At 49.2% G+C, this 68,271-nt stretch overlaps 2 protein-coding genes and 1 pseudogene across 4 annotated transcripts; all 3 read left to right on the top strand.

Moving 5' to 3' along the window:
* Positions 1–18,162: 18,162 nt before the first annotated feature.
* LOC309349982 (uncharacterized protein) lies at positions 18,163–63,011 on the top strand. The gene is made up of 6 exons (XM_081876501.1): positions 18,163–18,220; positions 24,781–24,876; positions 61,758–61,832; positions 62,146–62,241; positions 62,361–62,435; positions 62,762–63,011. The coding sequence occupies exons 3-6, from the start codon at positions 61,767–61,769 to the stop codon at positions 62,933–62,935; spliced, it is 411 nt and encodes a 136-aa protein (XP_081732627.1). The 5' UTR covers positions 18,163–18,220; positions 24,781–24,876; positions 61,758–61,766; the 3' UTR covers positions 62,936–63,011.
* Positions 31,987–41,277, top strand: LOC309349874 (vomeronasal type-2 receptor 26-like; annotated as a pseudogene). The gene is made up of 6 exons (XR_014161542.1): positions 31,987–32,903; positions 34,337–34,628; positions 34,925–35,732; positions 36,436–36,663; positions 37,631–37,757; positions 40,380–41,277. The product of XR_014161542.1 is annotated as a vomeronasal type-2 receptor 26-like (transcript).
* Positions 48,397–49,391, top strand: LOC309349965 (putative CENPB DNA-binding domain-containing protein 1; the record flags this gene model as incomplete). Of its 2 annotated transcripts, none has more annotated exons than XM_081876461.1 (2): positions 48,397–48,879; positions 48,955–49,391. In XM_081876461.1, the coding sequence occupies 2 exons, from the start codon at positions 48,397–48,399 to the stop codon at positions 49,246–49,248; spliced, it is 777 nt and encodes a 258-aa protein (XP_081732587.1). In that variant the 3' UTR covers positions 49,249–49,391. The 2 variants fall into 2 exon arrangements, with proteins under 2 accessions (XP_081732587.1, XP_081732586.1); XM_081876460.1 differs by having other exon boundaries at positions 48,397–48,903; positions 48,949–49,391.
* Positions 63,012–68,271: the final 5,260 nt, after the last annotated feature.

The raw sequence follows: 68,271 nt of genomic DNA, 5'->3' as shown, positions 1-68,271 counted from the left end.
GGGCCCCGACCCTGCAAGCCTCTCCGGCCTCTGAGGGCGTGCAGAGTGCAAATCCCCCCAGGGGCCCCTCTCTCTCCGGGATCACCTGGGGGCCCCGTCCCTGCCAGCCTCTCCGGCCTCCGAGGGCGTGCAGAGTGCAAATCCCCCCAGGGGCCCCTCTCTCTCCCAGGCTCACCTGAGGGCCCCGTCCCTGCCAGCCTCTCCGGCCTCCGAGGGCGTGCAGAGTGCAGGAACCCCCCCCAGGGGCCCCTCTCTCTCCCAGGCTCACCTGAGGGCCCCGTCCCTGCCAGCCTCTCCGGCCTCTGAGGGCGTGCAGAGTGCAGGAACCCCCCCCACGGGCCCCTCTCTCTCCCGGGCTCACCTGGGGGCCCCGTCCCTGCCAGCCTCTCTGGCCTCTGAGGGCGTGCAGAGTGCAGGATCCACCCCCCAGGGGCCCCTCTCTTTCCCAGACTCACCTGAGGGCCCCGTCCCTGCCAGCCTCTCTCGCCTCTGAGGGGGTGCAGAGTGCAGATCACCCCAGGGGCCCCTCTCTCTCTCTCCCGGGCTCACCTGGGGCCCCCGTCCCTGCCAGCCTCTCCGGCCTCTGAGGGCGTGGAAAGAGCAAATCCCCCAGGGGCCCCTCTCTCTCCCGGGCTCACCTGGGGGCCCCGTCCCTGCCAGCCTCTCCGGCCTCTGAGGGCGTTCAGAGTGCAAATCCCCCAGGGGCCCCTCTCTCTCCCGGGCTCACCTGGGGGCCCCGTCCCTGCCAGCCTCTCCGGCCTCTGAGGGTGTGCAGAGTGCAACCCCCCGAGGGGCCCCTCTCTTTCCCAGACTCACCTGGGGTCCTGCCCCTGCCAGCCTCTCCATCCTCTGAGGGCGTGCAGAGTGCAAATCCCCCAGGGACCCCTCTCTCTCCCGGGCTCACCTGGGGTCCCCGTCCCTGCCACCCTCTCCGGCCTCCGAGGGCGTGCAGAGTGCAGATCCCCCCACGGGCCCCTCTCTCTCCCGGGCTCACCTGGGGGCCCCGTCCCTGCCAGCCTCTCCGGCCTCTGAGGGCATGCAGAGTGCAGATCCTCCCAGGGGCCCCTCTCTCTCCCTCCCGGGCTCACCTGGGGGCCCCGTCCCTGCCAGCCTCTCCGGCCTCTGAGGGAGTGCAGAGTGCAGGATCCACCCCCAGGGGCCCCTCTCTCTCCCGGGCTCACCTGGGGGCCCCGTCCCTGCCAGCCTCTCTGGCCTCTGAGGGCGTGCAGAGTGCAGGATCCAGCCCCAGGGGCCCCTCTCTCTCCCGGGCTCACCTGGGGGCCCCGTCCCTGCCAGGCTCTCCGGCCTCTGAGGGCGTGCAGAGTGCAAATCCCCCAGGGGCCCCTCTCTCTCCCGGGCTCACCTGGGGGCCCCGTCCCTGCCAGCCTCTCCGGCCTCTTTACGCGTGCAGAGTGCAGATCCCCCCAGGGGCCCCTCTCTCTCTCTCCCGGGCTCACCTGGGGGCCCCGTCCCTGCCAGCCTCTCCGGCCTCTGAGGGCGTGCAGAGTGCAAATCCCCCAGGGGCCCCTCTCTCTCCCAGGCTCACCTGGGGGCCCCGTCCCTGCCAGCCTCTCCGGCCTCTGAGGGCGTGCAGAGTGCAAATCCCCCAGGGGCCCCTCTCTTTCGCAGACTCACCTGGGGGCCCCGTCCCTGCCAGCCTCTCCGGCCTCTGAGGGCGTGCAGAGTGCAGGATCCACCCCCCAGGGGCCCCTCTCTCTCCCGGGCTCACCTGGGGGCCCCGTCCCTGCCAGCCTCTCCGGCCTCTGAGGGCGTGTAAAGTGCAAATACCCCAGGGGCCCCTATCTCTCCCGGGCTCACCTGGGGGCCCCGTCCCTGCCAGCCTCTCCGGCCTCTGAGGGCGTGCACAGTGCAAATCCCCCAGGGGCCCCTCTCTCTCCCGCGCTCACCTGGGGGCACCGTCCCTGCCAGCCTCTCCGGCCTCTGAGGGTGTGAAGAGTGCAGATCCCCCCAGGGGCCCCTCCCTCTCTCCCGGGCTCACCTGGGGGCCCCTTCCCTGCCTGCCTCTCCGGCCTCTGAGGGTGTGCAGAGTGCAGGATCCACCCCCCAGGGGCCCCTCTCTTTCCCAGACTCACCTGGGGGCCCCGTCCCTGCCAGCCTCTCTGGCCTCTGAGGGCGTGCAGAGTGCAGGATCCACCCCCCGAGGGGCCCCTCTCTCTCCCGGTCTCACCTGGGGGCCCCGTCCCTGCCAGCCTCTCTGGCCTCTGAGGGCGTGCAGAGTGCAGGATCCACCCCCCGAGGGGCCCCTCTCTCTCCCGGTCTCACCTGGGGGCCCCGCCCCTGCCAGCCTCTCCATCCTCTGAGGGCGTGCAGAGTGCAAATCCCCCAGGGGCCCCTCTCTCTCCCGGGCTCACCTGGGGGCCCCGACCCTGCAAGCCTCTCCGGCCTCCGAGGGCGTGCAGAGTGCAGATCCCCCCAGGGGCCCCTCTCTCTCCCGGGCTCACCTGGGGGCCCCGTCCATGCCAGCCTCTCCGGCCTCTGAGGGAGTGCAGAGTGCAGGATCCACCCCCCAGGGACCCCTCTCTCTCCCGGGCTCACCTGGGGTCCCCGTCCCTGCCAGCCTCTCTGGCCTCTGAGGGCGTGCAGAGTGCAGGATCCACCCCCCAGGGGCCCCTCTCTCTCCCGGGCTCACCTGGGGGCCCCGTCCCTGCCAGCCTCTCCGGCCTCTGAGGGCGTGCAGAGTGCAAATCCCCCAGGGGCCCCTCTCTCTCCCGGGCTCACCTGGGGGCCCCGTCCCTGCCAGCCTCTCCGGCCTCTGAGGGCGTGCAGAGTGCAGATCCCCCCAGGGGCCCCTCTCTCTCTCTCCCGGGCTCACCTGGGGGCCCCGTCCCTGCCAGCCTCTCCGGCCTCTGAGGGCGTGCAAAGTGCAAATCCCCCAGGGGCCCCTCTCTCTCCCGGGCTCACCTGGGGGCCCCGTCCCTGCCAGCCTCTCCAGCCTCTGAGGGCGTGCAGAGTGCAAATCCCCCAGGGGCCCCTCTCTCTCCCGGGCTCACCTGGGGCCCCCGTCCCTGCCAGACTCTCTGGCCTCTGAGGGCGTGCAGAGTGCAGGATCCACCCAGGGGCCCCTCTCTTTCCCAGACTCACCTGAGGGCCCCGTCCCTGCCAGCCTCTCTCGCCTCTGAGGGCGTGCAGAGTGCAGATCCCCCCAGAGGCCCCTCTCTCTCTCTCCCGGGCTCACCTGAGGGCCCCGTCCCTGCTAGCCTCTCCGGCCTCAGAGGGCATGCAGAGTGCAGATCCCCCCAGGGGCCCCTCTCTCTCCCGGGCTCACCTGGGGCCCGTCCCTGCTGCCAGCCTCTCTCGCATCTGAGGGTGTACAGAGTACAGATCCCCCCAGGGGCCCCTCTCTCTCCCGCGCTCACCTGGGGGCCCCGTCCCTGCCAGCCTCTCCGGCCTCTGAGGGCGTGCAAAGTGCAAATCCCCCAGAGGCCCCTCTCTCTCCCGGGCTCACCTGGGGGCCCCGTCCCTGCCAGCCTCTCCAGCATCTGAGGGCGTGCAGAGTGCAAATCCCCCAGAGGCCCCTCTCTCTCCCGGGCTCACCTGGGGGCCCCGTCCCTGCCAGCCTCTCTCGCATCTGAGGGTGTACAGAGTACAGATCCCCCCAGGGGCCCCTCTCTCTCCCGGGCTCACCTGGGGGCCCCGTCCCTGCCAAACTCTCCGGCCTCTGAGGGTGTGCAGAGTGCAACCCGCCGAGGGGCCCCTCTCTTTCCCAGACTCACCTGGGGTCCCTGCCCCTGCCAGCCTCTCCATCCTCTGAGGGCGTGCAGAGTGCAAATCCCCCAGGGGCCCCTCTCTCTCCCGGCCTCACCTGGGGGCCCCGTGCCTGCCAGCCTCTCCGGCCTCTGAGGGCGTGCAGAGTGCAAATCCCCCAGGGGCCCCTCTCTCTCTCCCCGCGCTCACCTGGGGCCCCGTCCCTGCCAGCCTCTCCGGCCTCTGAGGGCGTGCAGAGTGCAGGATCCACCCCCCAGGGGCCCCTCTCTTTCCCAGACTCACCTGAGGGCCCCGTCCCTGCCAGCCTCTCTCGCCTCTGAGGGGGTGCAGAGTGCAGATCCTCCCAGGGGCCCCTCTCTCTCTCTCCCGGGCTCACCTGGGGGCCCCGTCCCTGCCAGCCTCTCCGGCCTCTGAGGGCGTGCAGAGTGCAGATCCTCCCAGGGGCCCCTCTCTCTCTCTCCCGGGCTCACCTGGGGGCCCCGTCCCTGCCAGCCTCTCCGGCCTCTGAGGGCGTGCAGAGTGCAGATCCTCCCAGGGGCCCCTCTCTCTCTCTCCCGGGCTCACCTGGGGGCCCCGTCCCTGCCAGCCTCTCTGGCCTCTGAGGGTGTGCAGAGTGCAGGATCCAGCCCCAGGGGCCCCTCTCTCTCCCGGGCTCACCTGGGGGCCCCGTCCCTGCCAGGCTCTCCGGCCTCTGATGGCGTGAAGAGTGCAAATCCCCCAGGGGCCCCTCTCCCTCCCGCGCTCACCTGGGGGCCCCGTCCCTGCCAGCCTCTCCGGCCTCTGAGGGTGTGAAGAGTGCAGATCCCCCCAGGGGCCCCTCTCTCTCTCCCGGGCTCACCTGGGGGCCCCGTCCCTGCCAGCCTCTCCGGCCTCTGAGGGTGTGCAGAGTGCAGGATCCACCCCCCAGGGGCCCCTCTCTTTCCCAGACTCACCTGGGGGCCCCGTCCCTGCCAGCCTCTCCGGCCTCTGAGGGCGTGCAGAGTGCAGGATCCACCCTCCAGGGGCCCCTCTCTCTCCCGGGCTCACCGGGGGGCCCCGTCCCTGCCAGGCTCTCTGGCCTCTGAGGGCGTGCAGAGTGAGGGATCCACCCCCCGAGGGGCCCCTCTCTTTCCCAGACTCACCTGGGGTCCCTGCCCCTGCCAGCCTCTCCATCCTCTGAGGGCGTGCAGAGTGCAAATCCCCCAGGGGCCCCTCTCTCTCCCGGGCTCACCTGGGGGCCCCATCCCTGCAAGCCTCTCCGGCCTCCGAGGGCGTGCAGAGTGCAGATCCCCCCAGGGGCCCCTCTCTCTCCCGGGCTCACCTGGGGGCCCCGTCCATGCCAGCCTCTCCGGCCTCTGAGGGAGTGCAGAGTGCAGGATCCACCCCCCAGGGGCCCCTCTCTCTCCCGGGCTCACCTGGGGGCCCCGTCCCTGCCAGCCTCTCTGGCCTCTGAGGGCGTGCAGAGTGCAGGATCCACCCCCCAGGGGCCCCTCTCTCTCCCTGGCTCACCTGGGGGCCCCGTCCCTGCCAGCCTCTCCGGCCTCTGAGGGCGTGCAGAGTGCAGATCCCCCCAGGGGCCCCTCTCTCTCTCCCGGGCTCACCTGGGGGCCCCGTCCCTGCCAGCCTCTCCGGCCTCTGAGGGCGTGCAGAGTGCAAATCCCCCAGGGGCCCCTCTCTCTCCCGGGCTCACCTGGGGGCCCCGTCCCTGCCAGACTCTCCGGCCTCAGAGGGCATGCAGAGTGCAGATCCCCGCAGGGGCCCCTCTCTCTCCCGGGCTCACCTGGGGCCCCGTCCCTGCCAGCCTCTCCGGCCTCTGAGGGTGTGCAGAGTGCAGGATCCACCCCCAGGGGCCCCTCTCTCTCCCGGGCTCACCTGGGGCCCCGTCCCTGCCAGCCTCTCCGGCCTCTGAGGGTGTGCAGAGTGCAGATCCCCCCAGGGGCCCCTCTCTCTCCCGGACTCACCTGGGGGCCCCGTCCCTGCCAGCCTCTCCGGCCTCTGAGGGCGTGCAAAGTGCAAATCCCCCAGGGGCCCCTCTCTCTCCCGGGCTCACCTGGGGGCCCCGTCCCTGCCAGCCTCTCCGGCATCTGAGGGCGTGCAGAGTGCAAATCCCCCAGGGTCCCCTCTCTCTCCCGGGCTCACCTGGGGGCCCCGTCCCTGCCAAACTCTCCGGCCTCTGAGGGTGTGCAGAGTGCAACCCGCCGAGGGGCCCCTCTCTTTCCCAGACTCACCTGGGGTCCCTGCCCCTGCCAGCCTCTCCATCCTCTGAGGGCGTGCAGAGTGCAAATCCCCCAGGGGCCCCTCTCTCTCCCGGCCTCACCTGGGGGCCCCGTCCCTGCCAGCCTCTCCGGCCTCTGAGGGCGTGCAGAGTGCAAATCCCCCAGGGGCCCCTCTCTCTCCCGGGCTCACCTGGGGGCCCCATCCCTGCAAGCCTCTCCGGCCTTTGAGGGCGTGCAGAGTGCAGGATCCACCCCCCAGGGGCCCCTCTCTCTCCCGGGCTCACCTGGGGGCCCCGTCCCTGCCAGCCTCTCCGGCCTCTGAGGGCGTGCAAAGTGCAAATCCCCCAGGGGCCCCTCTCTCTCCCGGGCTCACCTGGAGGACCCGTCCCTGCCAGCCTCTCCGGCCTCTGAGGGCGTTCAGAGTGCAAATCCCCCAGGGGCCCCTCTGTCTCCCGGGCTCACCTGGGGGCCCCGTCCCTGCCAGCCTCTCCGGCCTCTGAGGCCGTGCAGAGTGCAGGATCCACCCCCCAGGGGCCCCTCTCTCTCCCGGGCTCACCTGGGGGCCCCGTCCATGCCAGCCTCTCCGGCCTCTGAGGGAGTGCAGAGTGCAGGATCCACCCCCCAGGGGCCCCTCTCTCTCCCGGGCTCACCTGGGGGCCCCGTCCCTGCCAGCATCTCTGGCCTCTGAGGGCGTGCAGAGTGCAGGATCCACCCCCCAGGGGCCCCTCTCTCTCCCTGGCTCACCTGGGGGCCCCGTCCCTGCCAGCCTCTCCGGCCTCTGAGGGCGTGCAGAGTGTAGATCCCCCCAGGGGCCCCTCTCTCTCTCCCGGGCTCACCTGGGGGCCCCGTCCCTGCCAGCCTCTCCGGCCTCTGAGGGCGTGCAAAGTGCAAATCCCCCAGGGGCCCCTCTCTCTCCCGGGCTCACCTGGGGGCCCCGTCCCTGCCAGCCTCTCCGGCCTCTGAGGGCGTGCAGAGTGCAAATCCCCCAGGGGCCCCTCTCTCTCCCGGGCTCACCTGGGGGCCCCGTCCCTGCCAGCCTCTCCGGCCTCTGAGGGCGTGCAGAGTGCAAATCCCCCAGGGGCCCCTCTCTCTCCCGGGCTCACCTGGGGGCCCCGTCCCTGCCAGACTCTCTGGCCTCTGAGGGCGTGCAGAGTGCAGGATCCACCCCCAGGGGCCCCTCTCTCTCCCGGGCTCACCTGGGGCCCCGTCCCTGCCAGCCTCTCCGGCCTCTGAGGGTGTGCAGAGTGCAGATCCCCCCAGGGGCCCCTCTCTCTCCCGGGCTCACCTGGGGGCCCCGTCCCTGCCAGCCTCTCTGGCCTCTGAGGGCGTGCAGAGTGCGGGATCCACCCCCCGAGGGGCCCCTCTCGTTCCCAGACTCACCTTGGGTCCCTGCCCCTGCCAGCCTCTCCATCCTCTGAGGGCGTGCAGAGTGCAAATCCCCCAGGGGCCCCTCTCTCTCCCGGGCTCACCTGGGGGCCCCATCCCTGCAAGCCTCTCCGGCCTCCGAGGGCGTGCAGAGTGCAGATCCCCCCAGGGGCCCCTCTCTCTCCCGGGCTCACCTGGGGGCCCCGTCCCTGCCAGCCTCTCCGGCCTCTGAGGGAGTGCAGAGTGCAGGATCCACCCCCCAGGGGCCCCTCTCTCTCCCGGGCTCACCTGGGGGCCCCGTCCCTGCGAGCCTCTCTGGCCTCTGAGGGCGTGCAGAGTGCAGATCCCCCCAGGGGCCCCTCTCTCTCTTCCGGGCTCACCTGGGGGCCCCGTCCCTGCCAGCCTCTCCGGCCTCTGAGGGCGTGCAAAGTGCAAATTCCCCAGGGGCCCCTCTCTCTCCCGGGCTCACCTGGGGGCCCCGTCCCTGCCAGCCTCTCCGGCCTCTGAGGGCGTGCAGAGTGCAGGATCCCCCCAGGGGCCCCTCTCTCTCCCGGGCTCACCTGGGGCCCCGTCCCTGCCAGCCTCTCCGGCCTCTGAGGGCGTGCAGAGTGCAGATCCCCCCAGGGGGCCCTCTCTCTCCCGGGCTCACCTGGGGGCCCCGTCCCTGCCAGCCTCTCTGGCCTCTGAGGGCGTGCAGAGTGCAGGATTCACCCCCCAGGGGCCCCTCTCTCTCCCGGGTTCACCTGAGGGCCCCGTCCCTGCCAGCCTCTCCGGCCTCTGAGGGCGTGCAAAGTGCAAATCCCCCAGGGGCCCCTCTCTCTCCCGGGCTCACCTGGGGGCCCCGTCCCTGCCAGCCTCTCCGGCCTCTGAGGGCGTTCAGAGTGCAAATCCCCCAGGGGCCCCTCTCTCTCCCGGGCTCACCTGGGGGCCCCGTCCCTGCCAGCCTCTCCGGCCTCTGAGGGCGTGCAGAGTGCAGATCCCCCCAGGGGCCCCTCTCTCTCCCGGGCTCACCTGGGGCCCCGTCCCTGCCAGCCTCTCCGGCCTCTGAGGGCGTGCAGAGTGCAAATCCCCCAGGGGCCCCTCTCTCTCCCGGGCTCACCTGGGGGCCCCGTCCCTGCCAGCCTCTCCGGCCTCTGAGGGCGTGCAGAGTGCAGATCCCCCCAGGGGCCCCTCTCTCTCTCTCCCGGGCTCACCTGGGGGCCCCGTCCCTGCCAGCCTCTCCGGCCTCTGAGGGCGTGCAGAGTGCAAATTCCCCAGGGGCCCCTCTCTCTCCCGGGCTCACCTGGGGGCCCCGTCCCTGCCAGCCTCTCTGGCTTCTGAGGGCGTGCAGAGTGCAAATCCCCCAGGGGCCCCTCTCTCTCCCAGGCTCACCTGGGGGCCCCGTCCCTTCCAGCCTCTCCGGCCTCTGAGGGCGTGCAGAGTGCAGATCCCCCCAGGGGCCCCTCTATCTCCCGGGCTCACCTGGGGGCCCCGTCCCTGCCTGCCCCTCCGGCCTCTGAGGGTGTGCAGAGTGCAGGATCCACCCCCCAGGGGCCCCTCTCTTTCCCAGACTGACCTGGGGCCCCCGTCCCTGCCAGCCTCTCCGGCCTCTGAGGGTGTGCAGAGTGCAGATCCCCCCAGGGGCCCCTCTCTCTCCCGGGCTCACCTGAGGGCCCCGTCCCTGCCAGCCTCTTTGCCTTTGCGGGTGTGCAGAGTGCAGATCCCCCCAGGGGCCCCTCTCTCTCCCGGGATCACCTGGGGGCCCCGTCCCTGCCAGCCTCTCTGGCTTCTGTGGGCGTGCAGAGTGCAGATCCCCCCAAGGGCCCCTCTCTCTCCCGGGCTCACCTGGGGGCCCCGTCCCTGCCAGCCTCTCTGGCTTCTGAGGGCGTGCAGAGTGCAGATCCCCCCAGGGGCCCCTCTCTCTCCCGGGCTCACCTGGGGGCCCCGTCCCTGCCAGCCTCTCTGGCTTCTGAGGGTGTGCAGAGTGCAGATCCCCCCAGGGGCCCCTCTCTCTCCCGTGATCACCTGGGGGCCCCGTCCCTGCCAGCCTCTCTGGCCTCTGAGGGCGTGCAGAGTGCAGATCCCCCCAGGGGCCCCTCTCACCCCTGGCTCACCTGGGGGCCCCGTCCCTGCCAGCCTCTCCGGCCTCTGAGGGCGTGCAGAGTGCAGATCCCCCCAGGGGCCCCTCTCACCCCTGGCTCACCTGGGGGCCCCGTCCCTGCCAGCCTCTCCGGCCTCTGAGGGCGTGCAGAGTGCAGGATCCACCCCCCAGGGGCCCCTCTCTCTGTATAACCAAATAATTCAATCTCAAGGAGTCTTATGTTTGGCTTCGCTTATTAGCTTCATGGATAAATTAACCTCTATTAGGTTTCATTTCATTTCCCTCAGGTCCTTCTTCCCAGCATGCTTTGCTGCCCCATCTTCTCACAAACAAAGATCCTGTGTCCTATAATTGAAATTTACTCATTTTCCAATGTATAACTAAATAAATTAATCCCAAATTGTCTTTGGTTAGGTTTCACTTATTAGCTTTATTGGTAAATTATCCCTTATTAGGTTTCATTTTCCTCAAGTCCTTCTTCCCAGCATGCTTTGCTGCCCCTTCTTCTCCAAACAAGGATCCTGTTTCCTATAATTGAAATTTACCCATTTTCCAATGTATAACGGAATAAGTACATCTGAAAGTGTCTTTCGTTAGGTTTCACTTAATAGCTTTATTGATAAATTACCCTTTATTAGGTTTCATTTCCCTCACGTCCTTCTTCCCAGCATGCTTTGCTACCCCTTCTTCTCACAAACAAGGATCCTGTTTCCTATCATTTTATTTTTCTCTAGGCGTATTTGGATTCTTCCATTTAAACTTGATGGAGGGGCAGAGCGATGGAAAAAGAGAGGCGGCTTTTCCTCCCAGCCTTTCCCTCGCCCTTCCCAGGCTGCCCTGCGCAACCTTCCTCCTGGCCTGCTCATCAACTCAGAAGAACCAATTCTTCGACTACTCAACCCACCTAACCCAGGAAGCCTCCCAGAGACCTCGTCCTTTTCCTCCTTCCCTTGGAGGCACCTAGAAGGGCTTCCCCCTTTTCCCGACGTCCCGCGGCTCCGGCGCCCTGGACAACAGAGGCCAAAATGGCCTGGGCCACCCGCCAGTTGTTTGACCTGCAATTTAGAGCTCCCAAAATGCTTGAAATGCATGTTGTGGCTGTGATTTGGAGAGTGCTTTTAATATTCTGTTGGGAGCCGCCCAGAGTGGCCAGGGAAAGCAATATTATTATTATTATTGTTGTTATTATTATTATTATTATTATTATTATTATCATCATCATCTCATCGCCTTGATTGCAATGAAACCTAAAGCAGACCCATTGAAATGCAATTATTAACTTGGTTTCGGGTTTACACCAACCATTCTTCTTTTCGCAGTTGAGATGTTATTTCTGACCATTCACTTTGTTCTGATTGGTACCTGATTGATAAACTCATTCTTTAACGTCATCTGAATCTCTTGCTATTGGTTTATAGATACAAATTCTGTTCTTAACCTGAAATTGTTCTTAACCTGAGGTACCATTTTAGCTAATGGGGCCTCCTGCTGCCGCCTCGCCGCTGCCACGTGATTTCTGTTCTCATCCTGAAGCAAAGTTCTTAACCCGAGGTACTATTTCTGGGTTAGGGGAGTCTGTAACCTGAAGCGTCTGTAACCCGAGGTACCACTGTATGTATATAAAGTCAGAACATTATTGTAAAGTTACAAGAAAGGAGATTCCAAACCAACATCAGGAAAAACTTTCCGATAACAATGACTCGCGAATCCAGCATAGAAGATGCAGAGAGAAGCCCCGAACAAGGGGGGCTCCTCCTTTGAACAAGTTTCTCCAGGTTACCCCCCACACCTTGTGGGAAGCATCACACACATGTCGTGAACATGTCATAGAACAGGTGTGGTACTGGGGTGAAAACGGATGCCGTGTCCATCCCAAATGTAAGGCATCTCTGACCCTCCAGACCTTTCTCTTTCCAATACACGGAGACCGGGAGGACATGGTTTCCGGGATGGGTTGGTGTCCGGCTGGAGGGCTTGACCCTTATGCCATAGGGCAGGTGGGGACGTGAGCATAAGCTTCAGAGATGAGGGCAATGCCAGGCTCAGCCCCAAGCCCCTCCTCGGATGGCCACCTTCCCCCTGAAGAAGCAGCCTTGGCAGGATGCCAACCCGTCCCGGGAAGGATTTCTGCTGATTTCTTTCTCCAGATTCCTCCTCAATGGAGGGTCGCTCCAATGCAGCCCGTGGGTGTCCATGGCTTCTTCGCCCTTCCCTGCTTGGGCAGCTGCAGTACCAGCGCAGTCGTCGCTAGAGGGCGATGTTTCGCAACCTCTCCTGATCCCGCGCTTCGGATTGGCAAAGGAAAGAGGGCTCTGTCAGGAAGGGCGCTTGGGGATTGGTCAAGCACTTGATGAATGGGGGAAAGGAGGAAACGAAGGGGATCGCTGTACGCTGCGCTGCACGGGGTTGAGCTACAGACGTGCAGGTCTGCAACACGTGCAAAGAGTCGGCGAAAGAATCCGAGACCAGGGAGAAGAGTCGGGGGAAGAAGATTGGAAGAAATTTAAAGACTACTTACATAAATACTGCCAAATTAATGAATGTTAGAATGATGTCGGAATGAAGTTAAGTGCTTTTAGCAGTAATGTTATAAAGGAATATGTAAAAATGGATTGTTACTAGGTGAGAATACAAAGCTATAATACATTAAGGTAAAGGATGAAGATAAAAACAAGGAAGGAAAGGATTTGCTGGATTAACTAACTGAATTGGAATACAAAAAAGGGAGGTGTGAGGAGGTCAAGGAAACAAGCAAATGAAAGACAAGACATGAAAAGATTGATTTGTTTTTAATTGTTTGTACTTTGTATTTTTTCTCTTTTTTCTCTTTTTTCCTTATTTTGTAACCTTTTTGAAACTTCAATAAATATCTTTAGAAAACAACAACAAAGAGTCGGCGAACAAAACACAGGATCAAAATTCAGGGCGCAACCGGCGAAGTCAGTCCTCTGTTCTTTTCTCCGGTTACAACCTCCCTGATTTCAGAATGGGGGGAGAGTCACATTTATAAGCCCCCCCCCATGGATCAGCAAGGGCATCAGCCCCAATTTCAACCCAGAGGGGAGGGGAGGCCAGGAAGCAAGCCGCCCCCTCCCCTCAGCTGGAAGGGGCCGTTAAAATGGGGAGGGCTCAGAGCCACAGACTTTAAGTCCTCTAAGCTATTGGTCTGAAGCTCAACATCCAAAAAACGAAGATCCTGGCCACTGGTCCCCTCACCTCCTGGCAAATAGAAGGGGAAGAAATGGAGGCAGGGAGAGATTTCACTTGCTTGGGCTCCATGATCACTGCAGATGGTGACAGCAGCCACAAAATTAAAAGACACCTGCTTCTTGGGAGAAAAGCAATGACAAACCTGAATGGAAATAAGAATTGGGAATTATACTTGTTTTGTTTTGTCTTAAATGTGTATTTTTGCTTTTTTTGTCTATTGTTTTTCTTTGTGTATAAAATTGGAAAATCTTAATAAATATTTATATTAAAAAAAAAAAAAGACAAACCTGGACAGCATCTTAAAAAGCAGAGACATCACCTTGCCAACAAGGGTCCATTTACAAAACAAAACAAATTCCTTCCAGTAGCAACTTAAAGACCAACTAAGTCAGTTCTTGGTATGAGCTTCCGTGTGCATGCACACTTCTTCAGATACACTGAAACAGAAGTTTCCAGACCCTTCTATATAGTGAGAAGGTGGGGAGGGGTATTACTCAGAAGGGTGGTGGGAATGGGTGATTGGCAGATAGCTGTGTTGAGCCTGTTGACGACTCTTAACGACTGCAATAGGTCTTACAGGAAAAAGCAAGGGGTGAAAAGGTGAAAAATGGCTTTGTCATGTATAATGAGATAAGAATCCAAGGTCTTTGTTCAGACCAGGTTTCTCCATGGTTTTAAGTTTGGTGATAAGTTGTAATTCAGCAGCTTCTCTTTCCAGTCTATTTCTGAAATTCCTTTGTAGTAAAACAGCTACTTTGAGATCTTGTATAGAATGTCCTGGGAGATTGAAGTGTTCTCCTACTGGTTTCTCTGTCTTGTGATTCCTGATGTCCGATTTATGTCCGTTTATTCTTTGGCGTAAGGTGTGGCCTGTTTGAACAAAGACCTTGGATTCTTATCTCATTATACATGACAAAGCCATTTTTCACCTTTTCACCCCTTGCTTTTTCCTGTAAGACCTATTGCAGTCGTTAAGAGTCGTCAACAGACTCATCACAGCTATCTGCCAATCACCCATTCCCACCACCCTTCTGAGTAATACCCCTCCCCACCTTCTCACTATACAGAAGGGTCTGGAAACTTCTGTTTCAGTGTATCTGAAGAAGTGTGCATGCACACGAAAGCTCATACCAAGAACTGACTTAGTTGGTCTTTAAGGTGCTACTGGAAGGAATTTGTTTTGTTTTGACTATGGCAGACCAACACGGCTACCTATCTGTAAAAGGGTCCATATAGTTAAAGCCATGGTTTTCCCAGGAGTGATGGATGGAAGTGAGAGCTGGACCATCCAGAAGAATGGATGCTTTTGAATTCTGGTGCTGGAGGGGTTCTGTTTGTCTTTAAAAGGGGGGTCCAACTCTGTTACTCCCCCCCCCATTTCCCCCATGCGCCTCCCGCTGCCGACCACGCTGAGGACTCAGCCCCCCCCCTTCAGCTGCCTCCTTCCTCCAGCTGCTTCTGGCGCCCTCGCTCCGCCTCCCTCCGCCAGGCCACGCCCCTTACAGGCCCCCCCGACTTGGCCAATCAGCGCGGGGCAAGGGCGAAGGGCGGGGCGGGCGAGGCAAGCGGGAAGGGAGGGGAGGGGAGGCTCCTGTGCTCGCGAGAGTGGCAGGCCGCCTACGCCAATCCGGGCGAGCCATTGTGAAAGGAGGCGGGGAGAGTGGAGCTGGAGAAGGCAAGAGGTGGGCGGGGCTTAGTGGGGAGTGGTCACGCCCACTGGGAGGGTCAAGGCAAAGCTGGGAGGAGCCTCTGGCCGGACTTATTTCATTATTATTACTAATATTAATGAGTAATGAAGTATGAATTTGGGGGGAGAGGAATACATTACATTAGTGTGCGATCACTGCATTACTAGGATATTTCATTTCAATCAATCAGATCTTTATTACCTTAGTAGACCAGCATCAGTAGGGTGAGGTACAATCATTGACAGTCTGTAAAACGTTTTGGACAGCTAAAAAGTATTAAACACAAAGTATATATAAAAGTCTAAAAGAAGCTAACAGAATCTAAAAGAAGGGTTTAGGAGCATTAAATGGATGTGGAAGAACATAAAATGTTAGTATATAAAGACTATGGCTATCAATTTACAATGTACTCTGATATGAGTGTTCATTAAATCGATAATAATAATAATAATAATAATAATAATAATAATAATAATAGGTGTTGCAATGGAGGAGGGCAGGGAAAAGAAAACTCTTGGCACTCATTCTTTCTTGCTACAGAATTAAAAGATTTCTCTCCTTTTCTCCTTCTTTTTCTCTTGGGTGGTGTGTTCAGCGGTCACCCTCAGGGGAAGCAGGTCTCCCCCCCTTGGAGGAAATGGACTGATCAGAACCTGGCTGTGACATCGGCTCAGAATCCCAACCTCACTTGGCAGTTCAGACGAACCCCTGCCTTGATCAGCAGCCTTTGGGTGCCTTATCTGCAACTGCAAAGTGAGACGATTGACGCCTGGGAAAATGGTGAGGGGACCAGCAGGAAACTGCTAAGGGAGTTTGGAGTCCTTTTTTTCTGTTGCAGCTGCAGAGAAAGGAGGGTGGGGGATTGGGGGCCGCCCCAGGTGTCATCACTGAGGGGGGTGGCAAAAGGACAAAAAGCCGAGTTTAAAATAAAAATAAAAATTGGGCTCACCAAACCTTTTAGTTGAGTCAAAAAACGCGGCTGGCACTGGGCGCCACACCGTGGGGGCTGGCACTTACCGGGGGGGGGGGCTGTAGAGTGCCTGATCCTAGCGTCTCTCCTGGGAGTGACATGGTGGCGTGGGCCCCTGCAGGCTGGGCGCTGCCTGAAACACCAGCGTGGGGCTTGCGTCTGCCCTCTGCCTCTCCCTCAGCCGCCCTACAGCTGAGGGGGAGGCAGCAGATAGGCCCAGGTAGCGCCCCCCACCTGCAGGACCCCCGCGTTGAACTGGGCACCCGAGCGGCTGGCTATGCCGCTGTTCTGTTGTTTCAATTATGGGTGCCTTGAGAGTTAATGTGCTGTGCTTGCTGCCCCACTCGTCCTGATGGACCAGCCCCCCATGGCACCAGGGCTGTAGGTCTTCCCTGGCTAGCTACTCAATGTGGGCAGGAGAGTTTGCCTTCTGGGTTCCTGTCTCATTTTGGGCTGCTCTCGGACTTCCGGGTTGGCGCCTCCGGCAATGGCTGAATTCCTCTGATCGGGAGGCATTTGCCTCGTGGAAATCTGGGTCTGGCCGCCATGGCGAAGGCGGAGACCCACTAAAAATCACCGGCGGGTGAAGCCTGTGAACCTGGGATTCGGCTGGCACCTTTTGCGCCTCCCCCACTCGTGGGGAAACCCGGTTTCGGGGTTCCGGAGCAACGTGGGGTGAGTGTCACGGTGCTTCGAATTGACTGCTGCTTCCACGGAGCAAAGCCGCATAGCTGTTGCCAGAGAGCGCTGACTTTTTCCTGTGGACAATTTGATCTTAAAGCAACTACCCGTGAGTAGAGCGGAGAATTGGATTTTTAAACGTCTTAATTTGACACCGAAACGGGGAGGTTCCAAACAGGAAGTCCGCCTTCCCCTTTTGTAAATAGATCACAGCAAAGAGACTGTAAGCTAAAGTCTTGGAAAGCCTATTGTACAGGACTAAATTTCCATCGGTAGAAAACATCAAACCCCCCTTGGAAGCAGGAGAAGAGGGGGGAAGTTTTGGATTGTGTGTGCCTGCAGGAGAGAGTGAAGAAAGTCAAAATACCACCGCTCCGAACCTGGAAACGGGCTGCTAGTAAGACTGACGTTTTTGGATTGGTCGTTGACAGTGAATAGAACATTCGCTGACAGCTAGCTAAATAAGAGAGATACATTGTTTCTATTCTCTCCGTCTGCTCTTAAAAAGGAGTAAAAGTAACTGAAAATTGAAACTAACTTTATTGTTTGAACTGTGCTTAAAAGGATTGATACAAATAGAAACTGTTTCCCTCTAGAGGAAGCCTTTGAAACTATGACAAGAGCTGAGCTGGGGGAATTTCCAGCTGCAAGATAAGGCTGTGAGACTTTGGGAATGACCTTGAATCGGTTAAGAATGTCGACAGAAGAGGCCTTAGTGGCTGTATTATGTAAGATAAAGGATTCATTGGAACAGCTTCACAAGAAGGTGGATTTTTTGGGACAAAAGGTGAATACCAATACAGAAACTATCCAGAAATTGACACAGGAATCTACTTTGACTTGGCAAACTGCGGAGAAGGCTAGGGAGAAAGCTGTTGCCGTTGAACCTAAAGTAACACAATTGGAGAGAGAAAGAGTCCCAGCCTCATACATGCAATTTGATGATCATAAGTTGATGCCTGTTATGATTAAATCTAAAGGAAAACAGACTTTGAGGATCAGAGCCCTGCCTGAACTGGAGAGGGAAGTTTTGATGGACTTTCTTACACAGGAATCTGCTGATTTTTGGGACCTGGAATTGGGCCAAGAAGAGACTAAAATTGTGAGGGTTTTCAGACTTTACCAGAAGAACTTAGAAGAACAACAGTCAAGAGTGGAAATTTTGAAAGACGTCCTGAAATACCTTTTGGATCTTAGGTTTAACTATGGAGATTTGGTTACCCTGTCGAGATGGAATAAAATTATCTTTAGGTGGGAGTTTCCCCAAGACCTACTCTTCAGCCTCAAAGGAAGGAAAACAAAAATAAGATCAGTAGAAGACAAAGTAAAGTTCTTGTATAAGTACGAAGAAGACCCGCAGAAGGGACTTGGAAAAGAGTTAAGAGCATCGGACAGAAGATCACCAGGTTGGTGGACTATATGGAATTGGCGGAATGGACTGGCAGAATCCGAGACCAGGGAGAAGAGACGGTGGAAGAAGATTGGAAAAAGTTTAAAGACTATTTATAGAAATAATGTAAAATTAATGAGTGTTTGAAAAATGTTGGAATGAAGTTATACGGCTTTAGTAGAAATGTTATAAGGAATTAAGTATAGATAGATTATTAGAGTATTAAAGGGAAAATAAGGTTAAAATATGTTAAGACAATTATATGACAGAAATAGAGGAAGATGGAAAGGATTTGCTGAAATAATTAACAGAAGTGGAATACAAAAAGGGAGGTGTGAGGAGGTCGATGAAACAAGGGAATGAAAGTTAAGATATTGGTATGGTAAGAAGTATGTTTTAAATTGTTTTTGTTTGGTTATGTTTAGTTTATTGTGTTAGTGTTGTGTTGTGTATTGTTTATATATTGTATTGTATTGGTGTGTTTTTTCCCTTCTCTTCTTTTTCTTCTTCTTTGTAATGTTTAAAAGCAATAAACATTTTGGGCTGCTCTCTTTCTCCTTTCTCCCTGCCACCACCACTGGGTCTCTGCCAGCAGTCAGCCATCGAGGAGGACATTTCCCATGAAAAGGAGGATGAAGGAAAAGGCGAGGAGGAGTCCGCAAGACGGCTGGATCTCCTCAGTCCTGACTGGGTAGGTGGCCGTGGCCTAAGCGGTGATAGGCAGAAGGGGGGGGGGCATATCAACCGCAGGATGAAACTGTTGTTTCAGTTAGGGGTGCCTTGAGTTTTAATGTTTGGTTTGGTTTTTTAATTGCTCGTTTTTTGCATCTTTCCTTGCAGGTTCCAAGTATGTCACCCTTTTCCAGTGTTTCCTCCCTGTCCTCCCTGGATTCCCTTTGGGACTCCCTCAATGAGGTACGTAGCAGACAGAGCAGGAGGGAAGCCCTGCTGAGCTGGGCAACCCTGAGGCCGGGGAGGAGGAGGAGGAGGAAGCCGGCCGGCCGGCCGGTCAGGCCACCTTCTGGACTGCTCAGGAGCAAGGGGGCAGGCAGGCAGGCAGGGGGCTGCTAAGGGTATGCTTGCTGCCCCACTCGTCCTGATGGACCAGCCCCCCCCCATGGCGCCAGGGCTGTAGGGCTTCCCTGGCTAGCGACTCCATGTGGGTTCCTCTCTCATTTTGGGCTGCTCTCTTTCTCCTTTCTCTTTTTTTTATAATATTTTTATTAAGTTTATGAAATACAGAAAAGAAAAAATAAAAGGCAGATATAAAATGAAAAAGTTACATATTTCCATATTCTTTTTTCCACCAAATCTAATGGACTTCCCCACAACCTCCAAACCCTGCGTTCTCTGTGATACAAAACATCAGCAATTTGTTAACTTATTTCAAATCTTATTGTATCTTTCATTTTATCATGTTACCTAATTTCAAAGATGTTATAACCCGAATCTTATACGTTTTAGCTTAAACACAATAAAGTTATTTCATTATTCCACCTCTGACTTCTTGTACCTTAATTTTCATTTCATTAATTTACAATTGCTGAAGCTAGAATTTCCTAAAAAATGCATTTTTTAACATTCATACAATTTATAGTGTTTTTTCAAATAATCTTTAAATTTTTCCCAGTCCTCCTCGATTGTTTCTTCTCCCAAGTCTCGGATTCTGCCAGTCATTTCAGCCAGTTCCATATAGTCCATCAACTGCGTCTGCCATTCCTCCAGCGTGGGTAAATCTTGTGTCTTCCAATGCTTAGCAATCAGGATCCTTGCTGCTGTAGTAGCATACATAAAAAAAGTTCTATCTTTCTTAAGTACTCTCTGGTCCACAATGCCCAGAAGAAAGGCCTCCGGTTTCTTAGGTAAGGTAAGTCTAAGTACCTTTTTTAGTTCATTATGAATCATCTCCCAAAAGGCCTTCACTTTCGGGCAAGTCCACCAGAGATGAAAAAATGTCCCTTCCGCCTCTTTACATTTCCAACATTTATTGTCAGACAGGTGGTATATCTTAGCAAGTTTGACTGGGGTCATGTACCACCGGTATATCATTTTCATAATATTTTCCTTCAAGGCACTACATGCCGTAAATTTCATTCCGGTGTTCCATAACCTTTCCCAGTCTTCAAACATAATGTTGTGCCCCAAGTCCTGCGCCCATTTTATCATGGCGGATTTGACTGTCTCATCCTGTGTATTCCATTTAAGCAGCAAGTTATACATTCTCGAAAGTAGTTTATTTTTTGGCTCTAACAATTCTGTCTCTAATTTTGATTTGTCCACCTGGAATCCAACCTTTTTATCCACTTTAAAAACCTCCTGGATTTGAGCATAGTGCAACCAATCTCGCACCTTGTTTTTTAATTTTTCCAAACTCAGCAACCTCCAATTGTCTCCGATTTTTTCAATTATTTCCCAATATTTAGGCCAATAGGCTTCCATGTTAAGTCTCTTACGTGCCTTGGCCTCCACCGGTGAGAGCCACCTCGGAGTCTTACTCTCCAATAAGTCCTTATATTTTGTCCAGACCATCAAAATTGCTCTTCTGACAATATGGTTTTTAAACAATTTGTGAACCTTAACCTTGTCATACCACAAATATGCATGCCACCCAAAAGCATTATCAAACCCTTCCAGATCTAGGACATCAGTGTTCTCCAATAAGATCCAATCTTTCAACCAGCAGAAGGCTGCAGATTCATAATATAACCTCAAGTCTGGCAGGGCAAATCCCCCTCTTTCTTTCGCATCAGTTAATATTTTAAACTTTATCCGGGGCTTTTTGCCCTGCCAAACAAACTTAGAAATATCCTTCTGCCACTTTCCAAAACATTCCACTTTGTCCACGATCTGTAGGGCCTGGAACAAAAATAGCATTTTCGGCAATACATTCATCTTTATAGCTGCTATTTGGCCCAACAAGGAAAGTTTCAATCTCGACCATATTTCCAAGTCTCTTTTGATTTCTGACCAACATTTCTCATAATTATCTTTAAACAAATTCAGATTTTTGGAGGTCAGATACACCCCTAGGTATTTTACTTTTTTAACCACATTTAATTCTGTTTCTTTCAGGAACTCATCTGTTTCTGTAGTTGTCAAATTTTTTGCTAAAACCTTAGTTTTTTGCTTGTTCAGCTTAAATCCTGCCACCCGACCAAAATCAGAAATTAATTCTAACACTCTTTTAGTACTAGAGACTGGCTCCTGTAATGTTAATACCAAGTCATCTGCAAAAGCTTTCAGTTTATATTGTTTCACTCCGACCTCAATTCCTTGTACAGACCGGTCCTTTCTAATCATGTTCAATAGCACCTCCAGAACTGAAATGAACAATAGGGGGGATAGAGGGCACCCCTGTCGTGTCCCTTTTTCTATTTTAAACTCCTCTGTCACCACATTGTTTACTATCAGTTTAGCTTTTTGTTCTGAATAAATCGCCTCTATTCCATTTTCAAACCCCCGCCCCACTCCCATCCCTTCCAAATTTTTCTTCATGAACATCCAAGAAATGTTGTCAAAGGCTTTCTCCGCATCAATAAAGATTAAAACCGCTCTAGTATTAAGATTTGTTTGTAAAAGTTCCAAAATGTCAATAATGTTTCTTGTATTATCAAACAAATGCCTACCGGGGAGAAAGCCAGCCTGGTCCTGATGGATCACTTCATTAAGTACTTTTTTAAACCTACTTGCCAAAATATCCGCAAAAATTTTATAATCCACGTTTAGGAGTGAGATGGGGCGGTAGTTCTTAAGCTGGGTCTTTTCAGTTTCTTGTTTAGGTATCAATGTGATGAAAGCTTCTTTCCACGTCTCCGGTGCCTTCCTCCCTTCCATAATCTGATTGCAGACCTCCAACAGAGGTTGTATCAAATAGTCTTTCAAAACCTTATAATATTTGGAGGTAAGTCCATCAGGGCCTGGAGATTTGCCTAATTGAAGGTTCTGAATGGCACTTTCAATTTCTTGCTGTGTAATATTACTATTCAGGGTAGTTCTCATTTCCTGAGTTATTTTTTGTAATCCATTGGTTTTAAGGAATTGATCCATCTCAAAGTTTTTCTGTGGCCCTTGTGAATAAAGCTCTTTGAAGTATCTCTGGAAGCACTTTCTAATTTCCTCGGGTTTCTGAACCATTCTCCCTTCAATCTCTAGATTTGTAACTGTGTTGAGTTTTTGTCTCTTTTTCAACTGCCATGCTAGCAGTTTCCCACACTTGTTTGCTGATTCGAAGGATCTTTGTTTCATTTGTTTAATTTTCCATTCCACCTCTTGGTTTATCAATTTCGAATATTGTGCCTGGAAAAATTTCACTTCTCTCAGCACTTCCTTCGACTTGGGCCTAGATCTTAATTTTTTCTCTCCTTCTCTTATTTTCTCCAATATCTTCTCCTTTTCATTCCAGAACTTTTTCTTAATCGTATTTTGTTGTATTAGAAACCCTCTCATAACTGCTTTACTTGCATCCCAGATTGTTCTTTTTTCCACAGTGGTGTTCAGATTTATCTCAAAATAGTCCTTTAAGGTTTTTTGGGCCTTCTTAACAATCTCCTGATCCCTTAATAGGGTGTCATTCATTTTCCATCTAAAGGATCCGGTTATGTTTAGTCTCAGTTCCACTTTCAGTGCATTATGGTCGGAGCAGGTTTTTGGGCAGATTTCCACTTTTTTAGTCTTAGGTGCCAGTCCTCTGGTTATCCATATTTGGTCGATTCGTGTCCATGTCAGATGAGCTTCAGAAAAGAAAGTTCCTTCTTTTCCTAGGGGGTTCTTAACCCTCCATATGTCAATTAAGTCCATGTTGTCAGTCATTTCAAAAAAAGTTTTAGGTAGTCTGCCATCTTTCGTTATGTTGGCACTTTGCGACTTATCCATATTTACAGATACAACCCCATTCATATCACCCAACATAATAATGTTGTTATAGTCTAGGTAGTCCAGCATGATCTCATGCAGCTTTCTAAAGAATTCCGATTTTCCTTCATTTGGAGCATATATTCCTAATATCAAAAATTTTTCTCCTTGTGTCTGAATTTCAATCGCCAAAATTCTGCCGTGTTCATCTTTAAATAAAAATTTCGGTGACAGGCTCTCCTTTGCATATATCACCACACCTCTTTTCTTAACTTTATCTGAAGAAATAAATTCTTGGCCTAATCTTTTATTAATTAACACTTTTCTGTGGAGCCTTGTCACATGTGTTTCTTGCAAGCAAATAATGTCCAATTGTTCTTTTTTCAAAATATGAAATACTTTTCTTCTTTTTTCCGGAGAATTTCCGCCATTTATATTCCAACTAAGAAGCTGCAAAGACATCCTGATTTAATTGGTGGATCTTACAGTGGGGTGTCTAGATTTTCCTCCGATCCCGGAGGTGGTAGTGCTGGTCCAGATCCAGACGGTGTAGGTTTTAGTGGTGGTCCCAACGGTGGTGGTGGCCAAGAAGCTGCGGCTCCTTTTTGGAGGTCCTCCTCGTGGTCGTGTAGGAACTTCTGCTGATCCTCAGGTGTTTTGATTCTTACTTTCCTTCCTTTGTAAGTAAATGATAGTCCTTGTGGAAACTCCCACCTATAGGGAATTGCGTTGTGTCTTAACAATTTGGTCAGGTCTGTGTATGTGGTCCTAAGGTCCAATAGATGTTTAGGTATATCTCTGTAGATTTCAGCCTTTTTGCCTTCTATCTCCAAAGATTTTTTAAAATGTAGGCCTAGGATCTTATCTCTTTCCTCTCTTGATCTCAAAATAACCAAACAGTCTCTGGCCTTATCTTTCTTTACCGATCTTCCCAGTCTAAAGGCCGTCACGATTTTAAAATCTTTGTCTTCCTCAATTCCCCAGAATTTGGAAAATAGAAGTGTCAAAAATCCCTCTAAGTTGCCTACCTCCAATTCTGGGATGGCCCTTAACCTGAGATTGTTTTCCTTACTTTTCAATTCAACCAGTGACAGGTAGGCTTGTTGTTCCCCTACCTGTCTTTTCAGAGGCCTTACTTCCCCCTTAATCTCATCAACTTTTTTGTTTGCCTGCTCTGCTTTTTGACTGGCTTCCACAGCTAATTTATAATTTTCAGCCGTAGCTCCTTGCAGGTTCTCAATTGCCTGGGTATGCTGGGAAACCTGATCAGATAATTTACTAATAGAGGATGTAGCTTGGTCAATTTTTAATGATTGATTGTCCACCTTTTGGTTTAAAATTGCCAGTTGCTCCAAAATTTGTTTCAGGACTGTTTCAGATCCTCCAGTTGCCATATCTTCTGTAGCAGGCTGCTCAGTTTCCACCTCCTGTGCTGTCAGCACAGTTGGGATAGATGATCTACGTTGATGAGTTAAAGTTGTTTGAACAAGTTGCACAGATTTCTTTTCTTTTTCTTTCTCTTTAGCTTTGGCTGCTCTTGTTTTCCCTGAGCCGCTCTTTCCACACCTGCCTCAGTTCAAGGTCAAGTTGTCTTTTATTCCATGGGAAAGATAAGTCCAAAATATAAACAATTAAACCACAAAAAGTCTCAATAAAGTACAGTTCCCAGGCCTCTATATCTCCACAGTCCTCTAGGGGGAGTATTTCAAAGTTTCAGGAAAGGAAAGAAACTCTTTTCCGCCATTAAAGTTCCTATTTTCCCCGTATTAAGTCTTTGTAATTCCGAAGTACAAAAGGAAGGTTCCCAAAGTTTTCTATTTCTTAGATAAAGGCCACAAGATGTCAAGATGTCAAGAATGGTCCCAGCAACAATGTTTAAGCGTTAGAATCTCAGTCTATGTAACAGTTTAAATTTCAGCAACAGTATCAGCAGTTTGACAGTTCTCTATTACGCTCTGGCAGCCCGACGACTAAGTTGTCCCTTTTAACTCCATATAGCTTACAGATAGGAAGAAAGTTCCGAAAATAGAATCCACAGGTTTAACAGAAATTTCCCTTTTGTCTTCTAAAAATAAAGTCTGTCAATGCACCTTTGTTCTGCTTTTACGATCTTTTTTAAGCGCTACAGCACTCTTCAGAGCCCTTGCTTTGATCTAGTTAGCAGGATCGGAAGGCGGACTTCCTGTTACTCGCCTCCCGTTTTCAGCCAAAATCCACAAATTTAGTCCAAAATTTAGTACCCCTTACTCACGGGTATGTAGCTGTCAATTTCGATATTTTCAAGAAGAAAGGTCAGCGCTCATCGGCAGCAGCAGCGCGGCTTTGCTTCCACGAAAAGAGCGATGAACTCACAGCGCCGCTCCCCCTTTCACGTTCCGGAGCCCCTTATGAGGTTCCTTCTTCGTTTCTGGGGGGGCTTTTGGCGCCCGCCGAGTCCCACGGCCACAGGCTCGCTCTGCCTGTGGTTTTTCTTAATGGGTCTCCGCTTTGCCGCAGCGGACGACCCTTTTTCGCGGAGCGCCTCTTCACAGAGTAAAGAGGACCGCCATTGCCGTTTTGCGCCGCCTCCGGAAGTCTCTCTTTCTCCTTTCTCCCTGCCACCACCACTGGGTCTCTGCCAGCAGTCAGCCATCGAGGAGGAGATTTCCCATGAAAAGGATGATGAAGGAAAAGGCAAGGAGGAGAACGCAAGACGGCTGGATCTCCTCAGTCCTGACTGGGTAGGTGGCCGTGGCCTAAGCGGTGATAGGCAGAAGGGCAGGGGGGCATATCAACCACAGGATGAAACTGTTGTTTCAGTTAGGGGTGCCTTGAGTTTTAATGTTTGGCTTGGTTTTTTAATTGCTCGTTTTTTGCATCTTTCCTTGCAGGTTCCAAGTATGTCACCCTTTTCCAGTGTTTCCTCCCTGCCCTCCCTGGATTCCCTTTGGGACTCCCTCAATGAGGTACGTAGCAGACAGAGCAGGAGGGAAGCCCTGCTGAGCTGGGCAACCCTGAGGCCGGGGAGGAGGAGGAGGAGGAAGCCGGCCGGCCGGCTGGTCAGGCCACCTTCTGGACTGGTCAGGAGCAAGGGGGCAGGCAGGCAGGCAGGGGGCTGCTAAGGGTATGCTTGCTGCCCCACTTGTCCTGATGGACCAGCCCCCCCCCCATGGTGCCAGGGCTGTAGGGCTTCCCTGGCTAGCGACTCAATGTGGGTTCCTCTCTCATTTTGGGCTGCTCTCTTTCTCCCCTCTCCCCACCACCACCTCTGGGGTCCTGTCTCTACCAGCAGTCAGCCTCTGAAGTGGCTATCAAGGAGGAAGAGCCACAAGAAGAATCAGGGAGCCCCCCAGAGGAGGACGGGGAGGACAAAGAGGACAGGGAGGACCTTGATTTGGCGTGCCCCCCACCTGGAGAACACCTGGAGGCAAGCGTAATTGAGGTCAGACGAAACATTCATTCATGACATATGAAGAGCTTCCCTGAACAGGGCTGTCTTTAGATGTCTTCTAAAAGTCAGATAGTTGTTTATTTCTTTGACATCTGGCGAGAGGGCATTCCACTGGGCGGGTGCCACTACCGAGAAGGCCCTCTGCCTGGTTCCCTGTAACTTGGCTTATCGCAGTGGGGAACCGCCAGAAGGCCCTCAGCGCTGGATCTCAGTGTCCGGGCAGAACGATAGGGGTGGAGATAATTCTCCTGGGTTGCTTTTCGTTTGGTATTTGTTTTGTAAGATAACTCTTTTGAATGTGTTTCCAGGTGGCTCCTGCCAAATGAAGTTAGTAATTGCAAAGTGGGTTTGGCGATAATAAAACCATGTTGGCACTTTGCAAAGCCAGTTCTCTCTGGGGTTTTCCTGCCTCCTATACCTTCCCCCCCATCTGCTTGTTCTTGGTTTTGTGTCTCGTTCAGATCTCTCCAAGGCCGGCCACATGAGAACTTGGGAGAGGAGTGTTCCCTACTGACTACAACCCTTTCGTATAACGCCTCGCCCCCAAACAGAAAAGGAGGGATTCTGACAGCCTGCCACCACACAGGCCCTTCTTCGTGTGGCACCTTCACAAACGGTCTGGAGGGCAGCAACACAAGAAGGGGCCTTTTCTGTGGTGGCTCCCACTTGGGGAATGCTCTCTCAAGGGAGGCTCATCTGGCACCTTCATTATGTATCTTTAGGTACCAAGCAAAGACGTTTCTCTAGAACAGAGCTTTCCAAACTGTGTGTCGCAGAACCTTTGTGCTCCTCCCAGGGCTGGAAAAGGGCTAGTTGAACTGAATCCCTATGTTGCGAAATGAGGCATGTCTCCAAAGTGTGTCACCAACATGGAAAGTTCTGCTCTAGAACCAGCCTTTGGCTAATTGAACAATGCATGGCCTTTTCAACATGCTTGTGGATTGGGAGGTTGGCTTATGACTTCGTTTTTGTTTTTAATACATATGTTGTGTTTTTATTTTGTATTTTTATCCTGTAAGCCGCCCTGAGAGCTTCAGGGTTTAATTAATCAACCAATTGATTGATTGATTTATTAAAGATTCTGGAGGTGAATTGTTTACTTTTCTCACAGGACTGCGAGGAAGAGAGGCCCCCGAAGACCCCCAATTGCCTGGCTTCCATCATCTCCCGGATTCGCAAGATCTTCAGAAGAGCGCCGCCGCCAGCACCACCAGTGCCACCGGGGCAACCCAGTACAAGAGCCAGCAGCGGGGCGCAGGCAGAACGGAGGCCACTCTGCACGCGGCTCAGGCACTGGATGCGGCAGCATCGCAGCTGTGTCCACCCCGAACCAAGGTGAGGAGGAGTTGGGAGACTTGCACCGATCCGCCCGGGGGGATTTTGCCACCCCCCTGGGATGACACTTGGGGCAATACCCCCCCCGCACCCCACCTTCCTCCGCCAGTGGTGGCTGGGGAAGTAGCACCTGGAGGCGCGCGAGTCCCTAAGGGACATTTCCTTTTTGTTGTCCTTGCACAGGTCTTAATCCTTGTGGTCTGAACTGGAGATGAAAGATCAGAAAGATCAGAATGCGGAGGAAAGCGGGGCGAGAAACCCAAACTCTCGTGGCCCTACGCCCGGGGGGATTTTGTCAGCCCTCCCCCCAAGGGATGACACTCGGGGCAATACCCCCCCCCCGCACCCCACCTTCCTCCGCCAGTGGTGGCTGGGGAAGTAGCACCTGGAGGCGCGCGAGTCCCTAAGGGACATTTCCTTATTGTTGTCCTTGCACAGGTCTTAATCCTTGTGGTCTGAACTGGAGATGAAAGATCAGAAAGATCAGAACGCGGAGGAAAGCGGGGCGAGAAACCCAAACTCTCGTGGCCCTACGCCCGGGGGGATTTTGTCAGCCCTCCCCCCAAGGGATGACACTCGGGGCAATACCCCCCCCCCGCACCCCACCTTCCTCCGCCAGTGGTGGCTGGGGAAGTAGCACCTGGAGGCGCGCGAGTCCCTAAGGGACATTTCCTTTTTGTTGTCCTTGCACAGGTCTTAATCTTACGCCGGCGTCCCACACGGCCAGCCCCAGTCCTAGAGCCTGTCACCTTTTGAGATTATGGAGCGGAACAGAGAAGACAGCGGGCAAAGGGTGGACGGCGAAGGAGAAGTGCGAGAGAACGACAGCGTCTGCGAGAAGTGTGAGAGAACGACAGCGCCACGCTGCCCACGCCCAAAGGAGGAGGAAGGAAAGGAGGAAAGCAAGCGAGCAAGAAGGGACAGCTAAAGAAAGAACTGAGAAAAGAGACAGCGAGACCTTCTGGGGGGTCAAAGAAACTACAATGAGAAGGAAACTGAGTTTCCTCCCCCCCCCCAGCTTGCTAATGGTCCTGCAATGTTCTATTTACTTTTTATGTATAATTCTGTATTATATTGTTGAACTGTTTTCTTAGGTGATAAGCCTATAAAGGAGGGATTTAAGGGAGGGGGGAAGGTATTAAGGGAAGACTTTGAAAGGAAAGGCAGAAAATAAAAAGGGGTGGGAAGAAATAAGTGAGAGGGAACGTGTAAAGGGAAGATACAAAGCATTATATAATTTTTGATTATTGTTTAAAATAAAGAAGCTGACCATTGAAACTGCATGGATCTTAAAATTATTTCGTGGAATGTTAATGGGCTAAATTGTAAAACTAGGAGGAGAAGACAGAGTCATTGGCATTCCCTGACCTCTGGCTTGTCTGACTACGTGGGATGCTGTCTGCCCAACCCTCCGAACGGGCTTGGCTTCGTATGCGGTTTCATGCAAGAGTTCTTGGAGACTTGTCTCCTGTTTGCGTGGCCTAGCGTTCCACCGAGTTTTGCACTCTGTTGTCACAGGACTCGGAACAGGGCTACGGCCAGCAAGCCTGTTGGATCAGGCCCATGGGCCATGAAGCCCAGAGGCCAAGCAGATGCCTGGAGGAAACCTCTAGGCAAGATCAGAGCTGTGGGCATGAGAGTTTGGAGAAAGTAGCAGAATACCTGAGAAAAGCCATGAAACTACATGGGCAATAGACTTGAGTGGTACTTTCTAACCTTACTAGGCCTCTCAAGTTTTATCTCAAAGCATCTCCTCCTGCAAACCTCCTGCCAATTGTATGTGTCAATTTACATCTTCCTGTCCTCCCTGCATGCCAGTAAAGATTGATTGATTATATTCTTACTGGGTAAAAAGATCTGTGTATTACTGCTATTTTACTATCTTAATAGACCCAACCTCCATATCATTCATTGGGCGATATGTAGAAATTACCTTAGTCCTGAACGCAGCATTCTTGGGCCATTTGGGATATGACAGTGACACATTTGGTCCCTCAGCTCTGGGGATTTCCCTGGCTTTAGCAGTCTAAATAGGTGTCCTGTTTTGCCATGCCTCTTTTGCCAAGGCAACACGCGTAGTTGTCTTGGGATTCTAGCTCCATAGATCTTCATTTTGCATATATCTCAAATGCTGAAAATGGATTTAAAGCAGCAGCAATGGGCACAAGCCCCTTGGGCTTCATGTGCAGCGTGTATTTCTTTAGCGCAGCCTGTATCCCAGGGGATACCTGATCAAGTCCTTTGATCTTTCTGAAGCTAATCTGGGGTCATCCTGGCTGATTTTGCACAGTCATATTTCCTAGGAAATACAGTGCACTTCCCTCTCCAAGCTGAGTGAATGGCAAGTGAAACCTCAAATGTGATTTACAGAACCTCCAAATGCCCCTATTTTCCAGGAACCATCCCGGATTTAACTCCGCATCTGCTGTTTGAGCCACTCAAGGCTCCCGGAAGTTATCAAGGTGAGACTTCTTCCACTTCCAATTATCGAAATCATAGTGATTTCCTCTTCCAGAAGCTCAAGAGATCTTTCTGGAGATTGCCTAATCACCAGGCGCAACAAGGAACCAATGCGACCCCAAGATTACCACCTTCTGGGGTTATGAAGAACATTTGGGAATCATTTTAGCTTCCATTGCCCTCTTCTTGTCCTTAACAGCAGGCATCATGTTGGGAATCTTCATTAAATACAAGAAAACTCCCATAGTCAAAGCGAAGAACCGGGACTTCTCCTACATCCTCCATTGATATAAATGCTTTATGAGTCACTGATAAAGCATTTACATTAATTACCCAAGATTACATCCTACCTAAACTTTCATCACTCCATACAAGTGGAAAGCTTACTAGACTCTCAGTCTTATAGCAATTCAAGCTGTAGCTGTAGCATTCCAATGAAAGGTGCTATATAAATTTAATAAATAAAGGTCCTGAGAAAGCTGACTTGTTTGTTTGTTTGTTTGTTTGTTGAATCTATATACTGCCCTATACGCGGAGGTCTCAAGGCGGGTCACAGAACAAAATCAATATATAAAACCAGAAGATATATAATCAAAATGAAAACAACAACCCAATTAACACCCCAAAAAAGAATCACATTTTAAAAGGGCAAAGGATGTCAATCAAATCACCCAAAAAGGAACGTTTTTGCCTTATGTCCAAAGGTGTATAAGGAATGCGCTAGGTGAATTTCCCTGGGGAGAGCATTCCTCAGACGGGGAGCCACTGCAGAGAAGGCCCCGTTCTTGTGTTGCCACCCTCCTGACCTCTTGAGGAGGAGGCACACGAAGAAGGGCCTCAGAAGATGATCTCAGGGTCCGGGTAGGATCATATGGAAAGAGGCGGTCCTTGAGGGATTGCAGTCCTGAGCCATTTAAGGCTTTATAGGTCAAAACCAGCACTTTGAATTGGGCCCAGAAATGAATTGCTAGCCAGTGCAGTCGGACCAGGATCAGCGTATTGTGCACTAGCAGAAGTTTCCGAACTGTCTTCAGAGGCAGCCCTACGTAGAACGCATTGCAGTAATCTAGCCTTGAGATTATCAGAGCATAGACAACAGTAGTCAGGCTATCCCTGTCCAGATAGGGGTGTAGCTGGGCCACCAGCCAAAGCTGATGGAAGTCACTCCCCGCCACCGAGGTGTCCCGAGCCTTGAGCGACAGCAAAGGGTCCTGGAGGACCCCCAAGCTATGAGCCTGCTCCTTCAGAGGAAGCGTAACCCCATCAAGAGCAGGCCACCTCCCATCTGTCTGGTCTCGGGAACCACCCACAAACAGTGCCCCAGTCTTATCTGGATTCAGGTTCAGTTGGTTGGCTCTCATCCAGTCCATTGCCGAGACAAGACACTGGTCCAGCACTTCCACTGCCTCCCCTGCAGATGTGAAAGAGAAATGGAGCTGAGTGTCATCAGCATAATTCTGACAACATACTTGAAACCTCCAGATCACCCCACCCAGCAATTTCATGTACAGTGGTGCCTCGCAAGACGAAAAGAATCTGTTCCGCGATTCTCTTCGTATAGTGGTTTTTTCGTCTTGCGAAGCAAGCCCATTGACAGCTTAGCGGATTAGCGCTATTAGCGGTTTAGCGGCTTTTAGCGGCTTATCAGCTTAGCGGATCAGCTGATAAGCGGCTTAGCGGCTTTGAAAGGGGGGGAGGGGGGAAAACCGCAGGAACTCGCAAGACATTTTCTCTTGCGAAGCAAGCCCATAGGGAAATTCGTTTTGCGAAGCGCCTCCAAAACGGAAAACCCTTTTGTCTAGCGGGTTTTCTGTCTTGCGAGGCGTTCGTCTTGCGGGGCACCAGTGTAGATGTTAAACAATGTGGGGGATAGGACTGAGCCCCGTAGAACCCCATATTCAAGGTTCCCAGCGCTGAAAAGCATTCCCCAAGTAACACCGTCTGGGAATGACCACCCAAGTAGGACTGGAACCAGCACCACCATCTGGTGTTCGGCCACATGCTCCAAAGCCTTGCTCAGCAAAGGGAGATAAGCAACAGTTATTTCCCTAATCAAGTGGTGCATGGATTTTAGGAAATAGGTCAACTAAATAGATAAATACATATTAATAAATACTTGATAAAGAATAACAAAGCTGCTAGAATGCTAGCCTGGCTTCTGCGCACAAAATTTGTTTATGAGTAGAGAAGTTTCTGCTCAAAGACGAGGAGCAAGTTGGTTCCATGTGCAACAGAAGCTGTCCTTCCGCAGAACATGTCGAAGGGGAAGGGAGAGCCTAAGGCTCAGAGCAACCTTTCTCCCCTCCACCAACTCCAGAGAGCTTCCCTCTGTTGGAGAAGACTTTCACAGAAGTGGTGGAAATTCACTTGAAGTTGCTTCAAAACCACCAAGGCGCTACTTCCCTTCAGGGGGAGAACCAAAAGGGATTGGCAGGAATAAAATCCATCCAAAGTGGCCAACTAGAAGAAGAAGAAGAGTTTGGATTTGATATCCCACTTTATAACTACCCTAAGGAGTCTCAAAGCGGCTAACAATCTCCTTTTCCTTCCTTCCCCACAACAAACACTCAGTGAGGTGAGTGAGGCTGGGAGACTTCACAGAAGTGTGACTAGCCCAGGGTCACCCAGCAGCTGCAGGTGGAGGAGCGGGGAAGCGAACCCGGTTCACCAAGTTACAAGTCCACCGCTCTTAACCACTACACCACACTGGCTCTCTAAAGCATCTCTAACAGATAGCCGTCCAAACTCTGCTTAAAAACCTCCAAGGAAGGAGAGTCGATGGTTGGATCCAGATGCAGGGCTCTTCCTTGGTCCTTGAGAGCAAAGTTCAGGCCAAACTTCCAATTCCCCAAAACACCTTTTGACTTTTCTCCATCATGTTTTTCTCCAGCTCTGCACCTGCTGCCAGAGCCATTCAAGACTTCGGAAAGTTAGTGTCATGAAACTTATTCCACTTGGAATAATCAAAATTATAGTGATCTCATCTTCTAAATGCTCAGGAGATGTTTCTGGAAATTGCATGAGCCTTGGAAAGCAACAACAGCATGGCAATATTAATTGAACTGTGACTGGGAAAGAAAAAGTTGGTGCCGAGAATATTTCCTGTGTTAGAGACAGACTGAGTCAAGATGCAGAGCTGGCGAAAGAGGGGTGTGCCTGCCTTGTGCTTCCTAGCTCTGAAGGTAGAGTTGAAAACCACCCAGATTGGGAAAGCCCACTCAGTCTGGCCTTGAAAGACTCTTTGGGTTCTTCTGCTTCGCCTCCTTGGCAGGTAAGAGGAGGAGGAGGCAGAGCCAGAATGAGATCCCTGCTCCTTCTGTTGCTGCTTCTGCTGCTCATGATGCCCTTTGGAGTCTGCGGGAACCACAAGGCAAAATGCCCCTTGAATCTGGTCAGGGATCAAACGGATGCTCGCAATTACTACCGGCCTGGACACTTTCTCATCAGTGGGATCATATCTCCAAAATACCTTAAGGAAACTCCATACGTCTTTTCTCAGACACCCTTCGCCAGGATTGAAAAGTATGTACTTCACAGTTTCATGGTCCTCCAGTCCTTCTAGTGGTTCCTATTTATCAAGGAAATAGAGCCTTTCTCAAGGCTGGGGAGCTAAGGGCTGATGTTGGAGGACTACCCTGCCCTGACCATTGGTCTTGCTGGCTGGGGGTGATGGGAGCTGGGGAGTCCAGTAAAAGATTCCACACAAACCTCTCCTATTTCAATGTTCTCTGGGTCTTCCTTAGTGAAACACTCTCCTACCATTGATTCTGTGTTGCTTTTAGTAGAATGCAAGGATGCCAATGAATCTGGTCAGGGGTCAAAAGGATGCAATGAATTTCCTCACCTCCATTATTTCATTTGGACAATTTAGTGACTGTCGTTAAGGAATCTTAGTTTTACAAATGGATTTTTAAGACTAGACCCTCTGCGTGACGTTCAGTAGCTGATTTAAAAAAATTAGAAGTGTCTTAAGTAACTCTTGAGGGACGCGGGTGGCGCTGTGAGTTAAACCACAGAGCCTAGGTTCGTATCCCCGCCACGGGGTGAGCTCCAGTTGCTCGGTCCCTGCTCCTGCTAACCGAGCAGTTCAAAAGCACGTCAAAGTGCAAGTAGATAAATAGGTACCGCTCTGGCGGGAAGGTAAACGGCGTTTCCGTGCGCTGCTCTGGTTCGCCAGAAGCGGCTTAGTCCTGCTGGCCACATGACCCGGAAGTTGTTTGCCAGCTCCCTCGGCCAGTAAAGCGAGATGAGCGCCGCAACCCCAGAGTCGGCCACGACTGGACCTAATGGTCAGGGTCCCTTTACCTTTAAGTAACTTTTGAAAATGGTTAGATTTTTATTGGCGAAGAGCAGGAATGATATGCTTCAAATAAAATGATTATATGGAAAAATACAGACCAGGGGGTGTCCTCATTGGTGTAGTGGCTGATCCAGAATTTTAACACACACTCATACCTGCAAGCTACCAGGCCTCAATTGTAACTAAAAGGGGACTGACGTATTTGGTGCTTCCCCTCCTTCAATCAAATGGTCTCTTATCTAGCTATACTCTAGCCCCTTGGAAGAAGCCAAAGACCACTGCAGCAAAAGCAGCCCTTGCAGCAGCTTGCCAGTATAGCACACATTTTGAGGGGCGCCTTCATTTCCTACTCAAAGAACCAGAGTAGAATAGAATCATAGATTGCAGAGATGGAAGGAACCCAGAGGAATCACACCTGAAGCATCCATGACACACGGTCACCTTCGGAGGGAGTCTGTTCCACTGTTGAACAGCTCTGTGTGCTGTTTGCATCAAAGCAGAGATTTCCAAATTTTTGTTCTATGCTAGAAAGCAAAAGGTTTGATATTAATGCAATAGGATAAATAAATACTAATCTTTGTGGATAATATAACATCCCCACCCACATTCATATGAATATCAGTTTCACTCTTTTTAAAGGATTCATTTATTGCAGGGAGGGAACTAGGATCTACTGGTACATGTTGTCTTTCCTGTTCACCATCCAAGAGATCAACCAGGATCTCAGTCTCTTGCCCAACATCACCCTGGGCTACAACATCTATGAGAACTATTTCAATGCAAGGATGACTTCGGACGCCATGCTAGAGCTGCTTGCAGGCAGTGGATGCAATATTCCCAATTATCACTGTGGAGAACAGAATCACCTGCTGGCTGTTCTGGAAAGAGGCAATACTGTCATCTCAAGAGTGATTTCAGCCTTGTCAGGCATCTACAAAATCCCACAGGTAAGTAGTGGGAGAGCATGGAGGGAAAGAGAATTTCAGCTGCATAAGATTCTACTTTCCCTTTGGAGGGGTCAAGGTGGAATATTTTTAAAAATGAGAAAATTCTGACCTATGGATCAAACATCCTTTTTTTAAAACTGAGCCTTCACCAACTTGACACCTCCAGATGTTTCCAACTAAAACTCCCATCAGCCTCAGCCAGCAGAGATTTAGATAGATATCAGTCATTTCAGATACTTAAATATCTGTTATGCTGAAAGTAAAATAAATTGCTGATCTTTTGCTTTCCTTGCTAGATCAGTTATGGCTTCACTGCCCAGGTTCTCGAAGGTAAAACCCTGTTCCCTTTTGTCTACCGGATGACTCCTAAAGAGGAAAGTCAGTACCAGGGGATTGTTGAATTGCTCCTGCATTTTGGATGGACGTGGATTGGCCTCTGCACTCCAGACAATGACAGTGGAGAAAGATTTGTGAGTGCTGTGAAACCTCTGATGCTCAGCAAAGGGATCTGCATTGCTTTATCAAAAAGACTACCAGAAAATGATCTAAATCAATTTATCAGGCCTGGGGAACCTTTTTTCCTATGGAGACAAGTTGGGGTATTTGTTTCCTATATAACCAATGCATTGGGCATCATAATACTCATGGTAATAAACAATATCTATGAGAAGGAAATAGGGGCGAAAGTCTGGATCACAACAGCTTTGATAGAAATCAGAATTGGCTTTTCCCTCCCTTCAAATTACTTCCAGCACCTCCATGGTTCTCTGTCCTTTGCAATTCAGACGGGAATAAGGAGCAGCAAAGGTGACAAATATAAATTACAGACCAATCTTGGGGATTATTTTAATCAAGCATTTCAGTGTTCATATTCAAAGCACCTGTTGTCCGTGAAAGGCAGGATAAGATGCAAAGAGGAGGAGAACCTGCAGCCATTACCCCAAGAGGAGTATGAGAGCCCTGTCTTATGACAGCTATGGCACTTACATCAATGTTCAGGCTGTGGCTCAGGCCTTGCATGCTTCGCTTTCATCTAGATCCCAGAGGAGGCTGATGGTGGAGGAAGGAGAGCAATGGGGACCCCAAAGGCTACAGCCGTGGCAGGTATTTCCTTCCCCTTTTTGCAACCTGCAGTCCACACAGATGCTGATCTTGACTGGGGATAGACCTGTAAAATATCATAGTTACTATTAGTAATAGTAGCAGACCGCCCAACCTTTCTCTGATGAAAATAGAAACATCCCATTCCATAATGATAATCTTTCTGTTTATAGCCAGGGCTTTTTTACAGGGGGGAACTCGCTGGAACTCAATTCTGGCACCTCTCAGGTGGGTGCCATTGCCATTCTAAGAAGGAGGTGTTCATGGTGAGTTCCAGCACCTTCTTTTCTAGAAAAATAGCACTGTTTATACATCTTCTTCGGTTGCCTCAGCACTCTGGGCACCTCCCAACATAAATAAATTCATACTAAAATATTAAACATTTAAAAATTCCTGATATAGGATTGGACGGCTTGTGGGCTGAAAAACTCCACATCCGCCAACATTTCTCCAATGAACATACGGACATTCTAAGGAAAAGTGGGGAATTTCGGGATCAAATGAAAAACTGTCTCTAATTCAGGGACATCCCTGGAAAATTGGGGCACTTGCAGGGTCTGTAGTAATACAAATAGCTGAATAGGAATTCCAGTCTACATGAGATACACGCAGGCCCCAAATCAGAAGAGGTTGAAGTGAGTAGGACTGAGATATCCATCTTGGCTTCAATGTTTCTCAGTGCTGGTGCTTTCCCCTGTCATTCCAGCTTCACCCTTTCTTGAGAGAAATCCGGTGTCTGAATACTTCCAGAGGCAGGCTGTGCTTGGATGAGAACTGGGAGCTACCAGCAGACTTTGATATTATGAACTGGGCGATCTATCCCAATAAGTCTCGTGTCCTTGTGAAAATTGGGAATATAAGGAGGGAGACGTCTGCTGGCATAAAGTTCACCATTAACCCAGAAGCCATTGAGTGGCCCAAGGAATTCAACAAGGTAGAGGGAAATCACAGAGAGGGGAGGCTAGGAGATCCTGAATATGCTTTTCCTTGAACAACCGCTGCAAAGTGACCATATCAGGTTGACCAATCATGTCTTGACCGTCCAATAACAGCTGCAACATCCACAGCAGCTGAGATAGGAGGGGAATTTGGGGTGCTCAAAGAAAGGATAGAGCCCAGAGGTCCTCAGAGAAGACACCATCTATTTCCATACTGAAAATTTAAGAATTCTGCACAGAATCTTCAACAGAAATACTACGTAGATAAGAAGAAAAGGGAAAACACCTAGTAAAAGTGAACTATTGGGTTTTCATACATGCAGAAGGATGAAAAGGAATTTATTTTTGAAATGATAATTTCTTATTTAGTGTGGATTTTTTTGATTTTTTAATTTGTGGAGTAAGCTCACTATAGTACGTGCAGGAATTGAGAAGTGCACGGCTGTTGGTGAAGGATGAGAAGTTAAAAAAAAGCAAACCCTATTGTAATATAAGTTTAATGTTAAGGAATGGCACGTGAACTAGAAATAATTAGGGAAATACATCAATGACGAGAGGAAACCTTGCATGCCTCAAGAACAGAGTGAGGGAAACCAATATTTGGAAAAGTCATATTAAATTTGCCTTAAATAATGATTGAGAGATTATCAGAATCCTGAAATTTGGGAAATCACATTTCAGACTCCAATGCCATTTTCTTTGAAGATTTATTAAGCAGGGAAGCAGGTAAACGGAGAAGAGGAAACAGAGTTCTGTGGCGCAAACCTCAGTTGTCCTGAACGAATTAGGAAGAAAAAGATATTCTGGTCACCCCAATGGTCAGTGGGGGGTTGAAACGACGCTAATGAGGGGTTCAAAGGCTGCATTCCAGAGATCCGTTTGAATTCATTCCATGAGTGCATCACATACCACAAATACTCCTAACTGTTCCTCTTTCTTGCACCTTCTTGTCTTTCTGGTTAGGCCGTACCTCATTCCAGGTGTACAGAAAGATGTCGACCTGGATATGCCAAGGTAGTTCTAGAAGAAAAGCCCGTTTGCTGCTATGCTTGTGCTCGGTGTGCGGAAGGGACCTTCTCCGCCCAGGAAGGTGGGTGACTCCAAGGGGGAAGGTATTCCTATTGAGAGTAAACACAGGGCAGAAATCCAGTCTCACACACTTTTTGTGAGAATTCTGCAGACATTGTGGAATGTCAATCCTTCCTCGACTTCTTTAGTATTAATCACCTTCATTACATCCTGGAAGAGAGTTGAAAGGAATGATCATAAGGAAGAAATCTCTCTCTCTTTTTTTTTTAATGACTATTTATTGCCATTTTCAAAAATCACACAAAAACAAAGATAGACAAAAAAAAATAACAGAAATACAAAAATACAAAACTTAAAAAACAGTTAAAAACACATAAAATTTCAATTACTTATTTTCATTTAACTTATTTCTCAGACCTCCTCACACCTCCCCTTCTTGTATTCCAATTTAAATTGTTAACTCAGCAAGTCCTTATTACTTATTTCTCAGCTTTGACTTAATAATTTATTTTAACATGTTATTATTTTACTTTTCCTCTTTCTTCCATTTGAGGAAATTGCATTTATTTTTGCAAACCTTATTTTCATTCAATTTAAACCATTTTAAAAACCAGTTTTAACTTATCCAAACTTAAACATCAATACTTATACATCTTTACTCATTCTTAAACATTTTCCCCAAAGTCGACCAAAATTTCCCTTCCACGACTTTCCCAATTTCCATACCAATAGCAAAACAAAATAAAAACAGAGCCAATTATAATTATATACCCTTTGGATTCACAGACTCCACCCACCCCTTTCCCGGTTTCAGTCCCCAACAAAAATCCATCAGTCTCAATATACTGTTTAGCCTGGAGATCTCTCGTCCGAGGCTCTTAAATCTCTTTCATATCGTCTCTGCCGGTCTTTTTGATAGTCCTTAATTTAAAATCCCAAATCTCGGAGAGGCTCCGGCCCAACAGGATCCATGTTTCTTCCAGCCAGGCCTCCATACTTAAAAGTAAAACCTGTGGGGAACTCCAAATCTTGTTTTATACTCCTTTCAATTCCAAATGTCCCCAAAGCTCCAACTTCCACCTTTATCAAGTTCAAAATCCTTCTGTCTTCAGATCTCCACATAAGAAGATCTCTCAGTTTTCCACTCTCCAATTCAGGCCAGACTTTCCACATCAGATTTTTCTTTTTCTTTGTTGCCATCATGTCAGGCCTCAAACTGCTGCTCTCCTTTAACTTCTGTAAAATTACAGCTCCTCCTTCCTTTTCTTCAGGGGCAACATATGTCTCCTTCTCCATATTCTCATGGCTCTCAAGTTTCTCTATTTGTCCAATTGAATAGGCTTCCTGCTTCAAATCCTTATCAGGTTCAACCATGTTATTTACTGATAAGTCCAAAGTTGTGGCGTTTATAGCCAAAACATCGATTTGGCCTTGTAACTTTCCCAAGAGAACAAATGTTCTATCCAATTCAGCCTGAATTTTCCCTCCTCCAGCCATTCTTGTAGTGTCCCTAAACCCCCACTAGGGGGATTTTGGTTCTTTAAAGTTCCTTTCAGCTCCAATCCAAAAATCAAGTTAGTTTGTATCAGCCCTTCCTTATTTTCAACAAATTGTAACAAATATAACCAGCAGAAGCAACAGAAACAAAGTTCTCTTTTTCCTTTTGACAGCTAAGTTGACAGCTGTCAAACACTGAGAGCCAGTGTGGTGTTGAGAGCCAGTGTGGTATAGTGGTTAAGAGCGGTAGTCACGTAATCTGGGGAACCGGGTTCGTGTCTCCGCTCCTCCACCTGCAGCTGCTGGGTGACCTTGGGCCAGTCACACTTCTTTGAAGTCTCTCAGCCCCACTCACCTCACAGAGGGTTTGTTGTGGGGGAGGAAGGGAAAGGAGAATGTCAGCCGCTTTGAGACTCCTTAAAGGGAGTGAAAGGCGGGATATCAAATCCAATCCAAACTCTACTCTTCAGTACGTCATCAACAGGCTCTCTCGCGGGGCGCTCCCGGATCCGGGGGGGGGGGGTGAAACTTCAGCTCCCAAAGTTAATCTTTTATCCTCCAGCAAAATTTCTTATAATGTCAAACCGTGGAGTTAAAGTCTTTTAAAAAAGAAAGAAAGAAAAGATTCTCTCGACCTTGGTTAGCAGGTCCTTTGCTTTAGGTTATTTACAAAGGGGGGGGCGGACTTCCTTTTTAACCCTTCCCCGCTCGTTCCTAATTCAATAAGATTTTTTTTAAATTCAATTTCCGTACTACTCAAGGGGTGGTTACTTTAAAGTCCGATTGTTCCAAAGAAAAAGTCAGCGCTCTCCGGCAATGGCTTGCGACTTCACTCCGCAGAAGAAGCAGTCTACTCTCAGAACCGCGCCGCACCCCGTCCCCGTTCCGGAGCCTTTAAAAAGGCTCCTTCGCAGATTGGGGGGGGGCGCAAATGGTGCCCGCCGAGTCACCACGCTCACAGGCTTCCGCGCCTCTGATTTTTAAGGGTCCCCGCGTCGCCGCCGCGGACAAGACCCGATCCTGCGGAGCCGATTCCCTCTGGAGCTCGGAGGGAATCCGCCATTACTCGATGGCGCTAACCCGGAAGTCCCTTAAGGAAGAAATCTCTAGGATTTCTTCAAAACGTAATAAGCACAGATCATGAGGGATGTAAGTGATGCTGCAGCCACTTTTTTCTCTTTCCCAGATGCAGAACATTGCACCAAATGCTCAGAAGATCACCATTCAAACAAGGCAGAGATCAATGTGTCCCCAAGATTATCATCTTCCTGGCTTATGGAGAATATTTGGGAATAGTTTTAGCTTCCATTGCCCTCTTCTTGTCCTTAACAGCAGACACTGTGTTGGGAATCTTCATTAAATACAAGGAAACTCCCATTGTCAAAGCCAACAACCGGGACCTCTCCTACATCCTGCTCGTCTCCCTCCTGCTTTCCTTTTGGTCCTCCTTCCTCTTCATTGGGCGCCCAAGGAAAGAGACCTGCCTTCTCCGACAAACGGCCTTCAGCATCATCTTCTCAGTTGCTGTTTCTTCTGTCTTGGCAAAGACCATCACGGTGGTGCTGGCCTTCCTGGCCACAAAGCCCGGGAACAGGCTGAGGAGATGGCTGGGCCAGAGTCTGGCCAACTCCATTGTCATCTCCTGTTCTGGGGGGCAAGTTCTCATCTGCACCATCTGGCTGGGCTCTTCTCCCCCATTCCCAGAGCCTGACATGCGCTCCCAGGTGGAAGAGATCATCCTGCAATGCAACGAAGGGTCTGTGGCCATGTTCTACGTTGCCCTCGGCTACCTGGGCTTCTTGGCTGCCACCTGCTTCACGGTGGCTTTCCTAGCCAGGAAGCTGCCTGGCTCCTTCAACGAAGCCAAGCTGATCACCTTCAGCATGCTGGTCTTCTGCAGTGTTTGGGTGTCTTTTGTGCCCACCTACCTGAGCACCAAGGGCAAGTACATGGTGGCCGTGCAGATCTTCTCTATGTTGGCCTCCAGCGCTGGGCTTCTGGGCTGCATCTTCCTTCCCAAGTGCTACATTATTGTGCTGAGGCCTGAGCTGAACACAAAGGAGCACCTGACAACAAGGAATTAAGGGGACATCTGATTCTTAAAATAGTCCATGTTCCTGATGTCCAGAAGTGCATAAAGGAAACACAGCTACTCACCCATGCTGTTTATTCTCCATCTCTGAAAGAGATTGTGTTCCTTCTTAGCCTGGATTTTAGGAAGTCCTGCTGACATGAAAAGTAAGATGGGAGGAAATGATTTGCTCCCTTGCTTTGCCAAGGACTACAATGAGTCCTGGTCTACTGCCCTTAGTTTGTAAACTATTATCTTTTAATAATTTTGTGTTTTGGGAACTTATATTTATCTCACAACCAGATAGGCTGGAGGGAGAGGAGTTAGGTTTTTTAGTCTGTTTGCTTTGTCATGACTACCTATTAACTATATCAATTCTGATATTCAACAATACTGTTTGGTTATGCCAGTTCTATGTATTCAATTTTCTATGCTCCATTTCCCGCATTTATGCACTATCATTCATAAGCTCACTTCACATCATTTCGTTCTCCTAAGCTTTGTATATCAATACACTGAGAAATTCATTTAAGACATCTTCCGTAGTCTGTTGGTTTAATTTCTGTATCGTGTAAGCTCTGCTCCCTGTTCCAAAGAGTAGCAGCTGACCTTAGCCAAGCCTTGACTGGGATCCAATGAACTTTATTGCATTGACCAGGGTTAGGGGCGGGCGAGGTAAGCGGGAAGAGAGGGGAGAGGGAACTCTCATGGGAGTGGCTCACAGGAGTGGCAGGCCGCCTACGCCAATCTGGGCAAGTCATTGTGAAAGGAGGTGGGGAGAGTAGAGCTGGGGAAGGCAATGGGTCACGAAAGGCAGCAGTGGAAAGCGGGGAGAGGCGGGGCGGCTCCCTCGGCCAATAAAGCGAGATGAGTGCCGCAACCCCAGAGTCGTCCATGACTGGACCTAATGGTCAGGGCTCCCTTAACCTTGACGTATTCTATTCTATTCTATTCTATTCTATTCTATTCTATTCTATTCTATTCTATTCTATTCTATTCTATTCTATTCCATATTACTTTATTTTCCCATGTAGAACATGCCCCCGTGTATAAGACACCCCCTATTTTGGGGGAATCAGAATTAAGAAGATGGGGGGATCCCATTTTACTCCTCTTATACACGGAAAAGTACGATATTATATTATATTATTATACAGGGTGATTCATAATGAAGTACACAGTTTCAACACACTATAAAAAAGAATATAATATATCTCATGTTACCTGTGACAGAATTGTAGGGCAATGTTTAAAGTATTTTAGAAACAGTCACAGATGTTCTATGTGTGCACCCTTTGCCACACAACACACATCACAATCGAAAATGCCGTTGCACAGCAAACTCCGTTTTGCTCAGTTCAAGAACACAAAACGCCTTCTCCACTGCAGACGCAGCCATTTTGCCTGATAGTCACGTGACACGCGCACTATCACCTCCATCACTTCCCTCAGTCGCGGGACACAAACTTTATGAGCACATCTACCTAACAGTTCGCAGCTGTTTTCCGTGTCGGCGCCTGTCTTACAGGATCTGGAAACTGTATATTTCATTATGAATTACCTTGTATTATATTATTTTGGTGTCCAATCACTGCTTTACTATAGGATACTTCATTTCAATCAATCAAATCTTTATTACGGTAGTAGACCAGCATTCAGTAGGGTGGGGTACAGTCTTTTCCAATCTGTAAAACGTTTTGGAAAGCTAAAAAGAATTTAAACGCAAAGCATATATAAAAGTCTAAAAGAAGTTAAAAGAAGCTAAAAGAAGAGTTTCGGAGCATTAAACGGATGTGGAAGAGCAGAAAAGGTTAGTATATAAAAGACTATGGCTATCAATTTACAGGGCACTCTGATAGGAATGTTCATTAAATCTAGTGTAACAACAACAACCATTTATTTATACCCCACCCATCTGGCTTGGTTTCCCCAGCCACTCTGGGTGGCTCCCAATAGAATATTCAAAACACGATAAATACATCAAACACTAAAAACATCCATAAACAGGGCTACCTTCAGATGTCTTCTAAAAGTCAGGTAGTTGTTTCCTTCCTTGACATCTGCTGGGAGGGCGTTCCACAGGGAGGGCGCCACCACCAAGAAGGCCCTCTGCCTGGTTCCCGGTTTGTGGCACAGGTCATCATCCGATGAATTTGGAGCTTCATTTATTTCTGTGTTTATATTTAAAGAAAATATGCATTTTAACAGTATTGCTCCTTGATTGTAATATCAAGAATGCACTTAAAATTACTACGCACAACCGTGAATAAGTGATTGCAATGCACACACAGTTCAGCAACATAGATATTGGTTAACAAAGTCTAATATTACTATCTTGTTGTGATTATTATTACTTTTATTGCTACTAATCCCAGTGGCTTACAAGACTGAGCTCTGTTCTGCCTTGGTCAGTCCCCACCTGGAATACTGTGTCCAGTTCTGGGCACCACAATTTAAGAAGGATGCTGACCAATGGGAAGAAACCCCTCACCCCCCAGAGAGATGCCGGCTCAAAGAGCCCCCTGAGCTTAGACTACAAAGCCTCTGAGGGCGTGCAGAGTGCAGATCCCCCCAGGGGCCCCTCTCTCTCTCTCCCGGGCTCACCTGGGGGCCCCGTCCCTGCCACCCTCTCCGGCCTCTGAGGGTGTGCAGAGTGCAGATCCCCCCAGGGGCCCCTCTCTCTCTCTCCCGGGCTCACCTGGGGGCCCCATCCCTGCAAGCCTCTCCAGCCTCTGAGGGTGTGCAGAGTGCAGATCCCCCCAGAGCTCCCTCTCTCTCCCGGGCTCACTTGGGTGCCCAGTCCCTGCCAACCTCTCCGGCCTCTGAGGGCGTGCAGAGTGCAGATCCCCCCAGGGGCCCCTCTCTCTCTCTCCCGGGCTCACCTGGGGGCCCCGTCCCTGCCAGCCTCTCCGGCCTCTGAGGGCGTGCAGAGTGCAGATCCCCCCAGGGGCCCCTCTCTCTCTCTCCCGGGCTCACCTGGGGGCCCCGTCCCTGCCAGCCTCTCCGGCCTCTGAGGGCGTGCAGAGTGCAGATCCCCCCAGGGGCCCCTCTCTCTCTCTCCCGGGCTCACCTGGGGGCCCCGTCCCTGCCAGCCTCTCCGGCCTCTGAGGGCGTGCAGAGTGCAGGATCCACCCCCCAGAGGCCCCTCTCTCTCCCGGGCTCACCTGGGGGCCCCGTCCCTGCCAGCCTCTCCGGCCTCTGAGGGCGTGCAGAGTGCAGATCCCCCCAGGGGCCCCTCTCTCTCTCTCCCGGGCTCACCTGGGGGCCCCGTCCCTGCCTGCCTCTCCGGCCTCTGAGGGCGTGCAGAGTGCAGATCCCCCAGGGGCCCCTCTCTCTCTCTCCCGGGCTCACCTGGGGCCCCGTCCCTGCCAGCCTCTCCGGCCTCTGAGGGTGTGCAGAGTGCAGGATCCACCCCCCAGAGGCCCCTCTCTCTCCCGGGCTCACCTGGGGGCCCCGTCCCTGCCAGCCTCTCCGGCCCTTGGGTGACTCTGGCCAGCTGGACGGGCTGCAGGCGTTGGTGTCCCTGGCGGACGAGGAGGGTCATGTGGCCCTCGGAGGGGAAGGGGCCACCTTCAAAAGGCCCTGCAACTCCCGCCAGCCTCCGCCGGCAGACTTCCCAGCATGCACTGCCAGCTCCATTAGGCCAATGGTTGAATCCCAGCATGAAGAAATTTGAAATTTACTCGTTTTTCCAGTGTATAACCAAATAATTCAATCTCAAGGAGTCTTATGTTTGGCTTCGCTTATTAGCTTCATGGATAAATTAACCTCTATTAGGTTTCATTTCATTTCCCTCAGGTCCTTCTTCCCAGCATGCTTTGCTGCCCCATCTTCTCACAAACAAGGATCCTGTGTCCTATAATTGAAATTTACTCATTTTCCAATGTGTAACTAAATAAATTAATCCCAAATTGTCTTTCGTTAGGTTTCACTTAATAGCTTTATTGATAAATTATCCCTTATTAGGTTTCATTTCCCTCAGGTCCTTCTTCCCAGCATGCTTTGCTACCCCTTCTTCTCACAAACATGGATCCAGCTTCCTATACTTGAAATTTACCCATTTTCCAACATATAACTGAATAAATAAATCCCAAGGTGTCTTTTGTTAGGTTTCACTTAATAGCTTTATTGATAAATTACCCTTTATTAGGTTTCATTTCCCTCACGTCCTTCTTCCCAGCATGCTTTGCTACCCCTTCTTCTCACAAACATGGATCCAGCTTCCTATACTTGAAATTTACCCATTTTCCAACATATAACTGAATAAATAAATCCGAAGGTGTCTTTTGTTAGGTTTCACTTATTAGCTTTATTGGTAAATTATCCTTTGTTAGGTTTGATTTCATTTCCCTCAGGTCCTTCTTCCCAGCATGCTTTGCTGCCCCTTCTTCTCCAAACAAGGATCCTGTTTCCTATCATTTTCTTTTTCTCTAGGCGTATTTGGATTCTTCCATTTAAACTTGATGGAGGGGCAGAGCGATGGAAAAAGAGAGGCGGCTTTTCCTCCCAGCCTTTCCCTCGCCCTTCCCAGGCTGCCCTGCGCAACCTTCCTCCTGGCCTGCTCATCAACTCAGAAGAACCAATTCTTCGACTACTCAACCCACCTAACCCAGGAAGCCTCCCAGAGACCTCGTCCTTTTCCTCCTTCCCTTGGAGGCACCTAGAAGGGCTTCCCCCTTTTCCCGACGTCCCGCGGCTCCGGCGCCCTGGACAACAGAGGCCAAAATGGCCTGGGCCACCCGCCAGGTGTTTGACCTGCAATTTAGAGCTCCCCAAATGCTTGAAATGCATGTTGTGGCTGTCATTTGGATAGTGCTTTGAATATTCTGTTGGGAGCCGCCCAGAGTGGCCAGGGAAAGCAATATTATTATTATTATTATTATTATTATTATTATTATTATTATTATTATTATTATTATCTTCTCATCGCCTTGATTGCAATGAAACCTAAAGCAGACCCATTGAAATGCAATTATTAACTTGGTTTCGGGTTTACACCAACCATTCTTCTTTTCGCAGTTGAGATGTTATTTCTGACCATTCACTTTGTTCTGATTGGTACCTGATTGATAAACTCATTCTTTAACGTCATCTGAATCTCTTGCTATTGGTTTATAGATACAAATTCTGTTCTTAACCTGAAATTGTTCTTAACCTGAGGTACCATTTTAGCTAATGGGGCCTCCTGCTGCCGCCTCGCCGCTGCCACGTGATTTCTGTTCTCTCTTTTTTTTTTTTTTTTAATAATTTTTATTAATTTTCATAAACAAAAAAAACACACAAATAAAAACATTCACAAACAACACATGATTTCCCCATGCCTCCCCTTCACTGCATCCTTGTTTCAATTTTTTTAGCAATCCTTCATTTCATTTCTATATTTAACTTCCCTCAGATTCTCTTAACTTAAATACTTACAGCTGTAATTCTCTGTTTCTTACCCCTTGACATTTTATCAGTCTGAAATTTTACAGCAGTTCTTAAGATATATTTTAAATTTTTCCCAGTCCTCTTCCACTGTCTCTCTCCTCTGATCACGGATTCTGCCGGTCATCTCTGCCAGTCCCATAAATTCAGTCACCTTCGTCTGCCATTCTTCCAGAGTAGGTAGTTCTTGCATCTTCCAATACTTTGCCAGGAGAATTCTTGCTGCTGTAGTTGCATACATGAAAAAAGTCCTATCTTTCTTTGGTACCAATTGGCCGACCATACCCAAGAGAAAAGCCTCCGGTTTCTTTGCAAATGTCCACTTAAGGATTTTCTTAATTTCATTATAGATCATTTCCCAGTAGGCCTTAACCTTTGGGCAGGTCCACCAAAGATGATAGAAAGTTCCTTCACATTCGTTACATTTCCAGCATTTATTATTGGGCAAATGATATATCTTTGCAAGCTTGACTGGGGTCATGTACAGTAGTGCCCCCAAGACGAATGCCTCGCAAGACAAAAAACTCGCTAGACGAAAGGTTTTTTCGCCCGCGATTTGCCTCGCAAGACGAATTCCCCTATGGGCTTGCTTTGCAAAACGAAAACGTCTCGCGACTTTGTTTCCTTTGTGTAAAAACCGTTAAAACCAAGGGTGCTTAGCTTGAGCAGCTGCAGTTGCGACTTGACGTCGAGGAGCAACTGTTAGCACGTGGTTTGGTAGCCTTTTCTCAGACTTTGCTCACTTTTGAAGATTTTCCAAAACTTTTCCAGAACTTCTCTTTCATCCATTTGGTAAGTTAAACTTTTAAAACTTTTTTGGGGGGTTTTGGATTTTGGGTTGGGGTGTTTGGGATTCAAGGACTTGGTGTTGGGAAGGGGTTTGCGATAATCTGGGGGCTTGTGGGCCTTTTTTGGGAATTTTTATGATTTTCTGTGACCACTGGGCCAGGTTGATTTTTTTTGAAAATTTTTCTGAGTTTGAATTTCTGAGTGCTGGCTGGCTAGGGGAACAGTTGGGGAGGTTTCTGCAGAAATCTGGGACCATGTGGGGTTTTTTGGGGAATTTTTATGATTTTCTGTGACCACTAGGCATGGTTGTTTATTTTCAATTTTTTTTTCTGAGTTTGAATTTCTGAGTGCTGGCTGGCTAGGGGAACAGTTGGGGAGGTTTCTGCAGAAATCTGGGACCATGTGGGGTTTTTTGGGGAATTTTTATGATTTTCTGTGACCACTGGGCCAGGTTGTTGTTTTTTTGAAAAATTTTCTGAGTTTGAATTTCTGAGTGCTGGCCATGTTGTTATTTTTTGAATTTTTTTTTTGTCTGGGTGGGGAAGCAGTTGGGGAGGGGTTTGCAGCAGTTGGGGAGGGGCTGGGGGAGCAGTTGGGGAGGGGTTTGCAATTTCTGTGTTGTGGGTGGGTTGGTGCGTGTCTGTGGGAGCAGTTGAGGTTTTTGAAGACATTGGTGATTTTTGAAGCTTTTCCAGAACTTCTCTTTCATCCATTTGGTAAGCTAAACTTTTAAAACTTTTTGGGGGGGTTTTGGATTTTGGATTTGGGGTTGGGGTGCTTGGGATTCAAGGCCTTGGTTCTGGGTTTTAATTTCTGTGTGGTGGGTGGCTGGCTGCTTTTGTATTTTTTGGGTTTGAAGCACATCACTGATTTTTTTTTCTGTTTCTGAGTTTACGAAGGTAGGAGCTGTGCTGCCATGGGACCCAAGAAGACTGCTGCTGCGGTGGCCGGCGAGAGGAAGAAGGAGAAGGTGACGCTGGAAATGAAGAAGGAGATCATCTGGAAGCACGACGGCGGAATGCGTGTGACGGACATCGCCAGGGAGTACGGCAGGAACCCATCGACCATCGGGACCATCCTGAAGATGAGGGAGAAGATCCTGGCGACTGATGCAGCCAAGGGAGTCACCAGGATCGTGAAGAACCGCCCAGCTGTCCTGGAGGAGGTCGAGAAGTTGCTGCTCATCTGGATAGAAGAGAAGCAGCGTGCAGGGGACACAGTGTCTGAGGCCGTCATTTGTGAGAAGGCCAAGGCCTTGCACGCTGACCTCATCCGGGAACAGCCAGGAACCTCAGCCGAGCCAGAAGTCTTCAAGGCTAGCAGAGGTTGGTTTGACCGGTTCAAGACAAGATCTGGCATCCACAGTGTGGTCAGGCATGGAGAGGCTGCCAGTTCTGATGTTCCTGCGGCTGAAGACTTTGCAGCGGAGTTCCTGGAGGTTGTGACGACGGAGGGCTACGTTCTGCAGGCAGAGGCTGCGCAGGAGCAGGCCTCACTGGAAGAGGAGGAAGCAACTGAGGAACGGCTGTCCTCCGAAAGACTGAGGGACATTTGCCAGAAGTGGAAGGAGGTGCAGACTTTTGCAGATCTACACCACCATGAGAAGCACGTGGCACATGACGCTGGGAACTTTTATGATACGAGGGTCATGTCGTCTTTCAGGGAGCTGCTGAAAAGGCGGATAAAGCAGCAGACTATGGACAGGTTCTTGACCAAGAAGCAAAGAGTGGAAGAGGAGCCTTCTTCGAGTGGTCCCCCAGAGTCTTAGAAAATGTACTGTACACTTTGTTGATTTTTAAATGTTTTTCTGTCATGTTTATAAAGTTAATTTATTTTCCCTTCAATTTTTGAACTGCTCTTTACAGTATGTGTGACTTTAAAGAGCAGTTAATAAACTGTTGTTGTACCAAATTTGGCTTTGTTTGGACTTTTTTTGACCATAGGAACGCATTAATTGATTTCCAATGCATTCCTATGGGATTTCGTGCTTCGCAAGACGAAAAATTCGCTAGACGACAAAAATTGCGGAACGAATTAATTTCGTCTTGCGGGGCACCACTGTACCACCTATAGATCATTTTCATTATGTTTTCTTTCAAGGCACTACATGCCGTAAATTTAAGGCCTGTGGTCCATAACTGTTCCCAGTCAGCAAACATAATATCATGACCTAAGTCTTGTGCCCATTTGATCATAGCTGATTTAACCGTTTCATCCTGTGTATTCCATTTCAGCAACAAATTATACATTTTAGACAAATTCTTAGTATTGGTCTCTAACAATTCTGTTTCCAATTTTGACCTCTCCTTCTGAAATCCTAGTTTCCTGTCCTGCTTAAAAGTCTCATTTATCTGGTAATAATGTAACCAGTCTCGAACTTTGGATTTTAATTTCTCAAAGCTCTGTAATTTAACTTTTTCACCGTCATATTCTATAATTTCACAATATTTTGGCCAATTAGAATCCATGTTAAGTTTTTTCACCGCTCTAGCTTCCATTGGTGACAACCATCTGGGTGTTTTATTTTCCAACAAATCCTTATATCGATTCCAAACATTATACAAAGCTTTCCTGACAATATGATTTTTAAAGCCTTTATAAACCTTTGCCTTGTCGTACCATAAATATGCATGCCAGCCAAAATTATTGTCATACCCTTCCAAGTCTAAAATGTCTGTGTCTTCAAGAAGTAGCCATTGCTTCAACCAGCAGAAAGCTGCTGCTTCGTAGTAAAGTCTTAAGTCCGGCAGAGCAAAACCCCCCCTATCTTTTGCATCAGTTAGAATCTTAAATTTTATTCTGGGCTTTTTGCCCTGCCAGACAAATTTGGATATATCTTTCTGCCACCTCTTGAAACAGTCCATCCTATCTAGAACTTGCAATGTCTGAAACAAAAACAACAATCTCGGCAATACATTCATCTTAATAACAGCAATTCGGCCTAACAAGGATAGTCTCAACCTAGACCATATGTCAAAATCTTTCTTAACTTCCAGCCAACATTTCTCATAATTGTCTTTAAATAAATTCACGTTCTTAGATGTTAAATTCACCCCCAGATATTTCACTTTTTTTGTTATTTCCAAACCAGTTTCCCTTTGAAAACTGTCTTTTTCCCCCATCGTTAGATTTTTTTCCAGCACCTTTGTCTTCTGTTTATTTAGTTTAAAACCAGCCACTTGGCCAAATATTTCAATTAGTTCTAAAACTCTTTTTGTACTGGCTTCTGGCTGCTGCAAAGTCAAAACTAGGTCATCTGCAAATGCTCTTAACTTATATTGTTTAGCTCCGAGGTGTATTCCTTCAACCAGCTGGTCCCTTCTAATCATATTCAACAACACCTCCAGGACCGATATAAACAATAGAGGGGATATTGGGCAATCCTGTCGTGTCCCTTTTTCTATTGGGATCTCGTCCATAACCACACCATTCACAATTAATTTAGCTTTTTGCTCAAAGTATATTGCACCTATACCATTTTCAAAATTTTGGCCTACCCCCATCCCATGGAGATTCCTCTTCATAAAGCTCCAAGAAATATTGTCAAAGGCTTTCTCCGCGTCCACAAAAATCAGAACTGCTTTTCTATTTATATCAGTCTCCAATAGTTCCAAAATATCTATAATGTTCCTTACATTATCTGACATATGTCTCCCTGGGAGAAAGCCTGTTTGGTCCTTGTGAATCTCCTCTAACAGCACTTTTTTAAATCTTTTTGCTAAAATGTCTGCAAAAATTTTGTAATCCACATTTAAGAGTGATATAGGGCGGTAGTTCTTAACTTGATGTTTCTCAGTTTCTGTCTTCAGTATAAGTGAGATGAATGCTTCTTTCCACGATTCGGGAGCCTTTTTCCCCTCCAAAATTTGGTTGCAAACTTCTTTCAATGGTTGTATTAGCCATTCCTTCATTGCTTTATAGTATCTCGCCGTCAGCCCATCTGGTCCTGGTGATTTTCCCAATTGCATATTCTGGATGGCACCCTCTATTTCCTGGTTCGTAATTTTCTCATTTAAAATCCTTTTATTTTTTTCTGAGATCTTTGACAGTCCATATGTTTTAATAAATTCTTCTATCTCTTGTTCATTTTTTGGCCCTTGTGCATACAATTTCTTGAAGAAACTTTGAAAACAATTACTAATTTCATTTGGTTTATTTATAGATTTTCCATCTACCTCGAGAAATGTCACAGTATTCAACTTTTGTCTTTTTCTCAGTTGCCATGACAGCAGTTTCCCACATTTATCTGCTGATTCAAAAGTTTTTTGCCTCATTTGTTTTATTTTCCATTCTATTTCTTGATTCATCAATTCCATGTATTGGGTCTGGTAATACTTTATTTCTCTTAAAATCTCCTGAGATTTAGGTTTTGATCTCAGTTTCTTCTCTCCTTCTTTCATTTGTTTCCAAATTTTTTCTTTCTTCTCATTCTGTTGTTTCCTTTTTATCGAATTCTGCTGGATTAGAAAACCACGCATCACGGCCTTGCTTGCATCCCATATTATTCTTCTTTCCACATCTGTTCCTAGGTTTATTTCGAAGTAGTCTTTCAAAGTCTTTGGGGCCTTTTTATAAATTGCTTCATCTCTAAAAAGAGTGTCATTCATTCTCCATCTGAAGGTTCCAGCTGTTGTCAATTTCATTTCCATCTTTACTGCATTATGGTCGGAGCAAGTTTTTGGGCAGATTTCTGTTTTTTTAACCCTTGGTGCCAGATTGCTAGAAATCCATATTTGGTCAATCCTGGTCCATGTCATTTTTGCTTCAGAGAAAAAGGTCCCCTCTCTTTCCAGAGGGTTCCTTGTTCTCCAAATGTCAATCAAGTCCATTGTGTCAGTCAGTTCGAAGAAAGTCTTTGGTAGTCTCCCATCCTTAGAAATTACTTGTCTTTGAGCTTTATCCATATTTGTGGAGACAACTCCATTCATATCACCCATCATTATAATTTTATAGTCCATAAAATCCATTAATGTCTCATGCAACTTCTTGAAAAACTCAGCCTTCCCCTCATTAGGTGCATAAATTCCTACAATCAGAATTTTTTCTCCTTGAATTTGAATTTCCACTGCCAGAAATCTTCCTTGTTCATCCTTAAAGATCATTTTTTGTTCCAATTTTTCCTTAACATAGATCACCACTCCTCTTTTCTTAACTTTATCTGAGGAAATAAATTCCAGTCCTAATCTCTTATTTGTCAAAAGTTTCCTGTGTATTCTGGCAATATGAGTTTCTTGCAAGCATATTATGTCTAAATATTCTTTCTTTAATATATGAAACACTTGGGCCCTTTTTCGGGGATGGTTAAGACCGTTGCAGTTCCAACTCAGAAGTTGCAGAGACATTTTTGTTACTGGGTATCTTTTCCACCGACTGCTCCAAGTTCTTGTTCCTGATCGGTCGGTGCTGGGGTCAATCCAAATGATAGGTTTGCAATATCCGGTATTTCTCTCTCACTCACAGTTCCTTTCTGAAAATCTTCAAAATTTCTCTCCAAAAAATGTTCTTTATCTTGAATTGTTTTTATTTTAATTTTCTTCCCTTTAAAGTTAAAGGACAACCCTTGTGGGAACTCCCATCTGAATGGAGTGTTGTTTTGTTTCAATAAATCCACTAAATCTTTAAATTGAGTCCTCACCTCCAAAAAATATTTAGGAATATCTTTAAAGATCTGTATTTGAGAATTTTTAATAATCAAAGCCTTCTGGAAGTGTAGGTTCAATATTTTGTCTCTTTCTTCCTTGGATCTCAAAGTGATTAAGCAGTCCCTCGGTTTCTTGCCTTGCTTCCTGCCAATCCGAAAAGCTGTAGTTATTACAAATTCATCTTCTTCTCCTTCTAGTTCGTCAGTCCAAAATTCTTGAAACTTATCTGTGAGAAATTCCCCAAGGTTGCCCTCTTCCTCTTCTGGTACCAATCTCAATTTCAAATTCTTGCCTTTCCTCTCCAATTCCATAAGAGCCAAAGTTGCATCATGTTCGTGTACCTTCTTTGCAATGGGCGCAAATTTTCCCTTAGTTTCCTCGGCAGTGCTCTTGGCGATCTCGGCTATTTTCCTTGTTTCCGTACTTTCTTGAATTAGACGATTTATAGAGTCTGTATTAGATGATATTGTCGTTGTGTTCAAATCCAATCTTGTTGTCAATTCTGTCAATTTCTTAGAGTTCTCTGTAGATTGCTTAGTGAGTGCTTCTAAAGATTGATTTATTCTGAGCAGTGCCTGTGTCATAGAATCCATTGATGCTGTTGTTACTTTTTCCTGTGCTGCTGCTGCTCATGATATGGAGCTTCTTTTCTGAGCCTGCTTTTGAGCCTGTTTTGTTTTGCTTCTTGTTGATATTTCATCTAGTGGAGTGCTCATAACTCAAGGTCGTTCACACAGGAAGGTTGCAAGTGGAAAATCCCACTTCTTTATCTCAATACAGCAGTCTCTCTTTTAGTCCTCTAGAGGGAGAAATTGTATCCAGGCAGGAATAACAAAGAAACAGGAAAGCAGATAGCCATGCAAAGTCCCAAAGAAATAAAAGTCCAACCCAAAGTCCTACTTTGTTGCAATTTAAAATCAAATTCTGCCAAGTAAAGTCCCGTTATTATGTTTCAAATAAAGTCTTACTTTGTATCCACAATCCTCTTTTTTTGACAGTTCGTTTCCAGGCGCTCACCGCTCAGGCAGCCTGGTCAGAGGTATCGGCAGCGGAGAGTTTCCCGTTCACAACTTTCTTCTTCTAGCGGGTTAAATTAAGCCAATTTTTCCTTCCCCCCTTCTCCCGCTCAGTGGGGGGAAGACCCTTTCAATGTCAGGTTTAGCAAAGTTTCAAAAAGCGTTCCCTTTAAATGCAGCTTGCTCTTTTCATTGCTGCGTCAGTCGTGCAGTTCCGGGAGGCTGACTTCCTTAATTTTTGCCTTTCCCGTTTTCAGCCAAATCTTCTTAATTTAAAGGTCCCGTTCAATTTGTTTTGCAGTTCTTACTCACGGGTATTGTTGCCAATTGGTAGTTTCAGGAAGGAATCGGCGCTCTCCGTCAATGGCGACGCGGCTTCGCTCCGCGAGCTGGGTTGCGATCCTCAGCACCGCGCTCACACCCGATGCCGCTCCGGAGCCTTTAAAAAGACTTTTTTGCGATACCGGGGGGCGCAAAGGTGCCCACCGAATCTCCTTGTTCACAGGCTTCAGCGCCTGTGATTTTAGGGGTCCCCCGCTCACCGTAGCGGGTCAGACCCGAACTCACGGAGCAGTCCTGCTTCAGAGCTCGAAGCAAGGACCGCCATTAAGACGCTGGCGCCGACCGGAAGTCCTGTGATTTCTGTTCTCATCCTGAAGCAAAGTTCTTAACCCGAGGTACTATTTCTGGGTTAGGGGAGTCTGTAACCTGAAGCGTCTGTAACCCGAGGTACCACTGTATGTATATAAAGTCAGAACATTATTGTAAAGTTACAGATAGGTAGCCGTGTTGGTCTGCCATGGTCAAAACAAAATAAAAAAATTCCTTCCAGTAGCACCTTAAAGACCAACTGAGTTAGTTCTAGGTATGAGCTTTCGTGTGCATGCACACTTCTTCAGATACGGTATCTGAAGAAGTGTGCATGCACACGAAAGCTCATACCTAGAACTAACTCAGTTGGTCTTTAAGGTGCTACTGGAAGGCATTATTGTAAAGTTACAAGAAAGGAGATTCCAAACCAACATCAGGAAAAACTTTCCGATAACAATGACTCGCGAATACAGCATAGAAGATGCAGAGAGAAGCCCCGAACAAGGGGGGCTCCTCCTTTTAACAAGTTTCTCCAGGTTACCCCCCACACCTTGTGGGAAGCATCACACACATGTCGTGAACATGTCATAGAACAGGTGTGGTACTGGGGTGAAAACGGATGCCGTGTCCATCCCAAATGTAAGGCATCTCTGACCCTCCAGACCTTTCTCTTTCCAATACACGGAGACCGGGAGGACATGGTTTCCGGGATGGGTTGGTGTCCGGCTGGAGGGCTTGACCCTTATGCCATAGGGCAGGTGGGGACGTGAGCATAAGCTTCAGAGATGAGGGCAATGCCAGGCTCAGCCCCAAGCCCCTCCTCGGATGGCCACCTTCCCCCTGAAGAAGCAGCCTTGGCAGGATGCCAACCCGTCCCGGGAAGGATTTCTGCTGATTTCTTTCTCCAGATTCCTCCTCAATGGAGGGTCGTTCCAATGCAGCCCGTGGGTGTCCATGGCTTCTTCGCCCTTCCCTGCTTGGGCAGCTGCAGTACCAGCGCAGTCGTCGCTAGAGGGCGATGTTTCGCAACCTCTCCTGATCCCGCGCTTCGGATTGGCAAAGGAAAGAGGGCTCTGTCAGGAAGGGCGCTTGGGGATTGGTCAAGCACTTGATGAATGGGGGAAAGGAGGAAACGAAGGGGATCGCTGTACGCTGCGCTGCACGGGGTTGAGCTACAGACGTGCAGGTCTGCAACACGTGCAAAGAGTCGGCGAAAGAATCCGAGACCAGGGAGAAGAGTCGGGGGAAGAAGATTGGAAGAAATTTAAAGACTACTTACATAAATACTGCCAAATTAATGAATGTTAGAATGATGTCGGAATGAAGTTAAGTGCTTTTAGCAGTAATGTTATAAAGGAATATGTAAAAATGGATTGTTACTAGGTGAGAATACAAAGCTATAATACATTAAGGTAAAGGATGAAGATAAAAATAAGGAAGGAAAGGATTTGCTGGATTAACTAACTGAATTGGAATACAAAAAAGGGAGGTGTGAGGAGGTCAAGGAAACAAGCAAATGAAAGACAAGACATGAAAAGATTGATTTGTTTTTAATTGTTTGTACTTTGTATTTTTTCTCTTTTTTCTCTTTTTTCCTTATTTTGTAACCTTTTTGAAACTCCAATAAATATCTTTTAAAAACAACAACAAAGAGTCGGTGAACAAAACACAGGATCAAAATTCAGGGCGCCACCGGCGAAGTCAGTCCATAGGCGCCGACTCCATGGGGCCTGAGGGGGCCCGAGCCCCCTCAAAAATTCATTTGGGGGGGCTCTGCCCCCCCAATAATTTAAGAAAATTATTAGTTATATTATGCTTTGTAAAATCACAAAATTATGTTGGTATTTTTTATTTTCCTTGTTTGACGATAGTTACCTTTTAAAATACATTCAGTAATGAGTTAAAACAAAGCCACTCCCGATCTAGAGAGGGGGTGGGGTTGCGGGCTCTCGACCCATCAACAATCTCGCGGGGCTGGCGTCAGCCCCGCGAGAAGCGGGGATTCCCCCTAGCTCATTAATATTCACCGCCCACGGCGGCAGCCAATCGGCTGCCGCAAAGGGCGAGCCCTCACAGGTTCACTTAAGGTCGGGACAGCCCGGGGCTCGCCCCTTTCGTTCCCCCAGCAGCAGCGGTTTGGAGGTCTTGGGCCCACCCAATATTTTTTATAAGTCGGTATTGGCCCCCGCCCCCCCCCCAATATTTTTTATAAGTCGGCGCCCCTGAGTCAGTCCTCTGTTCTTTTCTCCGGTTACAACCTCCCTGATTTCAGAATGGAGGGAGAGTCACATTTATAAGCCCCCCCCCATGGATCAGCAAGGGCATCAGCCCCAATTTCAACCCAGAGGGGAGGGGAGGCCAGGAAGCAAGCCGCCCCCTCCCCTCAGCTGGAAGGGGCCGTTAAAATGGGGAGGGCTCAGAGCCACAGACTTTAAGTCCCCTAAGCTATTGGTCTGAAGCTCAACATCCAAAAAACGAAGATCCTGGCCACTGGTCCCCTCACCTCCTGGCAAATAGAAGGGGAAGAAATGGAGGCAGGGAGAGATTTCACTTGCTTGGGCTCCATGATCACTGCAGATGGTGACAGCAGCCACGAAATTAAAAGACGCCTGCTTCTTGGGAGAAAAGCAATGACAAACCTGGACAGCATCTTAAAAAGCAGAGACATCACCTTGCCAACAAGGGTCCATATAGTTAAAGCCATGGTTTTCCCAGGAGTGATGGATGGAAGTGAGAGCTGGACCATCCAGAAGAATGGATGCTTTTGAATTCTGGTGCTGGAGGGGTTCTGTTTGTCTTTAAAAGGGGGGTCCAACTCTGTTACTCCCCCCCCCATTTCCCCCATGCGCCTCCCGCTGCCGACCACGCTGAGGACTCAGCCCCCCCCCTTCAGCTGCCTCCTTCCTCCAGCTGCTTCTGGCGCCCTCGCTCCGCCTCCCTCTGCCAGGCCACGCCCCTTACAGGCCCCCCCGTCTTGGCCAATCAGCGCGGGGCAAGGGCGAAGGGCGGGGCGGGCGAGGCAAGCGGGAAGGGAGGGGAGGGGAGGCTCCTGTGCTCGCGAGAGTGGCAGGCCGCCTACGCCAATCCGGGCGAGCCACTGTGAAAGGAGGCGGGGAGAGTGGAGCTGGGGAAGGCAAGAGGTGGGCGGGGCTTAGTGGGGAGTGGTCACGCCCACTGGGAGGGTCAAGGCAAAGCTGGGAGGAGCCTCTGGCCGGACTTATTTCATTATTATTACTAATATTAATGAGTAATGAAGTATGAATTTGGGGGGAGAGGAATACATTACATTAGTGTGAGATCACTGCATTACTAGGATATTTCATTTCAATCAATCAGATCTTTATTACCTTAGTAGACCAGCATCAGTAGGGTGAGGTACAATCATTTACAGTCTGTAAAACGTTTTGGACAGCTAAAAAGTATTAAACACAAAGTATATATAAAAGTCTAAAAGAAGCTAACAGAATCTAAAAGAAGGGTTTAGGAGCATTAAATGGATGTGGAAGAACATAAAATGTTAGTATATTAAGACTATGGCTATCAATTTACAGTGTATTCTGATATGAGTGTTCATTAAATCTAGAATAATAATAATAATAATAATAATAATAATAATAATAATAATAGGTGTTGCAATGGAGGAGTGCAGGGAAAAGAAAACTCCTGGCACTCATTCTTTCTTGCTACAGAATTAAAAGATTTCTCTCCTTTTCTCCTTCTTTTTCTCTTGGGTGGTGTGTTCAGCGGTCACCCTCAAGGGAAACAGGGTCACCCCCCTGGAGGAAATGGACTGATCGGAACCTGGCTGTGACATCGGCTCAGAATCCCAACCTCACTTGGCAGTTGAAGCCAACCCCTGCCTTGATCAGCAGCCTTTGGGTGCCTGATCTGCAACTGCAAAGTGAGACGATTGACGCCTGGGAAAATGGTGAGGGGACCAGCAGGAAACTGCTAAGGGAGTTTGGAGTCCTTTTATTCTGTTGCAGTTGCAGAGAAAGGAGGGTGGGGGATTGGGGGCCACCCCAGGTGTCATCACTGAGGGGGGTGGCAAAAGGACAAAAAGCCGAGTTTAAAATAAAAATAAAAATTGGGCTCACCAAACCTTTTAGTTGAGTCAAAAAACATGGCTGGCACTGGGCGCCACACCGTGGGGGCTGGCACTTACAGGGGGGGAGGGCTGTTGAGTGCCTGATCCTAGCGTCTCTCCTGGGAGTGACATGGTGGCGTGGGCCCCTGCAGGCTGGGCGCTGCCTGAAACACCAGCGTGGGGCTTGCGTCTGCCCTCTGCCTCTCCCTCAGCCGCCCTACAGCTGATGGGGAGGCAGGAGATAGGCTCCAGGTAGCGCCCCCCGCCTGCAGGACCCCCGCGTTGAACTGGGCACCCGAGCGGCTGGCTATGCCGCTGTTCTGTTGTTTCAATTATGGGTGCCTTGAGAGTTAATGTGCTGTGCTTGCTGCCCCACTCGTCCTGATGGACCAGCCCCCCATGGCACCAGGGCTGTAGGTCTTCCCTGGCTAGCTACTCAATGTGGGCAGGAGAGTTTGCCTTCTGGGTTCCTGTCTCATTTTGGGCTGCTCTCGGACTTCCGGGTTGGCGCCTCCGGCAATGGCTGAATTCCTCTGATCGGGAGGCATTTGCCTCGTGGAAATCTGGGTCTGGCCGCCATGGCGAAGGCGGAGACCCACTAAAAATCACAGGCGGGTGAAGCCTGTGAACCTGGGATTCGGCTGGCACCTTTTGCGCCTCCCCCACTCGTGGGGAAACCCGGTTTCGGGGTTCCGGAGCAACGTGGGGTGAGTGTCACGGTGCTTCGAATTGACTGCTTCTTCCACGGAGCAAAGCCGCATAGCTGTTGCTGGAGAGCGCTGACGTTTTCCTGTGGACAATTTGATGTTAAAGCAACTACCCGTGAGTAGAGCAGAGAATTGGATTTTTAAACATCTTAATTTGACACCGAAACGGGGAGGTTCCAACCAGGAAGTCCGCCTTCCCCTTTTGTAAATAGATCACAGCAAAGAGACTGTAAGCTAAAGTCTTGGAAAGCCTATTGTACAGGACTAAATTTCCATCGGTAGAAAACATCAAACCCCCCTTGGAAGCAGGAGAAGAGGGGGGAAGTTTTGAATTGTGTGTGCCTGCAGGAGAAAGTGAAGAACGTCAAAATACCACCGCTCCGAACCTGGAAACGGGCTGCTAGTAAGACTGACGTTTTTGGATTGGTCGTTGACAGTGAATAGAACATTCGCTGACAGCTAGCTAAATAAGAGAGATACATTGTTTCTATTCTCTCCGTCTGCTCTTAAAAAGGAGTAAAAGTAACTGAAAATTGAAACTAACTTTATTGTTTGAACTGTGCTTAAAAGGATTGATACAAATAGAAACTGTTTCCCTCTAGAGGAAGCCTTTGAAACTATGACAAGAGCTGAGCTGGGGGAATTTCCAGCTGCAAGATAAGGCTGTGAGACTTTGGGAATGACCTTGAATCGGTTAAGAATGTCGACAGAAGAGGACTTAGTGGCTGTATTATGTAAGATAAAGGATTCATTGGAACAGCTTCACAAGAAGGTGGATTTTTTGGGACAAAAGGTGAATACCAATACAGAAACTATCCAGAAATTGACACAGGAATCTACTTTGACTTGGCAAACTGCGGAGAAGGCTAGGGAGAAAGCTGTTGCCGTTGAACCTAAAGTAACACAATTGGAGAGAGAAAGAGTCCCAGCCTCATACATGCAATTTGATGATCATAAGTTGATGCCTGTTATGATTAAATCTAAAGGAAAACAGACTTTGAGGATCAGAGCCCTGCCTGAACTGGAGAGGGAAGTTTTGATGGACTTTCTTACACAGGAATCTGCTGATTTTTGGGACCTGGAATTGGGCCAAGAAGAGACTAAAATTGTGAGGGTTTTCAGACTTTACCAGAAGAACTTAGAAGAACAACAGTCAAGAGTGGAAATTTTGAAAGACGTCCTGAAATACCTTTTGGATCTTAGGTTTAACTATGGAGATTTGGTTACCCTGTCGAGATGGAATAAAATTATCTTTAGGTGGGAGTTTCCCCAAGACCTACTCTTCAGCCTCAAAGGAAGGAAAACAAAAATAAGATCAGTAGAAGACAAAGTAAAGTTCTTGTATAAGTACGAAGAAGACCCGCAGAAGGGACTTGGAAAAGAGTTAAGAGCATCGGACAGAAGATCACCAGGTTGGTGGACTATATGGAATTGGCGGAATGGACTGGCAGAATCCGAGACCAGGGAGAAGAGACGGTGGAAGAAGATTGGAAAAAGTTTAAAGACTATTTATAGAAATAATGTAAAATTAATGAGTGTTTGAAAAATGTTGGAATGAAGTTATACGGCTTTAGTAGAAATGTTATAAGGAATTAAGTATAGATAGATTATTAGAGTATTAAAGGGAAAATAAGGTTAAAATATGTTAAGACAATTATATGACAGAAATAGAGGAAGATGGAAAGGATTTGCTGAAATAATTAACAGAAGTGGAATACAAAGAGGGAGGTGTGAGGAGGTCGATGAAACAAGGGAATGAAAGTTAAGATATTGGTATGGTAAGAAGTGTGTTTTAAAATGTTTTTGTTTGGTTATGTTTAGTTTATTGTGTTAGTGTTGTGTTGTGTATTGTTTATATATTGTATTGTATTGGGTTTTTTTTCTTCTCTTCTTTTTCTTCTTCTTTGTAATGTTTAAAAGCAATAAACATTTTGGGCTGCTCTCTTTCTCCTTTCTGCCTGCCACCACCACTGGGTCTCTGCCAGCAGTCAGCCATCGAGGAGGACATTTTCCATGAAAAGGAGGATGAAGGAAAAGGCGAGGAGGAGTCCGCAAGACGGCTGGATCTCCTCAGTCCTGACTGGGTAGGTGGCCGTGGCCTAAGCGGTGATAGGCAGAAGGGGAGGGGGGCATATCAACCGCAGGATGAAACTGTTGTTTCAGTTAGGGGTGCCTTGAGTTTTAATGTTTGGTTTGGTTTTTTAATTGCTCGTTTTTTGCATCTTTCCTTGCAGGTTCCAAGTATGTCACCCTTTTCCAGTGTTTCCTCCCTGTCCTCCCTGGATTCCCTTTGGGACTCCCTCAATGAGGTACGTAGCAGACAGAGCAGGAGGGAAGCCCTGCTGAGCTGGGCAACCCTGAGGCCGGGGAGGAGGAGGAGGAAGCCGGCCAGCCGGCCGGTCAGGCCACCTTCTGGACTGGTCGTGAGCAAGGGGGCAGGCAGGCAGGCAGGGGGCTGCTAAGGGTATGCTTGCTGCCCCACTTGTCCTGATGGACCAGCCCCCCATGGCGCCAGGGCTGTAGGGCTTCCCTGGCTAGCGACTTAGTGTGGGTTCCTGTCTCATTTTGGGCTGCTCTCTTTCTCCTTTCTCCCTGCCACCACCACTGGGTCTCTGCCAGCAGTCAGCCATCGAGGAGGACATTTCCCATGAAAAGGAGGATGAAGGAAAAGGCGAGGAGGAGACCGCAAGACGGCTGGATCTCCTCAGTCCCGACTGGGTAAGTGGCTGTGGCCTAAGTGGCCGCAGGATGAAACTGTTGTTTCAGTTAGGGGTGCTTTGAGTTTTAATGTTTGGTTTGGTTTTTTAATTGCTCGTTTTTTGCATCTTTCCTTGCAGGTTCCAAGTATGTCACCATTTTCCAGTGTTTCCTCCCTGTCCTCCCTGGATTCCCTTTGGGACTCCCTCAATGAGGTATGTAGCAGACAGAGCAGGAGGGAAGCCCTGCTGAGCTGGGCAACCCTGAGGCCGGGGAGGAGGAGGAGGAGGAAGCCGGCCGGCCGGCTGGTCAGGCCACCTTCTGGACTGGTCAGGAGCAAGGGGGCAGGCAGGCAGGCAGGGGGCTGCTAAGGGTATGCTTGCTGCCCCACTCGTCCTGATGGACCAGCCCCCCCCCCATGGCGCCAGGGCTGTAGGGCTTCCCTGGCTAGCGACTCAATGTGGGTTCCTCTCTCATTTTGGGCTGCTCTCTTTCTCCCCTCTCCCCACCACCACCTCTGGGGTCCTGTCTCTACCAGCAGTCAGCCTCTGAAGTGGCTATCAAGGAGGAAGAGCCACAAGAAGAATCAGGGAGCCCCCCAGAGGAGGACGGGGAGGACAAAGAGGACAGGGAGGACCTTGATTTGGCGTGCCCCCCACCTGGAGAACACCTGGAGGCAAGCGTAATTGAGGTCAGACGAAACATTCATTCATGACATATGAAAAGCTTCCCTGAACAGGGCTGTCTTCAGATGTCTTCTAAAAGTCAGATAGTTGTTTATTTCTTTGACATCTGGCGAGAGGGCATTCCACTGGGCGGGTGCCACTACCGAGAAGGCCCTCTGCCTGGTTCCCTGTAACTTGGCTTATCGCAGTGGGGAACCGCCAGAAGGACCTCAGCGCTGGATCTCAGTGTCCGGGCAGAACGATGAGGGTGGAGATAATTCTCCTGGGTTGCTTTTCGTTTGGTATTTGTTTTGTAAGATAACTCTTTTGAATGCGTCTCCAGGTGGCTCTTGCCAAATGAAGTTAGTAATTGCAAAGTGGGTTTGGCGATAATAAAACCATGTTGGCACTTTGCAAAGCCGGTTCTCTATGGGGTTTTCCTGCCTCCTATACCTTCCCCCCATCCGCTTGTTCTTGGTTTTGTGTCTCGTTCAGATCTCTCCAAGGCCGGCCACATGAGAACTTGGGAGAGGAGTGTTCCCTACTGACTACAACCCTTTCATATAACGCCTCGCCCCCAAACAGAAAAGGAGGGATTCTGACAGCCTGCCACCACACAGGCCCTTCTTCGTGTGGCACCTTCACAAACGGTCTGGAGGGCAGCAACACAAGAAGGGGCCTTTTCTGTGGTGGCTCCCACTTGGGGAATGCTCTCTCCAGGGAGGCTCCTCTCCCACCTTCATTATGTATCTTTAGGTACCAAGCAAAGACGTTTCTCTAGAACAGAGCTTTCCAAACTGTGTGTCGCAGAACCTTTGTGCTCCTCCCAGGGCTGGAAAAGGGCTAGTTGAACTGAATCCCTATGTTGCGAAATGAGGCATGTCTCCAAAGTGTGTCACCAACATGGAAAGTTCTGCTCTAGAACCAGCCTTTGGCTAATTGAACAATGCATGGCCTTTTCAACATGCTTGTGGATTGGGAGGTTGGCTTATGACTTCGTTTTTGTTTTTAATACATATGTTGTGTTTTTATTTTGTATTTTTATCCTGTAAGCCGCCCTGAGAGCTTCAGGGTTTAATTAATCAACCAATTGATTGATTGATTTATTAAAGATTGTGGCATTTTCCCAGAATCTGGAGGTGAATTGTTTACTTTTCTCACAGGACTGCGAGGAAGAGAGGCCCCTGAAGACCCCCAGTTGCCTGGCTTCCATCATCTCCCGGATTCGCAAGATCTTCAGAAGAGCGCCGCCGCCAGCACCACCAGTGCCACCGGGGCAACCCAGTACAAGAGCCAGCAGCGGGGCGCAGGCAGAACGGAGGCCACTCTGCACGCGGCTCAGGCGCTGGATGCGGCAGCATCGCAGCTGTGTCCACCCCGAACCAAGGTGAGGAGGAGTTGGGAGACTTGCACCGATCCGCCCAGGGGGATTTTGTCAGCCCCCCCCCCAAGGGATGACACTCGGGGCAATACCCCACCCGCACCCCACCTTCCCTCGCCAGTGGTGGCTGGGGAAGTAGCACCTGGAGGCGCACGAGTCCCTAAGGGACATTTCCTTTTTCTTGTCCTTGCACAGGTCTTAATCCTTGTGGGCTGAACTGGAGAGGAAAGATCAGAAAGATCAGAACGCGGAGGAAAGCGGGGCGAGAAACCCAAACTCTCGTGGCCCTACGCCCGGGGGGATTTTGTCAGCCCTCCCCCCAAGGGATGACACTCGGGGCAATACCCCCCCCCCGCACCCCACCTTCCTCCGCCAGTGGTGGCTGGGGAAGTAGCACCTGGAGTTGCGCGAGTCCCTAAGGGACATTTCCTTTTTGTTGTCCTTGCACAGGTCTTAATCTTACGCCGGCGTCCCACACGGCCAGCCCCAGTCCTAGAGCCTGTCACCTTTTGAGATTATGGAGCAGAACAGAGAAGACAGCGGGCAAAGGGTGGACGGCGAAGGAGAAGTGCGAGAGAACGACAGCGTCTGCGAGAAGTGCGAGAGAACGACAGCGCCACGCTGCCCACGCCCAAAGGAGGAGGAAGGAAAGGAGGAAAGCAAGCGAGCAAGAAGGGACAGCTAAAGAAAGAACTGAGAAAAGAGACAGCGAGACCTTCTGGGGGGTCAAAGAAACTACAATGAGAAGGAAACTGAGTTTCCTTCCCCCCCCCCAGCTTGCTGATGGTCCTGCAATGTTCTATTTACTTTTTATGTATAATTCTGTATTATATTGTTGAACTGTTTTCTTAGGTGATAAGCCTATAAAGGAGGGATTTAAGGGAGGGGGGAAGGTATTAAGGGAAGACTTTGAAAAGAAAGGCAGAAAATAAAAAGGGGTGGGAAGAAATAAGTGAGAGGGAACGTGTAAAGGGAAGATACAAAGCATTATATAATTTTTGATTATTGTTTAAAATAAAGAAATAAGTTGGGTTTTAAGCGATTCCAGTCTTTTAATAATTTCTTTTTGTTCCACCACTGGTAAATCTGCAAAGGAGGCAATGAGTTCGATCTCTTCTGGTGGTGTCAGGCCACTTTCCGGATGGTCATTGTCCTTTGCTAGGGGAGAGGAGGCTACATAGCTCTTCTCCTGGAGTAGAACACCCCCTCCGGTGACCACTGGTGGATCGGGTTTAGCAGATTTTGAGCCCTCTTTGGTTATTGCCTCCAACAGTAGGGGTTTAGGCGTAGAGTCCATAAAAGCTCTCGTTGGTACTATCCCACAGCGAAACAAAAATGCTTTCTTGCGTAGTATGATAGTGGGAATTTTTGTGGATTGGAACGCAAGCAGGACTCTCTGAGATTTATGATGATGGACAAGGGGGAGGACTGCACAGAGGTCAATTTGTGTTGCCTCCATATTTAAAAGCACCTTTAAGAGATCCTTGGCACCCCCCAGAGTTCTCCATCTTGGGTCCCCATTTTGTATAGTTAGGCTCACTTTCCTTGGTGTTAAGATCAAGGATTGATGACCTAATTGAAGGTTAAGGTTGTATTTAAATTTGTCAGTACGCTTGTTATTTAAGGACAAACTCCTCGTCCCCTTCCTCTCTTCAAGGGACTTAACACCGGCTGACGCTGGGGAAGTAGTAACTAGCTTTTGTTGGAGGCTGTGCAGCTGGGACGAAAGATCATCTAGTCTTTTGAATATACAGTGCAAGGTTTTGATTATTAAATGGGACTGTTCAAATGTCATATGATTGGCCGTGCCAAGGACCAGTTCCTCCTTCTGAGGAGAGACTACACTCTTACTGTTGGCCGCATCGCTTGTTGTTTGTGGAATTATTCGCTCTTCGTCTTTAAGTGCTGACGCGCAGTCAATCAGTGGGTTGAAACGGTTCTGCGTTTCTACCATGTAGGAACAATCCAGTAGATTACTCCCTTCTTTAAAGTGACATGGTTCGACCCTTATTTGCTTTGATCTCGGAAAGGGAGCGGGGACCATCTCCTCGGGATCTCTAAGACGTTTCCCATATCCCATGGTTCAGATATCGAGAAGAGGGGGGATAGTATTTCAACGTCAACTCAGGTGATAAATATTTCCTTCTAGCCAGCCAGCACTTGCAATGGGGGTATATTTCGCTGCCTGTTCATATGAAAGTCGGCGTCTTCACCCTCACCCTCACAGGCCGGCAATTTAGGTCTATTTAGATCTACAAGGAGACTACCAGTAAGCAACACAGACCATTCCTTTGAAGTCCTACTCCCACCAGGACTAAGACTAATATAAGATTCTTCTTCCAAGCTTCTCGCAGGGCCCACCGCAGTTCGGTCTCAGATGAAAGGGAAACTCTCAGATGAAAGGGAAACTCACAAAGGCCTCACCTTGAACAGGGGAGTTTCTCATCATGCAGCTTCGAGCTTGGTCTGGATTCCGAACTCGGCTGCAGTAGAAGTTCACAGCAGGTTTCCTTCAGCTGTTAATCTTCCTTATCACTTAAAACAATTAGAGTAGAGAGCGGCGACACACGAACGGGAGTTCCCATAGGGCTTTCCGAGCAGTTTTTCTTAATATGTCTTTGGCTTAACTCAGCCTGCCTGTCACTGAAGTGTTTCCCAGCCGCTGCAGAGATCCTTTTTTTGTAAAAATAATAAAAATGCTGATGAAGGTAATAAAAAAGCTGATAAAACTAGTAAAAACTAATATAAACTAATAAAAACCGCACAACTAACACGGAGCTCAAATCAATGCTTCTTCTAACGACGCCATCTTGGGAGACTCGTATTAAATTTATCTTAATTAGTGGTTGAGAGATTATCAGAATCCTGAAATTTGGGAAATCACATTTCAGACTCCATTGCCATTTTCTTTGAAGATTTATTAAGCAGGGAAGCAGGTAAACGGAGAAGAGGAAACAGAGTTCTGTGGTGCAAACCTCAGTTGTCCTGAACAAATTACGAAGAAAAAGATATTCTGGTCACCCCAATGGTCAGTGGGGGGTAGAAACTGTTACGATATGGATGCAATGCAGCTGCAAAGTGCTAGCTTGAAAAGTAAACATGATGGGAATGTTGGGACTGTCCGTGGGAAACAGAGGGACAGTCAACTCACAGTGCGAAGCACCGGAATTAGCTCAGAGTGTAATATGAGCTCTTCCGTTTATTCCTGTCCTGGAAGTACAGGAAGTGTTTTGTCTCTACACAGCTATAGTTTGAAGACAGCAGTCATGTTTTTTGTAACGCTGCAAAGACAGAAATAAAGGCATGTAAATACGTTTCTGTCTATCTCTTTCCCCTGCCAGGGGGCAGGAAAGAGGGGGGGGGGTGTTCTTCTCACGTTTGAGAAGAATCGCCGATCGAGACCTTGCCTGCGCCTGCTGGGGAATGCAGCCAGGGAGGTCAACAGGGAATCATGCCGGGTGCCTTGGAGAGTTGCCAGTTTCTCCTGATATGGGCTTGATTTCCCAACAGAAAGGACCCTGAAGAGGGATTCAAAGGCTGCATTCCAGAGATCCGTTTGAATTCATTCCATGAGTGCATCACATACCCACAAATACTCCTAACTGTTCCTCTTTGTGGCACCTTCCTCTTTGTTGCATCCTCCTCGTCTCCCTCCTGCTTTCCTTTTGGTCCTCCTTCCTCTTCATCGGGCGCCCAAGGAAAGAGACCTGCCTTCTCCGACAAACGGCCTTCAGCATCATCTTCTCAGTTGCTGTTTCTTCTGTCTTGGCAAAGACCATCACGGTGGTGCTGGCCTTCCTGGCCACAAAGCCCGGGAACAGGCTGAGGAGATGGCTGGGCCAGAGTCTGGCCAACTCCATTGTCATCTCCTGTTCTGGGGGGCAAGTTCTCATCTGCACCATCTGGCTGGGCTCTTCTCCCCCATTCCCAGAGCCCGACATGCGCTCCCAGGTGGAAGAGATCATCCTGCAATGCAACGAAGGGTCTGTGGCCATGTTCTACGTT

Source organism: Podarcis erhardii (assembly GCF_964252035.2).
Source record: "Podarcis erhardii genome assembly, chromosome: 9".
NCBI lineage: Eukaryota > Metazoa > Chordata > Lepidosauria > Squamata > Lacertidae > Podarcis > Podarcis erhardii.
The sequence above is the reverse complement of the archived record's forward strand: the minus strand, read 5'-3'. Positions and strand labels throughout refer to the sequence as shown.

Coding starts and splice junctions, on each gene's coding strand:
- LOC309349982 (XM_081876501.1), top strand. CDS start 61,767: ATGTCACCCTTTTCCAGTGTTTCCTCCCTGTCCTCCCTGGATTCCCTT. Junction 62,242..62,360: donor ATCTCCTCAGTCCCGACTGG/GTAAGTGGCTGT, acceptor CTTTCCTTGCAG/GTTCCAAGTATGTCACCATT. Junction 62,436..62,761: donor TTTGGGACTCCCTCAATGAG/GTATGTAGCAGA, acceptor CTCTACCAGCAG/TCAGCCTCTGAAGTGGCTAT.